This window comes from Ixodes scapularis, unplaced genomic scaffold, assembly GCF_016920785.2.
Source record: "Ixodes scapularis isolate PalLabHiFi unplaced genomic scaffold, ASM1692078v2 PGA_scaffold1__304_contigs__length_218370807, whole genome shotgun sequence".
NCBI lineage: Eukaryota > Metazoa > Arthropoda > Arachnida > Ixodida > Ixodidae > Ixodes > Ixodes scapularis.
Window position 1 is genome coordinate 214571702 of NW_024609846.1, and position 72089 is coordinate 214643790.

At 46.7% G+C, this 72089-nt stretch overlaps 1 protein-coding gene across 2 annotated transcripts; it reads left to right on the plus strand.

The window, feature by feature from the left end:
- Positions 1–22330: 22330 nt before the first annotated feature.
- On the plus strand, positions 22331–36673 carry LOC121836205. Of its 2 annotated transcripts, XM_042291065.1 has the most exons (8): positions 22331–22746; positions 23312–23386; positions 25739–25815; positions 27107–27209; positions 29062–29123; positions 30477–30673; positions 33200–33359; positions 36567–36673. In XM_042291065.1, exons 1-6 carry the CDS (start codon positions 22560–22562, stop codon positions 30495–30497), a joined length of 525 nt encoding a protein of 174 aa, XP_042146999.1. In that variant the 5' UTR covers positions 22331–22559; the 3' UTR covers positions 30498–30673; positions 33200–33359; positions 36567–36673. The 2 variants fall into 2 exon arrangements, with proteins under 2 accessions (XP_042146999.1, XP_042146998.1); XM_042291064.1 differs by lacking the exon at positions 33200–33359.
- Positions 36674–72089: the final 35416 nt, after the last annotated feature.

A 72089-nucleotide genomic window follows, 5' to 3' on the forward strand; every position in this document is an offset into this window, starting at 1 on the left:
GGTGGCGTCGCAAGCGCGAGATGCTTGGGCTTTTGCGTCGCGACGGAGAAACGCTATTCTAAAACTCTCAAGCGTCGCGTGAGCTAATACAAGCGCTAAATTTAGCGCTAGCGTTCGCTAAAATTGCGTACGTTATTCTAAAACTCCCTAATGACGCGCTAACACGGCGCTACTGAAGCGCTAACAAGGCGCCACTGGAGCGCTAACAAGGCGCTACAGGAGCGCTAACAAGGCGCTACTACAGCGCTAACCACGCGCTATATTAGAACGAAGTCACGCGCTGGAAGCGCCACATGAGCGCTCCTTGGAGCGCCCACGTAGCGCTAACTTAGCGCTCCGCTGTATGTGTGAACATGCCTTTACGCTCAAACCACGAAATCTCTAAAATAAAATATATATAGATATAATAATAAAAAGCGCAAAACTATTATTATTATTTTTTTATTTTATTTTTTTAAAGCTTGGTGTGTTGTGCACTCTAATAAAAAGTTTTTGAGTTTACTTTCCCGCAGAACACGGAGACAGCAAATCACGGCGAACAAATACAAGAATCCTAGCGAATGACAAAATTTAAAAAGAAATAATACAAAAAAAAAAAAAAAAAAGATGTACGCAGAGAGAATCGAGTGAATGGTAAGGCTAACTGTCCCTGCGCATATCGCATTTGGTGTGGTCTAATCATCTTCTGAGCCGCACATGCATTCGCTGGGATGCTTCGCAGGGATTGGCTGTCCCCGTGCTCTGCAGAAAAGGCGAACTCGTTTAAAACTGCCATGGCACACTCCAAACCGCTGTCACACTGACAATACACCGTACAAAAGACCGCAGAAAATGGCTGGGTGTGTTTCTTCGTTTCACAAGGGTCACACTGGTCCTCTAAAAGCTGTGTGCGGACATGTTCAAAGAATATATTGCACGAAGCAAACATTCTTCGAAGGCGCCCGAGGAGTCCCCGTAGGTAATTCTGTCGTCGCGTGTGCAGCAAACGCCGTGCCTACTGCGGCTTTACGGTGCGTCAGGCTGATGGCTCCGGTGCCAAGGGAGGACATCGCTACCGACGCCCTGGTTTTTTAACCGTCAAAACATGACCACCGAGCGCGACTCCCGGTTTGGTCCGCGCTCTCTTTGGGATCGTGCACGATCAATGCGTCAACGGGCCCGAGTCTCGGGCTCGTCTCCAACTCGTGAGCGGGTCGAACACCACCGAGCTCTACGCGAACGTCCGAGGCATTGCACGTTCGGTGCATCGCTTCGCAAGGAACATGGCTGAGATGACCAGCACCGACCGCCGCCGCGCAGCAAAGCTCGCGCACTGGACCTCTTCTATACTCCGTTTCACCTTATGTTGTACCGCAGAGAAGGCTACAAGCGCGAGCTCACAGCGTTGGGAGCTGCTCTTAACGCAAGAGAGCTTGTGCCGCCGAGATGTGCCCTATACTTCATCTCACCTTAGCACAGACCAACTGCGAAGGCTGTGCAAGCGCGAGCGGCTAGCTTCGACTGCCTTCACTGGAGCACTCGCTGCACGAGCGCTCGTGCAGTCGCCGAAGCTTCATCCAAAGCAACTAGCTCGAGCTCTTGGCACGCGCGGCTAACGATAGTCCATGCTAAGGTGAGACAAAGTATAGACACGGTGGCCCTAGAGCAGGGAGCTCGCGCTTGTAGCCATTCCTGCGGTACATCATAAGCTGAAACAGAATATAGAACTTGGTCAATACTTCAGCTTGGGCGAGTTGGTTAAACATGCTAATACTTCGCAGCGCACAACAGACAACACACCATCAAAACAGATACACACAAAGAAACAACACTCACGCAGCGCTGACTGTCAACTCTCGGATATATTAATCTTCGTTCTTATCTTTCACCCTTACGCACTAAAAAGAAATAAATGTTAACCAAGGAAGAACAGCGAAAGAAAATTAAAAATAAAAAGAAAGGGGAAAGATTAATATAGGAAAGAAAGATGGAAAGAAATGGAAGAAAATAAGATCTAGTCCTACTACAGTAAAATTACTGAGGAGGTTTTCCTAAATAATATAACTCTTTTCTTGATAAGCTAATCGACGGGGTACTAACGCATACTCCGTCTAGCAGGTCTATGCTCGCGGCTTCGATGATTTCTCGAGTTAGTTTGTTGTTGCTTCGTCCCAGTACTGTGCAATTGCCCAGAAGGGGGGAACATCCACAATCTCTACAATGAATGCCCAGATGGCCTGAGTTAGCGTTAATGGCGTTGCAGTTATGTTCCCGGAGCCTGTCATTGAGACAGCGCCCCGTCTGCCCAACGTAACGCTTCCCGCACGTAAGAGGGAACGAATATATCACTCCCTCTGCACAGGAAACGAACTTGGTCTTGTGATTTTTCGTGCAGCACTCTTAATATATCCGAGAGTTGACAGTCAGCGCTGCGTGAGTGTTGTTTCTTTGTGTGTATCTGTTTTGATGGTGTGTTGTCTGTTGTGCGCTGCGAAGTATTAGAATATAGAACGCGCCGCGGCACGTACGAAAGAACACACAAAAGAATGGCCACCAGCCTCTACAGTCCCGGACGATCTGAAAAGAGCCCAGCGCGTGACGTAAAAGGCCTGCGGCGTTGTCTATCGCGCGACATTTTCAACTATTGTCGAGGCTTCGGCGGCTGTTCAATTTTTGTCTTCGCACCCCGCTTGACCGGTTGCTGCTGAGTTAATACTGACGTCAGCGCTCCTGGTAAAGGCATTCCGCGATAAAAGGCGAAATCAAGCGCGGCTGAAAACACCGGGTCGGCAAGCTGAGCGATCAGTTTACGGGCGTTTGATAAGCTCGCGGGATAAATATACGACAAGCATGTCTTTATTTTATTTCACCGAGCGCGAAAGCGCGGTACAAAAGCAGCGCCGAAACCGTGTAGACTCAGCAATCCATCCCCGATGATGTAGGAGTAACGACAAAAATCGCACAGCCGCTGAAATGCCGCTCGTGCACACAATAGCATCGATGATAGCCCAGCCCTCTTTTGTTAGATAGCACTGAAAGCCTTCGAAGTGACACGGTCGCCTGAGCTGCTGCACATCGTCCGCGAATGTAGAGACCTTTCCGCCAAGAGCCATCTGCGCGCTGCCATATTTCTCAACTTGGCTGTTCTGAACATGAGCAATTGTTCCCTCCTGCAGAATATCATACGCCGCGCAATCCTTACAAAGAGATTTATTCACTTTCTACAGAATTTATATAGATTATAAAGTATAGAGCTTGGAGATATTCTAAAAAAAAAAAGATGTCCGCTTTTTTATCCGCTGTCTATAGCCCTCTGGCCGCTCTTTTCTGTAGACTGTCTACAGAGCTTAAATGTATAAAATGGAAGGACATTGTATAGGAAACAGATAAAAGTTCTAACAACTTTTCTATCGCAAAAAAAAAGGAAAAAAACTGTCCTGCGCACTATTTTTAGGTTTTACATAATAAGTCCATGAAAGCATGCACTCGCCACTTATCGTCTGCACATATGCGGACATTCCAAATGCATGCGCCAAGGAGCATTCATAACACTAGCACATCAGTGACGTTGACTGCCCCACCGCCACATATACCTTAAACTTGAAAGCAAACATTTTAACAAGGACCCCCTCAGAATTAAAAAAAAAAAGTTAAGTGTATGCTGCTTTCTTCTCCCAGATACTTTATAAAAAATGTTGTTTCTCAGGGATGGTGAAATCCATCTCCAAATATAAAGCATTACAAGAGGCGATAATTATTTGACACAGTCGGGAAGGCAGCCTCCGCAAGGAGTCTAGTCTCTACAAATTCCATAGATACATGGCGACAGAAAGTCAATTCGGCGATAGACATTCTATAGCACTTCCATCCTCCGTACTCTAAAGGCTTCAGTTGAAAAAAAAAATCTCAAAAATCTATTTGTGGATGCTTGCCCAGTCGGGTCCCCAGCCAGCCACGAAGCCACGCTCCCAATCGCAGGCAGTCACACGTAGCTTAGAATTACATAACGGCGACACAGCCTTTCAAACTTTTTTTTTTTGCGCAGTTCATCTGCGCCGTGTGGTCAGATCGCAGGAATCGCGTAGGCCGGGGAACGGAAGCGGCGGCCTTGGAGTTCTCCAGCGGACCGTCACGCTGACCCCAGCTCCGCTCGCCCCTGAGCTGACAGTGTGGTGAGAGCTAAGCGCTCCCCGGACCAATCAGCAGCCTCCCTTTCATCACGTGACCCCGTAACACGCGGGTAGAGACGGGAGCGTGTGGTCACGTGGCGACAGATGGACGTACGACAAGTCCGAGGGGGCTTCCAGCACACCGTCAGCTTGGGGAGTGGACGGAATCTGCCGGGGCTCTCCCGCCGCCGACGCGGCAAACAAAGAGGACGCAATATCAGACGGAACGACCCGACAGCACGCGACGGAACTCCTGGGAAACCGAGGTCGCCTGCCAAGAATCTGCGTCAGGGTCCTTGGACCTTATTTTGGCAAAGTTTTCCCCCAAGCACCCGCTACGCCTGTCGCTATTTTCCGCCAAAAGGCGAGGGCGAACCCCAAGGAAAACATGCCCACATGTAAAAACAACTCCGCGCGCTATTTCACGCCCAAGAACAATGGATCTTATGGCTAACAGACGCGCACCCACTCGTTTGTTCGCGCTCAGATCGTCTGGGAATTACGTGATAATAATGGAGGATGAAACAAAAAGAAACCCTATCAGACGGCGTTCTAAAGATCCTTTTCACTATATACTCCTTTATAAAATCGGCCAATCAGCTCGCGACGAGGAGTGCGCACGTGCTCCACGGCGTGTGCTGGTTCGCCGATTTTATAAAGGAGCTTACTGAAAATGATCTTTAGAACGCCGTCCGACAGGATTATAAAATATTTACGGTTTTTACTTCTGTGCGATTTATTTTTAAATCGTGCAAGGAAAAAGAAAGAAAGAACACGGCTTAAGAATATAAGATATATATATATATATATATATATATATATATATATCGGGTGTTCATTTTTTTTTTTAATCCGTAAAAGACGCACTGATACGGTTTGTTTAGGTGAGTTATATGGCCAGGGGGTCATATTAGAGGGGGCTAATCGTAACGATCAGTCGGCTAATTAGGTAAAATTCGTTAATTAACTTTTTAATTAATAAAAATAGACATATGGTTTCAATTAGAAACTTGCTCAGCGTCATCGAAAACCACTAAATCAGTCGTTTTCAGAAAGACTTTAAACGCGTGAGAAGCGTAGTATTAGGGGTGAAGCTCCTTAGGGGCTCGACATGTCTGTATGTCCGTCCGATGTCCGGCGTCGGGAGCTCGTGCTCAGGAGCACGTGAGTACGTGCTCCCGTGCTCGTGTAGGGCAAAAAAAAAAAGAAACGGCATCTCCACGTGGTGAATGATGTTGATTGGGGCGAAGCTCTGGTGGTGCTTGTCTGCGTAGACGGTGAGCCGCAGCATGCCGAGCCTTTCGTTCGTTTTCAACCATGTCACGCTACGGTCAAATGCTCAAGTGCGTATATAACCACGTTCCATACCGCACATTCTCTTTCTGGCATGGATGAAAACGAACGAAAGGCTCGGCATGCTGCGGCTCAGCGTCTACAGAGAGAAGCACCACCAGAGCTTCGCCCCAATCAACACCATTCACCACGTGGAGATGCGTTTTTTTTTTTGTTTTTTTTTTTTCTACTAAAGTTACCATTTGTGGAGGAAGCTACAAGGTTGGGGCTTGATAAGAGACGGAAAAATCGCGCGGGCGCCTTACAGCAACCGCTAGCATTGTACCTGTTCCGCGAGTCGTAATTTTAGTGCACTACTACGCTTCCCAACTTCATTCGTACAATTAAGACCTAGGAGCGAGGCATTAGGTTCGCGTATAGTTGTGCCATAATAAAAAGTGCTAAAACAGCGCTGAAAAAGATGAACGCAAGGAATGCATGTACACGTACGGTTCCTTGTGTGTGTAACATCTCTTCCTTGCGTCGTTCGTCCTTTTAGAGCTGTCTTACCATTTTAGGTTTGAGATACCTTTATGTATTTATTTGTCTGGTTGTATCCGGCTGTGCGTGTGTGCCTGCCTCGCGTCTTTTCCTCGTGTCCGCAAATTGGTACCCGCAAAGCGGGACAGGACAGGCAAAGGCGCGTAAGCGCGCGCGTCAAGCCCGTCACCTCGGAGCGACGTGGCGGCGTCGTTGCCAGAAAAAGCTCGCCCCGCAATTGTGTTTTTTCGCCAAGGCCTAAGCTGCGTCCCGCGTCCCTGTTGGGGCGTTGGCCATCGCGGACGGGCGACGTGTCTGTTGTCTCCCTCGGCGCGACACGCGCCGTTGGACGGACTCACGACCGCCACTTCCTCTCCGCGGGCAGACCGAGCTGCGGCGGTAGCCCGGCCGCTCCGCCCAGAGGCGCACCCGTCGCTCGCCAAAACACCTCCTGGGCTGCAAGGCCATAGGGCAGAATGTTATACGTCACCTCAAAGACGACAGCGCGGTACTCGGTAAAAAAAAAAAAAAAGATAATAATACACCTAAGGTACATTCCTTATGTACTTTTAAAACAAGATCTGAAAAAATAAGCTCAAAGATTTTTTTTTTTTACTTAATTAATATGACGTCAGAGGCATATTATACCATGTGTACCCTAGTTGCCATTTTGGGTGTTTTTGGAAACGCCTGCGAAATTGTTTCTGCGAAAATTACGCATGGCGCAGAAAAAAGCTTGATGCCACAGGCCATAGCTTCCTCTATACTCACAAAGCTTGGCAGTTCGACGACGGAGCCATAGAGTGCCCGCCCACAGATTCGGAGCGCGAGGACCTGGTAGCACAGACGAGCTAAAAGCCATTTCTCGGGAAACCTGGACATCAGCGAACAGCTTTTGCAGCGGCGAGGACCCCAAACGCACTTGTTCGCTCGTTAGGCCCGCTTCAGACAGAGCAATTTCGCCCAGCAACTTGACGTCGCAACACCAGCAACACGGGCCGCCCGCGTACACACGCAGCAACCGAATTACTCCGAATTTCCGTCATCATCATTAAATTTGATTTTTCTTACACTATTTAGACGCCCAGCTACGCGCTAAAACGCGTTCTTATATCTTTGAACGGCGTTGAGAATACTAGTTCATTTTTCTGAAACTGTTTATTTCCAAAAACGATCCATTTCAAACCAGAACTAAGTCCTTAGCTGCCATCATCAACACTACAGGGGGGTCACGTGAGAATATCGCGTCTCTGATTGGCTGCGGCCGCTTCAACAGTCTTCGAATTGCTCCGAGCTGCTCGCTTGTTAGACCCGGACCCGATCTCAGCAATTCACGTCGATCTAGGGAAAGCTAAGGAACAACCCACCAGCAACCTCAAAATTGCTGGAAAAGTTGCCCTGTCTGAAGCGGGCCTTAGAAGTGTGTTTCGGCGTCTCGCCGCAGCGGGGCGCCAGGCACGTGGGCTCTCTACACTCTAAAAAAAAGGGGTGTAGGCGTTACACCCCTTGTCACATATACGACACCCCAAAACTTCAGTTGGACGTACAGCGCGCTGACGTCTACCTGACTGCCCCAAATTTTGCCAGAGGGTTGATGACGGTGCGATATGACATATTAGACAGCTAAAGTACGTATTAAGGTCTAGAGGGAAAAAACACACAGGTTTTGCAGTTGAGCCTAGGAAACCCCGGTAACTTTTTTTGCAGTCAGTCACACTTACATTAACTATTTTAATGAGCTGTACAACTCGGCTATCAAGCCGCTCGTGAAATTTGGTAGCGTCGGTACAACGTCAGTGCGCTGTACATCAAACTAATGTTTTGGGGTGTCGTATATGTGACAAGGGGTGTAACGCCTACACCCCCCTTTTTTTAGAGTGTAAGAGAATTTTGGAATCCACAATAACTTTGATGAAATGGTACTCGCGCAACGCGAGGCGCAAATTACAAGACTATCCAAGACTGCAACAGGCAGGACAGTGCTTAGACTCATTGGTGAAGCAGAAAGAAAAATTGAAGACGGGAAGGCAGACGTACCGAGAGTATGGCTCAACACCACGTACAGCACACCCTTACCCAAGAATATGAATGCGGAAAGAAACCAGGGCAGGAGGAGAGCTCGCGCAAAGGCTCTGAATAAATTCCAAGCGAACCTGGACCCCATCTTTCACGCGGATGCAGGACCGTACCCAGGGCGACCTGGAACCTTTGTCATTGCGGTTCGCAATGCTAAGCAAGATGCAACGGCCACGATCAAGGCCAGCAATATCGACGAAGCTGAAGAAGCGGCCGTTGCGCTCGCCAGAATACAAGCCCACCGGTTGTAACAGAAAATAGCAACCATCACCACGGACTCGAAGACCGCCATATTGAACATGTGCAGAGGAAGAGTCGGAGCGGCCGCAGCCAAACTACCCGGCAAGACGTCTCCAGACCAGGAGGCAAGACACGCACTGACCTGGGTCCCGGGACACTCGGGGCACCTGGGTAATGAGGCGGCCCACTCCCTCATAGCCCGAGCTCTTAATTACCGGGCAACGAGGGGAGAGGGCCTCCGGACAACCCAGGGCGATCACAGCTACGGGTCTTCTCCGTGGTCCCTTAACATACGAGGAAGCTCTCAGGAAATCAAGATATCAACGGAAGTCGTTTGGTATGCCAAACAAGAAGCTCTCCAGAGCTCAAAAGTACACTTGGAGAAGGCTACAATCCAGAAACACGCTTACCCCAAGAATTCTAAGATCCTGGCCGGATCTTTTCTCCGGACAATGCGAAGAATGTAACCTGGAAGAGGGTACCTGGTCTCACGTCTACTGGACGTGTCCCAGGAACCCACTACCATCGGCTCTAACCACCCCCGAGGCGGACGTGGACTTGCCTGCCTGGGAATCATTCCTAGCCTTTGAAGACTACGAGACTCAACTAAAGATCATTGAGCACACCCAAGCCACAGAAAAACGGCTACGGATGCAGCTGACGACGAGAAGAATCCTCCCACCTCCCCTGCCCCCTTAATCACCCGAACCATTACGCGTGAATAATTTGGTTCAATAAAGTTGACTGACTGACCGTGTTCTGCCGCGCCACTTTTTCCATTTCGGTGGCCACTTCTCGTGGCGATCTGCCAGGCTTTGTATGAAGGATATGCGTAGCCCCGTTGCTCTCGTCCAGGTGGCGCGACCGCGTCCTCAAGATGCGGCCACGTAATGCTTGTATCGAGCACAAAGTGATGTTGCAGTTTTTGATTATGCGCGAGTCAGGCTGTTTCCAAGTGTCAGCACCTGTCTACGCGCGGTGACAGGGCCTATGAAAAAATATTTAAACGAATTACATGCAGAAATCTGTAGCTCGCGGTTTCAGTGTCTTATGAAACCGATAAAAATGCGTTTCTTGCGGTTATTCTTTTTCCCCCTTATTTTCTGAAAATCTATATGAACCGATGAAATTGTACCGCCATGGCGCCCGCGAGCTATGTGAGAGATCGTAATGGCGCACAACCGAAACCCTAAGGGAAAATATTCGATTTCTGCTGGCTAGAGGCGTTGCTCACACTTGAGAGCTATAAATGCCTACAGAGGTCTATGCCAAAGCAAAGGGCCCATTAAAGAAAAGTATTAGAGTTGACTATAATTGGGTAGTCAAATAATGTTCAGTAATTAAATACTCATTATAAATTTGAATGATTTTGTTTTAATTAGAAACTTGGTGGGCATCATCAAAAACAGCTCAGTCCTTCCACACTTCAATGATATAGCACACGCGAGCATTGTACAGCGTTCCGAAAAGAATGCTCAATTTGGACACGTTTCTAGGTTTCGGTTTCTTATCGGAGCACATCTCCGTGCCAGCAATACCGCTCCCCGCGGCCAAAACGCGCAACGCACGTGCGCCGCCACACATCGCACGTAGAACAGGCTATACTCTATTGCGAGTTAAAAAAAACACTGACACCCCCCCAATTTGTTTTTTCTTTTTTTTCTGTTCGGCGGTCATTATGGTGCCAGAAGACTACCCAATAAATATTTTGCTACAGCGTAACGTATATATTTTTTATAAAGAAAAACAAAAAACGCAACTGCTCGAAATCGAAACCAAAACTGGACTGGGGAGGAAGTAGAAATATAGAGGAGGAGAGAGTTGGCGGAAATCGCGCAACTGTGCAACTTTTTTTTTTTTTTTCAGTTAACGTATATGCAGTTTTTTAGAAGCGACAAAAAAAAGGGTATCATATTTCTTTTCTATATTAAATATTGAGCGTGTGCCTTCATTGAACCACGACTTTGATTACCTTTGGTGGTTGTCTCTAAACCATAGAAAACGGCACGTGACCACGGAGAAGAGAGTGAGCGCGACTCAAACCGGTCAGATCTCGATCAGCGGTTTTTAGGGCGAAAAAAAAAAAAAAAAAAAATTTCGAGCCACAATACTTTTTTCTGATATAGTTGGGGTCTCGTGTGTCGTGTACAAATAAAAACCTTGGCGAGCGTAAATAGACTGTCAGTGACCTCTGCAGCGTTCGCTCTGTTGCGTGGAAATAATGGAGGGCTTTGTGGGAGGAGCTTATTAGAAAATGTCTTTAATAATAATAACAGATGAAAAAAACACCAGGGCCAGGTCACCTGGGCTTAAGCCGCCGGCGCTGTCCTTGTTCCGCTTTTCTTACCTGGCAACAGAGTGCAGCCTCTTCTACGTCCGATACGTGGCGGCGGCGCATGCACGATGCACGTTTTGGCCACGAGGGGCGGGATTGCTGGCGCGGAGATGCACTCCGATAAGAAACCGAAACCTATAGAAACGCGTCCAAATTGGGCAAATTCAGAAGGCCGCAAAATACTGCGCGTGCCTTATATCGTTTTCATGTGAATGGATTTTGTAGTTTTTGATCATTTACATCTAGTTTTTAATTAAAATCGCACATTTAAAGTTCATAATTAAAACTGTCATTACTGAGAAGTAATTAGTTACAAAATTATACTGAACGGTAAAACTTTTCCTTAATAGGTGAGCCCTTTGGCACAGACCACAACGATATCGAAATTCTTTTGTTTGCGTTTGTGCGATGAATAGGGTCGCAAAAGTGATCTGATCCACGTCACACCCCCCCCCCCCCCCCCAAAAAAAAAAAAAAAAAAAAACGGTATTGGGTGATTCAAGGAGCGGCCAGGCTCTTTAAATCGACCGCAAAATTCGGTTTCTTAACCTATCGCGCTACGACTTTGTGCAGCATTGCCCACAGATGGTGCATTTTTTTCGTACAATTTGCAAAGAGCGAACTTACCTGAGGAAAAAGTAAAGAAAGAGAAAGGTTTAGCTCCTATGGAAACGCAGCGAAGCCACCGGTCTTCAAACAATACGGCGCCGTTTCGCACGGGAGACAAGAGATGGCGCAAGCAGTCGCGACGCCAACTGCCGCCAACGAACAAGCATACGGCGCCGAGGGCCGGCGTCTTTAGCAGACGATCTTTTCGACTTTTACTTATTTTGCACTGCGTTCTACCAAAGGGGTAAGGGGAGAGTGTACAAATTGGGCACGAGGGGGCACGCCGCCGTCAGCGTTTGGGTGGCTTCTCGCTGATTGGACACGAATACCAGCCGAAGGCTGACGCACCACTCGGACTGTGCCCCGCACTGGCGGCCTACCCTGGGTGACGTACAAACCCAGCGCTATGGCCTTGCTAGCTACGAGGTGTCACGCCGAACGACGGCCTCTCCATCTCTCTCGCGCACTCGTGGTTCCACACCATCGCGGTCATCACCGGATTTAGCCGCTTCGGTGGAGCCGAGGGACGAGCTGGCTGGCCGCAACGAAAGCAGCAGCCTGCCACGAGCGGAAAAAAAGTCGCCTCCACGCAGAAGACGGCGGTCGAGGGAAAGCAGAATCCGACGCGCGTTTCATGAGGCTTGGCCGGATCTCAGAAGTCAGCACGGTCCGTTTCTTGTCGCAAGTAGCGACATGTGCGCCAATGACGAGGTATCTGCTCCGCACAATCTTTGAAAGACGACGTTTGATGCCGTGTTTCTTCGTTGTTTTCTTGGTTTATTTCCCTCGTGTTCACGGTTCCCAAATTCAGACTCGATCACTCTCCGAGTAAGACGAAACAAACCTGTATATATGATTCTAATTGCTCTCAAACTGTTTCTAAGCGAGGTTTAATGTTGTACAACCGAAAGCCATGGGATGCCGCGCATATTTTCTTCGTACGTTTGACCACTGTTTTTTGCCGGTAAGCATGCTCCGCCCTTCAGTAGGCTCTTCCGGAATCGTTGTTTTCAGAGCCAACTCATCCCCGCCCCCCACCCTTTTCCTTAAAAAAGAAAAAGAAAAAACAGAAAAGAAACACTTTACGCGTTTGTTCCTGCAAGTATCATATAAAATTATCGATTGCATACTGGCCTTCTCACGCCACTCAGATTCACATTGTTTTCCTCTTCTTCTTCATCTCATAGTTTATTCTAAACACGAATGTCACAAGATGGAGCTCTTTCGTAGCTGGTAGAAGGACGCCTACGACGCCACGTGAAATCAGGGCTATGGCAACGAAGATTGTCGTCGCCAAGAAACTCTTCACCACCCACACGCATCCTATAACTCAAATGACGTTGTTGTTGTTGTTTGTTGGTCGCGCGTTTAATATTATTTTTATTCAGCCCGCCATATAGCTCTCGCTCCCAGGCCCGTGTCTCCATGGTGATGTACCGTTAATGATTGACGCCATAAATGTGCTTATTATTAGCTTATTAAAGCAACGACGTCATCTGCTACGCCCCTTCCCCCCTCCCGAACACAAACACAGATTTATGGCACCAATCATTAACGGTATATGTTTGCGAGAAATGCTAACCCTGTTTTTCGCCCCGCAAAAATAAACTAGACATCGCGGAGAGCTCAGACTCCGTCAGAACGTAGCCCCAGCCGTTGGAGCAAGATGCCAGAGGTTCCAGCACCAACCCTTACCTTATTCAAAAGTTGTAAGTGATGTTTTTCCATATTTAATTGGAAAATGAGGCCCATTTGCGCCCGTTTTCGGTTCCTGGCGCCATAGAGCTCCATGTATTCCAGATTTTTCCATTAAAATGTTCAAAAAATCGCATATAACTTTTGATTAATATAACGGTTGGAGCTGACACTTTGGCACCTTGCTCGAACGGCTGGGGCTAAGTTTTGACGGAGTTTGAGCTCTCCGCGATATCTAGTTTATTTTCGCGACGCAAAAAGCCGGGTTCGGATTTCTCAAGAACACCCGGTATATATATATTACTAGGTTACAAATAACCTAATAATATATATATATATATATATATATAAATGAAAAGCTCACATTCCGATGCAACACCTCCAAGCTCACAATGCCGGCCGCGCAGTGCCGCATTTTCTACGTCACCTCCCCGAGGCCAGCGATGGCGCTGATTGACCAGGAGTGCTGCTTCGGTGTTCGGCTGGGAGACACGGGCTCTCACTGATTGGCCGCGAGCCCCCACGAACGCTGACGAGGCACTCGTGGCCAATCAGCGTCCGGCGATGACCTTCCCTAGGCGGTGCGGAAGTTTCGGCACTACGTCGTTGTTAACCAAGAGGTGTCGGCCAATGCCCTTCGAGCCGCGATCCCACTGTTAATATACACCGTATACAAAAGGTGGTTTGCAGACACTGTTTGTTGCGTGTTTCTTCCTCGTACGACAATCCTTCACATAGAGTGCATGCAAAAACTGTCTGCAGACATGATCCAAGCCTACATTTATATACGCTAATTGGAACATGTCTAAAGACAGGTTTTGTGTGGCCATTGTGACAGGAGCCCGTCATACGAGGAAGAAGCAATGTCTGCCTTTTCTACGATGTGTTATCAACGTGAGCGAGGCCTTACCCATCCGTCGGTATACGCCCTTTGTATGTAACAGGTGGAACGAGCGCGAGGCTAGAGCCAACCAGCGAACATTAAATGTCAAACGCGTTACGAAGGTAAGAAAACACAACGAAGGGCGAAAATCCGACTAGACGGGCCAAACGCACAAAGAAACACCAACGATCAGCGATGTTTTCTCCGTCGCAAACGGAGAAACGAACTGTTTGGTGACCGCTTAACCGAAGACGGGAAAGAAAGCACGCAACCAACGGTGGTGCCTTGCGTGAATGAACGAAGTTTCTTCCACGTTGCTACACCAGGGCGCCTGCCCGTTGATGCACGACGACTCCTGGTAAGGTCCATGTGTTCTCTGAGGCGCGTGTGTTCTCGCGGTGAGGAAACTGCGTTAAGAGAGCGCAACGCGGTCGCTCGTTTACGGTGTGTTTTGTGGGACAGTCAATCGGGTTTAAGAAGAGTGGCCGGATGCGTGGCAGGTCGCGTGCACCTCGTCAGAGGTGTCCAAATCTTCACAGAAAGAGCGGCCATAGAGAGCCGCTTCAAAATCAAATGTCCTCCACTGAAAGCTGCACAAACGTCGAATGGCGGCGATAGAAGCACACTGTGTCGCCGAAATCGTGCAGCTAGCTTCAATTACGCCAATCGAGTAAAAATGTCCTTTCTGCTTCGTGACCTCTGAAACATTCAAGAGCGTTTGTGTGCGGCGACTGTCGTATTTATTCCCCGCCGCAATCCACCATTTTCGAAAGCCCCAGAGTCTTTGACGAGTACATCTTCGACAGAAATCCGTCTTGTCGAAAGCCCCAGAATTTCCTATACCGAACTTCCCTCGTTTAAACGGGGGAAGCTTTGAGACAGCAGATTTAAGATTTACCGTTTCTGAGGGACGAAAAAGCGTTTCCAGCAATTTGAGAAGATGCAGCTTAGGGAAACTGGCACCGCGCAAGTTTTAGGCACCAAAATGCCCAAAGTGTTATACCTCTGAATCTTGTTTAGTAGCTCACACCAAACCCGACGTAGTGTGGACGATTATGTGAAAAACAAAACTACGAAGTTTATGCTTTGCTTCCCCTTAATTCAGACGCGGTCGACACTACGAGCTGAAGAGACCAACCAGAGAGCGTCAAAATCGCGCCATCGTGGTGTTCGTCGTGTTTCAGCGCGTGCTCTATCATCGCTGCACCAATCATGAACAGGAAAGGCCAAGCGACTTGCGCTTTCGGTCCCATAAGCTCGTCGACTGTGTCTGGACTTAAGCTGAAACGAAGTATAGCTTAATCTAAAATGGCGGCGAAGCACCGGAGGCAGTGCTGATGTCCGAGTCCCACTAGAGCGACAAACAGAAACAAACGACAGCGACAAGGCTCAAATTGGAGTCTTTCGCGATTAGACAGTCTTTGCAGAATAAATTACTCAAACACAAGTATGATGCACGCGGGGGTATCTTTGGCAGGCTTGCAACCACTCGCGCTTAATTCACGAGCACCGAACGACGAAAACGCCTGCCAGAGGTACCATCGCGAGCATGCTGCGTGTGTTTGAGCATAGCCTCCTCTATACTGACAAAGCCTGGCAGATTGCCACGATACGCGGCCGCCGAAACTGAAAAGGTAGAGCGGCAGACAACGGATGAGAGGCGCCCCGCTGCGGCGGGACGCCGAAACACACTTGTCCCGAGCGATGGAATGTCCGCTCGTGCTCCTCGCGTTCCTCGCGCATCCTCGCCGCTGCAAAAGCTGTGCGCTCACTATCAGCTTCCCCGAAAAATGCTTTGTGCTACCAGATCCTCGCGCTCGAAATCTGCGACCGGGTACTCTATGGCTCCATCGTGGAACTGCCAGGCTTTGTGAGTATAGAGGAGGCTATGGTTTGAGGATTGTCGCCATCGTTTGTTTCTGTTTGCCGCTTTAGTGGGCCTCGGGCATAAGAACTCGAACAAAAAAACGCTCCTTCAACGATGAAAACAAAAAAACAAAAAAAAACATAAGGAACACAATAACATCACGTGACAACTCTGCTGAATCCTGACGTAGCCGAGCTTGGTAAAAATACCAAATTAGTTGATTTGACGACTGGAAGGCGCTTATATTCAGGGGGTTTGTACCAATATTTATTTTTCCCAGGCCGTACCCTTTCTTGTAGTTATACTCAAACTATTTACTTCAGTCCCGGTCGCCCAACCCAACTTCGTCATATGTCAACATGGCAACCGTCACCCAAAAGCAATCCATTGGCCCTTTCTTTTTTTTTTTTTTTGGCAACAAGCTCAGTGGCGCCATAAATTGGGTAGGTCCGGCACGCTTCCGGTTCACGTATATTTCCACATTTTTTTTACGCATGATTCTTTTATCATAAGAGTGAATAAAGTCTAACAGTGCCATAAGTGGTGATTTTCAGAAGATAGCGTGTGTATTTGATTTCGCAAATACTGCGAAACCTGCCGTCTAGTTCAGAACCAGGAGTGGTTGGGGGCTCTTTGCACACTGGCGCCACAGCTGTTCATCTCACGCGGGAAAAAGCGGTGCACACCTATTCCATTGGCAAAAAACAGTCACAGCGCTCTCCTCCTACGCGCAGCCATTACGTGCTTACGTGACCTCGTCCAGATCACGCCAGTGCAGCGCCTGCTCTCGATGCGCGCAGGTGGTTCGCGCTGGCGTCCCTTGGCCCGTCGAAACGTGTTTCGCCAATCACGGCGCCCCTTCCCTCTCCACCTGTGTCCTCCTCCTCCTCCGGGTTCCAACCAATCAGCGGGCGTGCCATCGAGCAGCTTACGGACGAACTCACGCGATCTCGCGGTTTCAAGACCCTGGAAATGGTATTTCATTCAAAAGGATTCTAAGTACGAACTATAGCCTATCAGGGGGCCTCAAACTTATCTGAGTGCGGGGGCCAGATAGCCCATCCCTCGAAAGGTCGAGGGCCAACCTAAAGGGGGGGGGGGGGGGGGGGGGGGGGGGGGGGGGCGAAGGGGGATTTTAAAGGTCATGCTCTCTCTCTCTCTCTCTTTTTTTTTAACTCCCAGTGTAGGTACTGACATCTTCAGTTTTGCTTTGTGTATAGGACTAATTTGGGCCCTTTCCTGATGTGATAACAAGAATTAAATGGGCACCGGTCTTACGAGAGCAAGCACACTGCTGTGTGTGTTCACCAATTCACTCGGGAATTATTCAAGCTCTAGATTTCTTTAAAAAAGGAGGAAATCTCTTCATGTGACAGTGCTTTGTTTCTAGGGGATTCTTGATAGCAGCAGTCTAAAAAATACTTGTACTCGAATGGCGATTTTTTGAGGGAAAAAATCTCAAGCTCTTTATCTTTGACCATTCCTCTGCTGAGCGAGAGTTTATGCAGCCGAAGTGTGTCCTTGAGCGAAGTGCTCGCGCTTGCAGCCCAAAAGCGAAATTGTGGTACAGTTGACTAACGTGACAAAACTTGGGGAAGCAAAATATAAAAGAAGACACAAGGCAAATGAAAACAGGGTGGTAACTGTGTGGATACGTTATAAGAGCGGAACTATGTTTCAAGCGGAAATAAGGACCTTTTTCCAGTGAGCTTCTGCGCATGCATACACTCCCGCTATCGCCATTTTCGCAGGACACTGGGACGCGGTGCCCTGCGAAAATGGCAACCGCAACATTATCTTCGCGCGTATTTAGTCTATTTTGACGCTTTGTTTTTAGTGTCAGTAGTATAATAATAATAATAATAATAATAATACTTTTATTGAATGAAAAAATAGCATGTACAGATTCCGGCCTACCGAAGCCTCATCGGGCTTGAAAGGTAGTGCCTGGCAGACAGTGACAAAATAAAGCAATGACAGTAAAACACAAAAACCCCACATAGATAAATCAAGTTATGACACAGACAGAAAAGAAATCTTTATACAATTCTATTTCTGAGCGTTTTTTTCAGTTTGTATTTTGTACTAGCACAAAAAATACTCATAGGAAGCTTGTTAAAATACGAGGGAACATAGTAACGCCGCATGCGTTCGCCATATCTTGTGCTGCACCGAGGTATACAGTAACGTTTTTTTTGGCCTTAGGCAACGGGCTGGGGCATAAGGTACTTTAAAAGAACTATTCCAGAAATGACGGAAAACTACAGTTTCTATCAACAGAGTGTCGAAATCCGGAAAGCATCCCAGTGAACACAGAACGTCTTGTAGACGTCTTGAAAGGTCTAAAATGAGCTCAAGACGTCTTGGGCTACGCAAGATGTCTACAAGATAACTTTTCTAGACGTCTATAAGACGTCTTTACCTAGACGTCTACAAGACACCTTGTCAAGCTGTCTGGAAGACATATTTTTATAGACGTCCAGAAGACATCTACAAGACGTCTTTTGTAATCTCGAAAACATTTTGATCTCAACGTCGGGATATCCGAAAAAGTTTCTATATTTTGTATAAATTTGTTTTTCATGGGTATGTTTTGTTTTCCTTATCAACGATTGCTTTTATTACTTCGCGTTAATTATTACAAATTTCTCCACCCCTCATGAGCCTCTGTGCGACGTCACTCACGTTTACAGCATAATCGCGCGCAGAAAACAGTACAGGTAAGTACAAACGTAACGTCCGACGACGTGAAACGGACGGTGTTCGTCGTCCACTTCGCCAGGCCGCGCTACGTTGCGAAAGGAATTGTCTGTCCGCGTCTATTCGCGGCAGTCTGTATCTCAGCGCTGTGGCACGTTCAAAATCGAGCAAAGAGCGATTACTTGCGTAGAAAAACATTTATTTCGTGACGAAAGTAACATCAACGAAAAAGAAGCAGATGGTGCCGCAGGCCGCAGCGACCCGCTGCTAATATGTCCTGTGCACAAAACTAATCACTAGACTTTTGCGTCTGAACTCACGGATAAAACGGGAAGCCGACGTCCGTCCCGTCGAACTAGACCAAGCGCGGCCGTATCGTAAGGCCTACGCACTTTCTCGGATCCGAGACAGGTCCACGTCGACGAGCCGACTCACTCAATCGAGCGAACAGAATAAACAGAACGACATTGGCAAAATGTACACCAACACAACCACATTCAACCAACTGACCAGCGGATACACTACATGACACACGCCCCAACGGCAGGCAGACGAACACACAACACATCCCGAGCGATCCGACTGGGGTAACGACGGGACCACGGGACCACGGCAAATACGGGAGCTGGCGGGACGGCTTCTGTGCAACTATCTCGGCGAAAGCTTCGCCGACGTTTCGCAACGCAGTCGGGCGCGCGCGCCCGTAGACGTTACGTTACCTGAAGCGGTCGACAATCCACGATTATCGCACGCTCACCAAGGACGCTCACTCATCAGCCAAGTACACGGTGCTAAAACAAGCACAATGACAACACACAATCTACCGAAACACTCAACAAAAGTAGCACACGCCACGGTGCACGGACGGAACCGACCGAGCTCGAAGCACCATATATAGTGAGGTCGTGAGGTCGGTGAGGTGAGTGGCGAGGTGAGTGTGTACCGGACCACCGCCACTGCCGCGACGAGCACGTCAATGACTCGGTGGTGCGTAATGAGCCGGAAACCGAGGGACCCAAAAGAAGACACGGGGAACACACCAGTCACATCTCTATGAAATAGACGCTAGGACCGCATCAGTGGACCGGACCGCATTTTATTGTGACGTCACGACACTAATAAATAGGGCCCAAATAAACGAGCAAGATCCGTATGTGTTCAAAAGTGTTCCATATATTTTTATTTTTAATATGAACATTTTAGTTGTTAATAAAAAGACATGCGATTTCGTATTTCTTGGATTCGTTTCCTTTTTCTTGGGTCACTTTGCTTTTGGTTTGGCGCGCTCCTCGAGACGAACTTGGACGAACTCCGTGGCATCAGCTCCTCCAGCCTCTAGCTGCTTCGCTACCCGCGCATTCAGGCAAGCAACCCGCATGCCCACACTGAGTCGAACGCACCATCAGCCGCCACTACAGATCAGGTAATCAAAATATGCCGCATCCAAAGAAAAGGAAACCGTTTGAACATCTGTCGCGGTGGCAGAAGAGGCGCCGCCTTAACGAAGAGCTGTCCCGTGCTACCGCCTTGAGCAGTTTCGAGACTAGCACTGCTAATGCTAATTCAGAGCATGCTTCCGGAAGTGAATACGACTCCTAAGTTAGCGCCCGCGATACCCTCGATGACAACAGTCTAGAGTTCGGAAATGGATCCTCCAGTTCTGATTCCGAGAGTCAACTAGAGTCGTCCACTGGTGAGTCTACAGACATAACCGAAAGTGAGACAGATTCAAGTTGTGAGGAGGTCGAGGCTCTACCCGAACAACTCTCTCTTCCCGAGAGCGTCTCCGATAAGCAGGCGGCAGATACCGATGATCCAGAGCGTCGCCTGAGACGTTTCTTGGCGCAATGGGCCGGAGAGCATAAGATTACTCAGAGGGCCCTTTCCTCGCTGGCGAAAGAGCTGAAGGAGCACCCGTGCTACTCGGGCATACCAGGCGACGCTAGAACTTTGTTGGCCACGCCTCGCAGAGCTAATATCACGAGCGTGCCTCCAGGATCCTACTGCCATTTTGGCATTGCAGATAGCTTGAGGGCTCTACTTTCACACGTGGCTGACATGTCGTCTGTACCAGCTCGGCTCGGCATCATGTTCTATGTTGACGGCCTTCCACTAACTAAGAGCACGCACAGTCAGTTTTGGCCAATACTTGGGAAAACACCGGACATAACTGGTAGTGGAGTGTTCCTGGTTGGTTGCTACCATGGCCACTCGAAGCCAACCTCGGTCGATGAGTACCTTTCGGTATTTATTGATGACCTTGATAATCTTCTTACAAATGGGTTTTCTTTTTCTGGGCAGCTCTTCACGGTGTACATTAGGGGATTTGTATGTGATGCTCCAGCAAAAGCGTTCTTGTTGGGTATCAAGTCGCACTCGGGCTACTTTGGCTGTGGCAAATGCACCCAGGAGGGCGTGTTTGTAGATGGCACAGTAGTTTTTTTAGAAACTGATGCACCTTTACGAACGGATGAAGCTTTCGCACAAAAAGCTCAGGAAGAGCACCACGTCAAGGACACTCCACTGAAGTCACTGCCTCTAGGACTTGTGTCAAAGTTTCCTTTAGACTACATGCATTTAGTGTGCATTGGCGTTGCCAAAAAGTTGCTGCTTCTCTGGATGAAAGGAAGCAAGTCCTACCGCCTGCCCTCAGTGAGAGTGAATGAAGTGTCGCAGCGGCTGCTTGACCTTAAACAGTTCTGTTGCACAGAGTTTGCATGTTTGCCTCGGCCTTTGAAGGACCTAGGCTTCTGGAAAGCAACTCAACTTCGTTGCTTCCTGCTGTACTTGGGTCCAGTAGTGGTAAAAGGTGTCCTAGACCAAGAGAGATATGAGCATTTTCTTGTGATCGATGTTGCAATCAGGATTCTTGCAAACCCGAGCATGTGCAGCACATACAACAATTATGCCAAGGACCTTCTTTGTTTCTTTGTACACTCCTTCAAATCATTGTACGGCCGTGGAAAGGTGTCGTATAATGTTCACGGACTAGTGCATTTGGCTGATGATGTTATGAACTATGGGGCACTCGATAATTTCAGTGCGTTCCCAGCTGAGAGCTTCATGTTCCAGCTTAAACGCCTCGTTCGAAGCTCTACACGGCCCCTTGAACAGTTGCACAACAGAATAAGTGAGCTTAAGACTAGCAGGAAGCTCTATGCTTTCCAGAAAGATGCCCAACCTCAAGTGGCTTACAAGCAAATGCATATGGGAGGGCAGCTGCCAACCTCGTGTGAAGGGCCGCAGTTTCACGACGCTGTCTTCCCCCAATTTGTGCTCAAATCAACCGTTGGGGATAACTGCTGTATTCTTTCTGACTCGAGTATCGTCCTTGTTTCTGACTTTTGTTTCGATAAAGTAGGATCGAAGGTACTTCTCGGGAGACAATTCATGACATCCCGCGACTTTTTCACCTCCCCTTGCAAGTCCAGTGATTTGGGCATTTTTACTGTGTCCACCTTGTCCTCTTGTAAAGTGTGGCCATTGTCTAGTGTGCAGGCCAAGTGTGTGTTGTTAGCAAACGTAGGGTTGTGCAATGAGTACTTGGTATTCCCGTTGCTTCATTCTGTCTAGTTTGTCTAAATTAAATTTTACCCGATGCTTTAAAGGGCAACTTCGCTTACTTTTTGAGCTACCCAAACGAACTACATTTCCTGAATGCCCCAACGTTGCTCTTCCCGACAGACTAGATTCCATCTCTAAATTCAGATTAGTTATTGAGAAAACGGCGACGCCAAAACCAACATTCAGATTTTACCGCCCTTTTCAGGGCACGACGTCATGTGCGTGCACGCTTGCAGATCGTTCAGAAAGTTTAAAAACCAGATATCACACTTTTTTTCCGCTCTGCTGAGTGAGGGCCCATGTTAACTTTCACAGCATTCGGTTCGTACCATCAAACTTTTCGTAACCAGTCAGAAACAAGTTCTACGGCCCACAATAGCCCAAACAGGGAAAAAGTGATGTCACATACATTCGCGGTGAACACCAGATTTGAAAATTCAATAACCTAGTGAAAAAATTTTATTTTGTGAAAATATTTTGGTGTCTGGTTCTTCTCTGTTTATTGGTGTATTTAACCAATTTTGAGGCAAATCAGAGACCATGAAAAGTAAGCGGAGTTGCCCTTTAACATTTGGTTTCCTTTTTCATTTTGCGACTGTATGACCTTGTTGTTCCATCATTTCAGACAATATGTTTGCAGTTGTTCGTTTTTTAAGTGATAGCAGTGTTGACGTGGTCCCGTCGAATTGGCTCAATGGAAATGAGTGCCTCTGGCCGTCGAAGTTTAGGGCATCAAGAGCTATCAAAGCCGTGAAACTCAGAGAGTCCCCAGATTTGACATACACAAGGCACAGCATTGTCATCCTGAGCAAGGAAGGTAGGGAAGCCAACATGTTTTCTGTCTTTTTTATGCTTTTTTTAGCCGAGTGTCTACCGAAGTCAGAAAATGTAGGGGAATTTGGCTAACTACCGTGGTCATAAATCTGATGTTACATTTCTAGTGACTACTATTCTCAGTCCACAACCACAAAGATATCAGTGGGTACTCCTAACATAAACTGAAGCCCATTACATAAAATAAGACCTCTTGGGAGCTCATATAATTTCGATAGTTCTAGGCGTCTGTGCTGCTCTCACTTTTTTTTAGCGGTCTTGCCGTCTCGAAGTAGAGTCGAGCCCACATGTACCTGATTTTTCCTAATATGAGGTAATCAATGTGCTATGGAACACTTTTAACTGCCTACACCTTTCTTGTAGGAGGGAATTAAACAAGCTAATCTTTTTCTTAGGCAAATGCTTCATTCTAGTAAGCAAATCTTTTTCTTAGATGAATGCTTCATTTGATCTTTGAGCAACCCTATATAAATATGCCATCTCTACTTTGGATTTTGACAGTCTTCGGTTGTGAAATATGCTATTTCATTGTCTGCTTATCTTTTTAGATACTTTCCAGAAAGCAAGATCGAAACTAAGGAAAGCGGAGGATACTGATAATGTTGCAACATCAACTGACCAAGGTGCTCAATCTTTATGTGAACTGTTAGAACTTTGGCAACATTATACATTGATATGTTTTGCCTAGGACTCCATGTTTTCTGAGCTTATTTTTTACTGCAAATTTGGCACTTATCACAGTTTGCTGCCAGTAAAGTTTCAGTGATATAACGTTTCAAATTTATTGGAGTTTAATTTATGCAATATTGCCAGTTATCTGAACTTAAAATTAAAATAAATAATACCCACGGACACACCAAAGACACAGAAAGTGTTTTCGGTTATGATAAATATTAATGTGAAATCTGAAGGTTATGGCTTCCACTGCCATATAAAGCACTGACTCCTTTTTGGTAAGATGCAAATGCACTAGCCTAAAGTCAGAATGAGAATAGTTGCCATCCAGTTGCATAGATTGGATTATGTTGTGAGTGGCTTAGGTTGGATTCTGTTGTGTCTGAGTTAGGTTGGATTCTGTCATGGTTTGAGAAATACTGCAACATACTTTGCCTCTTGTTCTCGGCAGTCATAGACCAGTGGTTTGTTAATTTTTGAATGCTACAAAAGAGACAAGGGTGGCCACTTCTCAGGGCCACCTGCCTGGTATTTTAATGAGACATTGGAGTTTTTCGGATAAACTCCAACTGCAAAAAATTTTCAAAATGTTTTTTTTTTTTTTTTTTTTTTTTTTAATATGTGGGCATTAAGTCCCCGCTACCGAAATTTTGCGCCGGCGTATGTCTGTCGTTTGGAGTGATGGTGAGGAGGAGGGTAGGTAGTGGCAAGGAGGCAGTGGTGTAGAGAGGGAGAGTACAGGTGGAGCAGCGTGAAAGTAGGTCACCTGGGAGAGCGGCGGTGCGCATGTGTATGAGACGACTAGATGGTGGCGGCAAGCTCAGACACCGGAGGCATAAAAGGCTCGTTTGGCTGCTGATGCAGCTGCTAAGTGTCTCAAACGAAGTTTGCATGATAACGCATTTTCTCCCCATTAATTACACTAATCGTCTTATGCCCAATTTCCCGGTCAGTACAGCGGGTTTAAGGGTATGATCTTAAGGCCCGTTCACACTCTTGCGACCGAGTACGACTGAGAGAGACGAGATCTCTTAAAACTTCTTAAATGTTTTTAGAATGAGGGAACTCACTGGCATTGTGGCGCCATCTATGCGGTGACCCTGGAACTGCATTTCACAAGAGCGAAGGTTTTGCGGGATTTTTGGCGTCAAATGTGCGTAATACCCATAGAAAGGCTCGTTTATAACATTGTCAAAAGTTTTTCAAGCAAATAAAGAAAGGATAATGTGCGAGAAATAAAAAAATATGCCGGACCGCCGAGTTTACACTGCTTCCCAATAGATGGCGCCAGTGTGTTCTTTGGTTCAAGAAGTTTTAAGGAACCCAGGTTTAAGAGGTCGCAAGAGTGTGAACGGGCCTTTAGGTTAACTGTTTAGATACTTATCATTCCTGAGATTATACTACAGCTGGTTCAGCAACCTGTTGTTAAGAAACTGATTTCAGTGCATTACATATTTTAAGCATGTGTTCGGAAACCTGTAAGGTAACAGAACAAGCTACTTTAGGGCGGGAAGCATCATGGATATGAAACAAGGGTAAAAGCACAGGCGAGCTGGTGAGCTTGCATCGTAACCAAAGACAAGTAACAATAAAAAAAAAATCTCGCGAAATAACAAGTCCCAACTCTAAAGGGCTTTCTGGTTGGGAAAGCAGAGTTGAGTAATTGCAGTGATATTGAACAAATTTTCAGAGAAGGGTCGTGGTAAGCGCAGCATTCTCATCGGATGAGTCAGATGTTGAAAAAGGACTCCAGGGAGCACCACCACCACCACCACCTTTTGGACATGAAAGGTCAGAGAACATTACCTATTTTGTATTCAAGGAGAGACGTTTAGGAATCACCACGAATAATGAGGAACTTTTATTTGTGCAAGCACGTGCAATGTCTGGCCTCTATGCACTATGACAATGAACACATAAACTGCATTTGTGGCACATACATTAACCATAGTGAGGAAAACAACAGCGCCCCTGGCAAGCTTCGCACTGCAAATATAGAAAATGTATAATAGAACATAATCGAAGGTAGAGTTCAGTCCCACAAGTTGAAGCTGTTTATGACGTGCCCATATTTCATGAGAAATAGCTGTTCTTCATTGGGAGAATTTTCCAGGTCCCTGAATCTATAAGGAACCTGTTGTTGGCAGTGTAAGGCTTGGATTTGATTAACTTTTTCAGTTCTGTGCTGACCTTGCCCAAACCAAATACTACCCGTGATCAAGGGAGTAAAGAGGTCCTGAGACATTGGGAGTTTCTAGTAGATTTGGTTAATGTTTAGTGTTCATTGCTTCACATTTCAGTGGCGCTGCGTCAAAGGAGAGTAGTGATCATCCAACTGCAAGCAGCTCTGTGTGCCCGCCCTCATCAAGCCCTCCAGGTATGCTTTTCGGTTTTAGCATATGGTGTGCAATTATTGATTAGTCAATTGGGCACAGGCTGATAACAGGCTCATGTAAGTAATGCTTATTTAATCAATAAACTTCCATATTGTAAACAGAGCATTATTAGTGGACGTGATGAAATTAGACTTAGCGACGTAGGCTGCTTTATTTTTATCAAGAGCAACCACAACAGTGTCGTTGAGCCGTGCAAGTGTAAGGCAAGTAGCCTCCTGTTTTACTACAGTATTTGATATGTAAGGAGTGCAGTGGTAGCTCCACCTCCCTCACATGCTCGTTGTGTTCCACCACGCTTTTGCTGCGCTTGAGAGGCATGTGCTGTCGAGACTAGAAATCTTTTGCTGGAGGCAGCTCTTTTTTCTTCTTGGCAACATTGACATTTTGCATGGAATACTGCAAAGACCTTTATTTTCACGGGGTTGATTTTTTTGGGAAGTGGTGGTTTCAGGAATATTTCGCTCGCAGGCACAAAATTTTGCGATTAGGAGTGATATGCAATGTAATGGTATCCATGGGGTGACTATTTGCATCACCGAATTTTCGTGATTTTGATCGTGGCAACATTTGCAAAAATGGGATCCTCACAAAAATTAAGCCATTTACAGTATTAATCGAGGGTCACTCCACATAGCTTTGCTTTCACCACTTAATTAGTGAGGTGCGGCATGACAACTCGCATTTGCACCAAGAGACGGCAGTAAAGAATGGTACTACATTTAAAGGAAAAATGTAGGATCAAATATCTGCTCTGCTTGAAGACTAAAATATTTATCCAGTTAACTACGTATTATTGTTTTTATGTAATTGCAGCGTCTCAAAGATTTGTAGCATCTGGAAAACAGGACGAGGCTCCTTCAGCAACCTACTCTAGTAGATTATATGTTGGTTCAATGGATGATTTCCACAGAATAATTGAAATATGTAGAAAAGAAAACATAAAACATGTATGTTTGCTTTGTTGTGTTGTGTATACAGCACTTGATATCAGGACACTGATTTTGAAGATGGTATTTATGATGGACGGTTTCGGTTTAGCTTTTTTTGCCCTTGGACTACAAGTTAGATTAACTTTAGTTCTCAGCACAGTTTCTCACTGTCTCTATAATATATTTGACCAAAATGGTCAAATTGATAGCGTATTTGTTACTTATTTTGTAGTGGCTTTTTTATGCATTCCCACACTCTACTGCTCTTGGCTCCTGAGGGCGCAATAATTAACTTGAGGTTAATTAATTGTTGGGGTAATTAAGGGATCCAATATTTTTTTAGAGAAAAGTCGTAACAGTAGCAATTACGCTGTACACTCATTGGATGAGTCTGACCATGAGGAAGGAATCGGAGGAGCCTCATCACCACCTTTCTGGCATCAAAGGTAAGAGAATGTTGTATATTTTGTAATGGAGAAGCGAAGTAACGAGCAATGTCTGTTAATTTTGTACATAGAAAGCATTCTATGAATGGAATCAAATGCACACTTAACTCACACAAGCTAAGGACAGGTATGACATGTCCATATTTTATGAAATTGAGCGTTGGTTCAGCGAGACAATTTTCCAGACCCCTGATTTTAAAAAGAACCTCTTACTGATAGTGCATGCAGGACTTGCGGATTTGATTAACTTGTTCACTTTAGTGTTCACCTCGACCAGACCAAATGCCCGTGAGGAAGGTACTATACTTGGGGACAACTTTTCTTTGCATACCGGAAGTGAAGAGAGCACGTATGTAGCTTCGATCAGTGCCTTGGTTGTGTAAGGTCACGGTCGCTCGTAGCTTTGACTGCATTGCGAAGAAAAGCCGTCAACGAGGATAACAAGGTTCTGAGACTTAGGGAATGTCTAGTAAAGACTTAGTAAACATCTTTTGTAGCGATTTTGTTGTTATGGCCGACTCCACCCGAGCCAGGAGGCAACTGCGCATGCCCACAACGCCTAGCCGGCAACGGGCAATCGGAGCGCAGGCTCCGTTCTGCTGCCATGTTTACTAAGCAGAGGGAGGGTGGCACCGCTTACGTTTGTCATTCAATCCAAGATGTCTGCCGCCAGTCACTTCCAACCACATCTTCTGCAGAGGCGTCGCAGTGTAGGCCTCGGAAACGATTTCAGGTTGACAAGGACCTTTGCTTGCTTCGCGAAATTCTTGCTGGTAACCAGTTCGAGTTGCAGCGATGTGGGGGACCGTTTTCAAATATGTTTCTCTCGCAATCAAGCACGAATTGATGTTTGCATTCTTTGCTTGCCAAGAAAGCAAAACAGATGTCTTCAACATCTCAGTTCATCATTAAAATCAAAATCAGCATTTCTATTTGCAAAATGATACTATTTATTTTTCTTTGTTATTTTTGGTTATCTTCAAAGTAACTAGGTGGCATTGAACACGAAACAAATTTCAATAGGGCCTATGTATTTTTTTATTTCTTCATTAATTTCAAATACATTCATTGCCACTGGCATTACAAAGGGGCGTGGGGCTAAAGGAGAACAACAGTTGGATAAGGCAGTTGTACGCTCTGTGCTTAATCTGAACAGTACAGACTATCGATGACAGCTTGAAACGTATGATCAGTGACATTTTTGGCTGTAGATGCTGGAAGGTGCTTCCAATTGTCAGGGCGTTTTCAACTGCTCAATTGGTGTCATGTACCATCGCATCGCTAACTTTCGCAGAAAGCAGGGTTCTGTGGGTGTTTTTTCTGTGCATGTGCAACTCAGATTATCAACGCCCATGCAGTTGCTTGAATATTTTATGCATGGTATAAGCTAACACTTCTAACTTTTTATTATTTTTATTCCGATAGAATAAGCATTTAATTTTAACACAGAAAAGAGCAAAAATTTTTCATCTTGGACATTGATCCTGCTCTATGTTTGGAATTGATGCACATGGGGGGGGAGGGGGGGGGGGCAGATGCCTCTCTTTTAGGCCATATCGATTGCACTAGTCGCCACATTACAAGGAGGTGTCGAAACACTAAATCCTCTTCCAATCCTTTTTTTATTACATGTACTGTTCCTTTGGTGCTACCATTAGATTGCAAGTGCTCTCTGTGGCTTTATTTGGAAACACTGACAATATATAGGTACAAATTTTGCTCCCATGGTACCTCACGGTGGTGTATTGAACCATTTGTTGTGCTCGGGCTCAGTGCGCCACCGCGAGCGAAGCGAGCAGTCAAAACACCCTGATAACACTCTTTAGTGTTTTCTTTTTGCTTCACATTCCAGTGAAAGAGGTGATTACGAAGCTGCAGGCAACTTCATGGTCCCACCCTCATCAAGCTCTCCAGGTAAGCTTTTTCATTTTAAAGTATACACCTTTTCAACGCTTATCACTCAAACACAGAAACTGAGTCTCTGGAGAATGAAAGTATGCACAGCATACAGTATTTCGCAGAGGAGAGCTTTTCTGCATGCTGAGCATTTCACAGCCCAGTAAGGAACGAGGACAGCATGCCGAAACCTTTTCTCAAAAAACCCATAGTAAAACCCGCACTTAATGGTCCCCTCTCACTCTGCATCGGACTGCAGCCTGTGTGTTACACCATCACCCAATCCGCAAACAATAAGCGTTGCCAATGCCTGTTTTAAGGCATTGTTCACATTTGAACTTGTTCGAATTGGGAGAGCCCTCCAGCACAGCACATAACACGGAAGCACTGCTAAGTTTAGGAGCTGCACAATGTTAACGCATGCATATACAGAGCCGTCTCAGAGTAGGAATGCTCGTCTTCAGACAATTAACACACATACATCTACAGAGTGTCTGTCTCAGAGAAGGAATGCTCGTCTTCAGACAATCAGGCTCACAAAGCTGTAACTCAATGGTACTAACAGTGCTCACAACCACAACTGCATTTGTTGTGTATACTGCGCATGTAGCAGCAGGTCGCATTGCAAATGTTCCGATCTTGTCTACTTCGGTAGCCGCTTAGGTGGCAATTACAAAGAGAAATATACTGTAAACAACTTAATTTTCACAGGTGCCTATTTTTGACGAACCTCGTAATTCGAAAAACAAAAAAATTGAAAAATTACTTGCACGAAGATGTCACCTCATGGATACGAATATATATCATACCGGTCCCAATTGCGAATGTCGGTGCCAGCAACGTAGTGCCAAAACTGGCACTTCGTGAAATTTGCAAGCTGTCGCACCCGCCAAAGTAGTAATTTACAGTAGTGGTTCGTCCAAAATACAGATGTGTTGTTTCTTATCAGTGGCAGTTATTAATGATCATATTTAACCTAATGTTGAATGTACTGTTTATATGCGTGGACTGTACGTGGCGTCATGTCCTTCCTCGCTGGTGGCAGAAGCGTGTCGTTAATGCGGTGCAAGCTGCACTGACTCCTTTCTGCTCACTCACGACCTGCTTGTAGATTAGGTACAGTATAGGCTATGCTCGAGGAAGTTCGGCCACCCCAAAAAAAAGGACCAAATTACGTCAGTGCAACCGATGTATTGCTATTTAAGTAGCAGCGCTAGTGGATGCTATAGCGCATGAAGTAGCTTCTATATCTTTATGTGAGCGAGCTGGTGCTTCTCCCTGTGCCCTCCTTTGGATAACAGAAACGAAACTACATTCCATTCTATCTGTTGTCTAACATGTTTGCCCTTTTTGTTTTTGTTGTGCTTTCAGATTTCTCACGTCTTATACTAAGAGAGCTTCGCTTTGTAAAGAAGCAACTGAAAACAATAACCAAAAAGCTGTTGGAAAGAGAAGAACCTTGCGAGCCAGCTGAAGAAGCCTGTATTTCACTACCATTGAAAACAGATGCAGATGTTGATGAAATTGAGGAAAAGCTGAAAGCAAGCCAGGAGTTCTGCCTGCAACTGGTAAGATTAAATCAAGTTTCTAGAAAACGCATGTGTTACTTTGTTGCACCTTAAAGGGGCCCTGAAGTCATATCTGAAGGTCATTTTTTTATATCTTATTCTTCAAAAGATATTATTTATTACATATTTCAAGTTCTGAAATACAAAACCGCCTACTCATCTCAGGGCAATACAAAAGCACACATCTCTCTGGTGTACTGCATTCTCTAGACCAAGGAAGTTCCTAAAACCCACGCAGGTTTTAAACAAAGTTATAATAACTCGTTTTGAAAAGAGCATGATAAGCACACATTCTGAGGATACTCCGTTATATGGCTTCAGGGGAAGCCATCGCCTGCAATTAGACGACAAGCACTCTTCGTCGACCACAAGAGAGATCTCCTGGGAAATAGGCTGTGCAGGATTGTAACTTTGGGTTTGTTAGAAAGCTTGGAACGCACAGATTGAGTTGTCATCGTAAAAAGACGGTGTCAAAGATGACAGATTGAGTTATCATTGTAAAAAGACTGTCAAAGATGACTTCAATGCCCCCTTAAAGGACAACTCCGGTTGGTTTTGAAAATATCGGGATAATAAATGATTATACTTTAGGAAACACTAAAACACGGTTCTACGTCATTTGTTTCCCAGAAAGTTCACTATTTTTATCTCAATCCTTATTAAGCGTAAACCCGAAAGTGAAACCGAAACTTCAATTGCGGCTGCCTATACTGGTTCCGTGTCGTCATCTACTGTTCGTACGTGGCCATGTGGTCCGAACATCTGCGCCAGCCCGCACGACGGGTTACAAGTGTAGTCTGTTCCACGCAAATCCGACCTGCACCATCGCTGAGCTCAGATGAAGCAACGAGGAGAGTGCGGGCGCACAAAGGCGCATGCGCAGTCCGGATCCTGTTTTGCTACTGGCGCCACCTAGTACAAAACAAACGAAACAATTATTCTGCTCGATGACGTTTGACTCAGCGTTTGGATGCGCTTTTTCGCCAATCTCATAAACTTTTAAGCGGTATTACGTCGTGATACTTGACGTGTGCTTGTTCTAGATGATACTGAAGAGAACTGCATCGTTTTCTCAACATCAAAAAGTAACCGGAGTTGCCCTTTAAGAGGACTGCAGCAAATGTTATGAGCTATCTGATTCAACCATGCATCAGAAGCACCATCTAACCTTGCTTTCTATGTATTTCTGCCTCTGAAGGTGATAACTTGGTTAGGTGGTAGTGTGCTTTGCTTTGCCAGCTTGGACATGGCTTATGGCTTCATATAAAAGACACGCAAGGTTTCTGGTTTTCAATATTAACATAAAACCACTGCAAAATCTACCCCGAATATGATTAATGCAGAGCATTGGAGTCCCTACTACCAAAAATTTTGCACTGGCGTCCGTCTGTTGCTTGGTGCGTTGAGGAGGAGAGAAGATAGTGTTGAGAAGTGGTGGCGCAAAGCGGTAGAGTACTGGCACAGTGGCATGAAAGTTGGTGAGCTGAGAGAGGCTGGCGCATGCGCGGTGCCATGCTGTGCATGCGTACGACACAGCTAAACGGCGGCGGCTTGCTCAAACACCATGGCTGCTGATGCAACTGCTAAGCGTCACTAACAATTTTCACAGTATGAAGAAAGTGTAATCGATTGAACATAAAATGTTCAGATCAGTTTCACAGCACTTGAGTAGGAACGTTTACATAGTACAAGACTCTGCACAGGGATTTCAGCTATTTTGATGAAGCAGAACTGAGTTGTTTGTTAAAGACTGTGCTGTCCTGTTTTTTTTTTATGTAATTGTTCTCCTATTTTGTGTTTTAGTTTTGTCTACTCAGAATAGATAGATACCAATAACTTCAGCTTTAGTATCATAGTGATAGTATAAGTATGAATTCAATATGCCGAACATTGTAAGGAATAAATTTCGGAATCAATGGTATCTAGATGGAATATGTTATATAACTAAGGTTCTGCATTTTCGGGGCTTACTTTTGCACGAAATCGGAGGGTGCTTTTCGATGTCTCGTTTTTAACCACAAATTATAGAGTTTTTCGGAGCTTTTCTTTTTTTATGCGACTCAAATTCCAAGTTTTTCAGGGTTTTTGGTGAAGGAAACGAAGGTAGAAAACAACATTTGCCAATTTAAGTAAATCAGCCTTTTCGTAGGTGAGATGTGTTCGACCATTGCGGTAGGAAGGCTATCTTGATTTGCTGATAAGGGGCCTTGTGTAATCTCATATATTAAGCATAACTGGGGCTGTTCTTATTGTGTGTTTTATGACCTTCACGCTATTATCACCAGTTAGGCCTTGTGTGATGCTTAGGAGCAAAAGTTGAAACTGAAAAAGAAGAGATACATAAAAAACGTTTCCGGAGAGCGAACGTTTCAAGACAGGATGGTTTTGTACAACTTGCTGTTCCGTAATTTGTTTTTTAGGTGAATCCGAATCGGCAAATTTTGTGCCGGCGGATGTTTATCACACTTTATCGGATTTATCTGAAAACACAAAAGCCTACACTTAACCCACATTGTTCTTTTGCAGGCCCGGCAGCTTGCTGGTATTGGGGGCAACACCCCTCGTACTGCCACTGCTCGCATCCTTGCAAAGTTGTTTGAAGACTCACAGGGGCAGAAATATAGCCTCTATGGACAGAAGGGGAAGCGTGTGTTTGCTACAATGGAGTTGTTCAGTGTGCTTCAGAGTGAGTTTAAAGTTTCTTTTCTATATTACGCTAATGGTATTATTATGGATATTGGTTTTCTGCAGCAAAGATAAAGCTCCAATTGTCCTCCTCTCCTAAACTGACCCTCTGAGTGTCCTTTCCTGAACTGTGTGGCAAGCCCTTTTTATTCCGGGCTGTCCTGGTTGATAGACACCTTGCAACATACAGTTTGTGCTTTCCACTCTTTTGCACTTTCTCCTTGCACCTTGCCATTGTGGCGAGGTGAAAAGAGGAGGTGCAAAACAGTGGAAAACACAACTGTGTCTACCAACCAGGAAAACAGGGAATTTTAAGTACCTGGAAAGGTCAGGGAAGATGTCAGAGAGTCAGTCTGATGAAGCGACCAGTGGAAGTGGCATGGATGTATGCAACAAAGCCTGACGGTGCATATGCTCAGCTGTGCTGAGTGCCCAGTACATCATCAGGCTGTGCAAGCCACCACTCACAACAGGAAGTGTTGCTGTAACTCGGCCATCGAGCATGCCTAATTGTTGGTTTATTGTACCGTGAATTTCTGTCGAGAAAGTACTTTTCTTCATTGGGACTGGATTAACCCTATCCCGTGTTTTATAGTCAAAGATTGCGGAGACATTCTGGCTCCTATCTTACAGCATATTTTTAACTTATCTTTTAAGGCTGGTATTTTTCCGCGGCAATGGAAAGAAGTAATTATAGTGCCAATATTTAAAGCAGGTGACGCTTGCCTTGTCAATAACTACCGACCCGGTTCCCTTTTGTGCTCTTTCTCGAAGGTTTTTGAAATCATTGTTCATGGGCGGCTTTTTATTTCTGCCAGAAGATAAATCATGACCAGCATGGATTTCTTCAGGGGAGATCAGTCAAAACTAACCTCTGAAATTCTTTAATTACTCGTCCCTTGTGCTTTTAACCAGGGGCAAGTGGATACTATCTACTTCGATATGTCCAAGGTTTTCGACACTGTAAATCATGTTCTATTATTGTCAAAAAGCTTTGCTTGTATGGCCTATGCCCACAATATCTTGCCTGGTTTAAGTCAAAGCTTTCTTCACGCAAGAATTCTGTTCGGATTTCGAATACATTATCCCATCAATTTTCCTCAACTTCAAAAGGGCCACAGGGCTCAAACCTGGGGCCGCTCCTTTTTTTAGTTCTCATAAATGATATTGTTTTCTCCGTTAAATATGCTAAGATTTTATTGTTTTCTGATGACATCAAGCTATATTCATCAGTTCGTGACATTGGGGGACTGTTCATTATTGCAGCAAGATATAAATAGCGTGTCAAGGTAGTGCTCATCTAATAATTTGTTTTTCAATCCACAAAAGACGAAAATTATTTCATTGTCCACAAAGCGCAATCAGGTTGGTTTTCAATACACACTACCGTGTGTAACGGTCATACAGAGTGTTTCTACTGTGCGTTACCTTGGCGTTGTTGTTGATAGCCGGCTTACTTTTAAAGAACAAGTTACTTCGATAGTGGGTACTTCCCTACGTACACTGGGGCTAATTTCACGAATGACGCATAATTTTTTAGCTTTACATGTTTGATCCATTTATTTTGTTCCTTGGTTCGTTCATGACTTGAATGTCTTCTAGTCAGAGCAACGAAATTAAGCGAGTTCTGAAGCGCCTGGTGCGAACAGTTTATGAGAGATACTTTCAACATTGTTAATATAATTATGAATCACTTATGAACTATTTCAGCTTAAAACGTACCATTTGTGATGTGCGTTTTTACATAAAGTAACTTCTGGCCGGACTGATAGCAATCACTCTTATCATCTGTGAACTTTCACGTACCGACGCGAAGTAGTAGAGTGATTTTACCATTTTACCTTAATACCCATATGATTCCTCACCCATGTCTAGAATTACGCACTTATATAATAAACTTCATGATGCGGATCTGAACATATATGCACATACATAATTTCTTATCAATGCTAAAAAGATTGTAACCTCTATATATACTTTGTTTGTTTTTTAGTGCTGGGCTTTGTTTTGTAGCCTTTATATATATTTTGTTTGTCTTTTAGTGCTGGGCTTTGTTTCGCTTTTAGCATGCCATATACTCATTCTACAGACCTCTGATGTTTCTGTATTTTGTTTGCTCACTTAGCTGCGTTTTAAAGTTGACGATTACTTTTGTTCATGTTGCTGTGTTTTCTGTTCGTTTGTTTCTTAGTGTGAAGCTAATTTTTTGTTTATAGTGTACCAATAACAAGGCCTTTGCAGCTGTTTTTGGACGCTAGCACAAAATAAAGTATTATTATTATTTCTGGAAATGTGCCGCTCCAAATAATTAAAACAACCCTCACCGTAAAACATGCCAACAGCAACATGACAAGAAATTTCAATAAATTGTATTAAATTGTAAATCGTCTTCATGTATTATACAGGGTGTCAACTAATCTGGAAAACCTGGGATTGTAGGGAATTTTGAACCATATGGAAAAGTGAAAAAAATTTTAGTAAAGAGCTAAATCAGGGAAAATGACACATGGAAGTGGTATGGCGGTGTGCAACGAAACCCAACTGTCGTGCAGCAGCGTGTCTGCACTGAGTAATGTTGCCAGAAATGTCACTAGGCAGATTAAGCAACCATCCATTAAAAGGGAAGAGCCACTCGGGCTCCATAATTTAGCAACTATGGCGAGCATGGGACCAATAGCAGGTCAGAGTTCTTCGGTCGTAGAAGCACTCCTTCGAGAGAAACACCGGTCAGGGAATTTGAAACAAGTAATTCGGTAGGCACATTCAAGCAAATTCTGATGTTGTGCACTGCACGTCACAGTTAGCACGGACAAGCAATGGGCTGTCTTTTTCTTTGTTTCAATTATGAAACTGATACCTGCCATCAGAATTGCTAGTGTGGGGGAAAGTGCTAATTTTGAGCTCCAGCTTAAAGTACTATTTGGGGCGCATCGATATTCTGTATGAGCAAAATGCAATGAAAAAGTGCTAATTTCGTGTTCGCACTAGCAGTGTCATGCAGTGTGCATGGGGCAGGCCGGGCAAAATTAATCTGCACAGCCTATGTCGGTAGTCATTAACAAAAGGGTGACATATCATTTAATCTGGTCAGAACACTCATATATTCACCCATGTCTATTTGTAGTGGTGGTAGGCATTCATATCTCCCGTGATCATTGCACCAGGATAACGCACTTGGTTATGATTTTCATATTTTCCCCATTTACAGAAGCAGTCAGACTGATAAAAGGCCTGAGTGGTGCAACGCTTGAAGAAATTGAAGCAGGAGCCAAGGGTTGGCTGAAGAACTGCCGAGCACGCGTAAATAGCGCCACAAAAAGGTATGGTACTTAAAGGGGCCCTGCAAGGGCTTTTTACTGGTTTTTAATTTGCACGGAACTTGAGCGCACTGAACGTAGTAACTTAGTGAACCTTTTCTTTTCGCTAATTCGCTTTATTTTAAAAGTTATAGGCAATTTAGAATTACAAAAACAAGCAAAAAATAACCTCCTTCATGACGTCGTAGGTCCTGGCTTGAGTGGCCGTGAACTAGAGGAGGGATAGTGAGCTCATCGAGCGCTCACGGCCGCCGCACTCCGTGTCGACGGCGCGAGAGGGCGCCACTAAAGCATGTTCTGGATAGGCTGTATGCAGCGGGCAGCCAAAGCGGCTTTCATTGCATTTGCTGCGCGATTAAACACTAAATCGGCATGACACTTCATTGGCCACAAACGACAGCGAACACGGGATAAAGATCAGTTCAGAATGGGACCCACTTCGCGCTGCCATACCGCGAAACGGCCAAACCGCAAGACAAACCCACTCGCCGAAGGCCTTCGGAACGCTCGGAGCCGGTCGGGTCCTCTTGTCCATACGACTGCAGCGCCACCGCGTACATCCGGGATTTTTCCGTGTCGGCGCCTTATCCCACTACTCCTTTCTAGTATGCGCCGTCTTTTCCACCGCTTGGCGGCGGGTATGTCGACGGGTCATTTCTTGTTTCCGTACTTTATAAACTGCATTTCTTTCTTTTTTTCATCTATTATAGTGAACAAAAACTACTTTTATAAATAATTGAAACGGTTCGCGCCACTTATATTTTGTATTTCGATCAAAAAGAAGTTTTTAGCGGCTCTGACCAGTAGTAAGCCCAGGACCAGAAACGTCACATTTTGCGCGCTTTCGGTACCGCAGGTCGCTCTCGTCGGTGGAGGAGGTTTCCGTGTCGTCCGGTTAAAATATGACGCACTGATATTTAGTTACTCTCTCCGTGCCCGCTGACTTGCCCGAACCCTAAGAGACGTGGAAACCGCATAAAAGGTAGACACTTAAATATGATTGCAGGGCCCCTTTAAGCATTATTTCATCTAAACATTTTTCCTTTTCCTGCTGACTGAGAAGTGGCAAATTGAAAAGATACTTAAAAGTAACTTAATAGTAACTTAATAATACAAGCCTTGTATAATTATGACTATGAAACTGAATGTATAGCACTGACTGAAATTTCGGATACTGTACACCTCGTTGCTCAAATTTTCGGAAGTTTTTTTTTCCATTTATACTTACAAACAGTCGCCGTATGCTTCATTGCAAGCATTTTGGTTGTTTGGTCTCGTAGCCTCGAATCTCCGTCTTGTGCATGAAAAAGCTGGATTAGGTCACGGTCAGATATTCCAGTTCCACTATATCCAACATAGCCGCCATATGGGGGCCATACTTCTGTATCTTCTCGTGTTTGCATTTCCCTACTGCGACCAAGAGAAGAACGACTGTCCGCCATTCTTCCCGTGTTCTTCGAGCGAGTATATTTGGCAGATAGGCGCAACAGTAAAGCGAGCTTGGTCAGCTGAATGTAGCCTCCAAATCATACCAGCTTTATCTTTACTGTATGCGGCAGCAATGGCCTCAGCAACCCTTGGCACTGCGATCATCCAAACATGTGGAAAGCGACCAGTATGAAGTGGAAGTTGCATGAGAACTTAATATTGGCATCGAACAAGTGGAAAGTGGGCAATACCATGCAGAGGTTGCATGGAATTTTTTCATTTAAGTTAAAGACCGACGACCAGTTCGCGCTTTCCACTTTTCGCCCGCTTCCTCCTCTCCCTCCTACCATTTCCACCCACGCCCGCCCCTCTTGGTCCCTTCTTTCCATCCTTCGCTTCCCTCGCCTGAAGGCGTGGAGAGGAGGGTCTTCTGCCTTGCAGAATCTCGAGTCTGGTCGTCGGCCTTTAAAATAGCTTTTTAGACTGCTTTTTCGGGTTGCCTTCGAGTCCGGAAAATTGGTCGGCATTTGCATTTAGACATCATAGAGTCACTTTGTTGGAATACTATTGCAAATAATTGCTTTGTAGATTGCTCCTGGTTTTTTTACCTTGTTTTGCAAAAAACAAAGTAGTTCATGTTGGTCTTGTGGTGTACTTTGGCGTGGTGTACTTTGGCTAGCAGAATCATTCTCAAATCTTAAAAAGTGGTTTTCTGGAGTTCTCTTCTATAGCAAACTTCAGTCATTTTTGGGCTGCTTTGAAATTTCGCAGGAAACTTCTAGCAGTGTCATACAAAATTTGTTTCTGAAAGTAGCTTTATATCCGAAAAATCTTGAAAATTCCTGATAGGCTGCAAAACATGGGGTATTTACAATGGGCACATTATGGGTACACTATATAATGCATGCTTAGACACTTGATACCTTTATAAAACTGGGAACAATAGGGAATATTAAACTCATAAAAATTTACTTTTCGTTTCATTGCGGGAAGCTTCCACGAGTCTGAGAGTTAAGAAACTTCCATGAGTCAGCCGGAAACTTCCTCAAGTCATCTGGATTGCAAGCCATTATTTCATTTCTTATTGTTTTAAAACTAATAAGCAGTGCATTGAAAGCTTCAATTATATTTACGTACCTATTTTACTAATAAACATCTTTTTACAGTTCTTGAACAGGAGAAAAATCATTTGCTTACTGGTGCGCAGCTATGGCTGTGTCACTTGAGAGCTTGCGATTGACAGGCGTTCAATATGTGGTGTACTTACAGACATGCAATAGCTATGCTTTGCTATGTTAACCATGTCATTTTATTCACACCAGCTTGGTTCAAAGGCCTATTTTTGCAACAGCGCTTGACTATATTGCAAAGACTTGACTCAAGAGACTGAAAGCCGCTAAGGCAACTAATTAGTGTTGCAATTCTTGATTGCCATGGTAAGTCATGGTTGTATCTTGACGTTAGCCCCCTCACATAGTTAGTCGCTGCAGTACGAATCGGCTTCAGTACTCGTCCTTACCACTATATAAGGAGTTTAGCTATTCAAAGCCTTATGGCTTTTGGGATTAAAATATCCAGGCCGTAACTGGGTGTCCTGTAATAGTTTTCAAGTCGTCTATGGGAGATCTTGCAAGACATCTTGCAGCCCAAGGACTGGGCGTTATGCCGGCTAGAAGACGGCTACAGGACGTTTCAAGACGTCCGGGCTATTAATATCTTGCAAGGATGTCCACAAAACGTCTTGTAGGCCTTGCCAAGACAAATTTTAAGACATTTTTTTGTGTAGGCCAGAATGATGGTGCATGAGCTGGGAAAAGGATGGCTAAAAGACATCTTATATGCCTTTTTAAGATGTTAAATAAACCTATCTAGAGGTGCTGTAGTCGTCTTCAAGAGTTCTTCAAGACATCTTGCAAGACGTCTTGTAGCCCAAGAAAGACTGGGCATTATCCCGACTAGAAGACGGCTAGAAGACTTTTCAAGACGTCTTGGGCTATATAACGTCTTGCCAGGATGTCTACAAAACGTCTCGTAGACCTTGCCAAGACAAATTTTAAGACATTTTGTTTTGTAAGCCAAAATAATGGTGCATGAGCTAAGAAAAAGATGGCTAAAAGACATCTTATATCCATTTTTAAGATGTTAAATAGACCTATCTAGAGGTCCTGTAGTCGTCTTCAAGAGTTCTTCAAGACATCTTGCAAGACGTCTTGTAGCCCAAGAAAGACGGGGCGTTAGCCCGACTAGAAGACGGCTACAAGATGTTTCAAGACGTCTTGGGCTATATAACGTCTTGCCAGGATGTCTACAAGACGTATTGTACATCTTGCCAAGACGTCTTTTAGCCGTCTTGTAGCCATCTTTGCGTTCAGTGGGCATAATGCTCTAAATACGTCAGTATCTTTATCAAGTCTTACATCATAAGAAATAACTTTTAACAAAGAACGCAAAATTGAATTGATTCTTATTTTCCATCGAAGGGCACAGTGGCCGTACACAGTTATTCCATAACGAAGCACACTATAGCCCAGGGCAGGGTATGGGATATAAAAAGCACTGAAAACCGATACAACGGCACGATGCCAACGTGTTTTGACGGACGGAAGCATGTTTGGCTGCTCTTCTATTATAGTTCGCAAACAACTTCCCAGGCGGCGCTCCTTACTCGAAAAAGGTCCATTGCGCATGCCTTTTCTTGTGCTCAATACACGGGAACGAGGGCTCGCAGCCCGTTGCCCGCGGGCCACGTCCCAGCGACTCGCGGGCCGCGTGTTTGAGACCCCTGCAGTATACCATCGCGCGCCACTCCACAAATTCGTAGTATTTAATACGGTAAACTACGAGAAAAAAAAAAACGCGAAATATAGAGGCGTGAGAGCAGGATGGTCAGAAGACGGCCAAAGAGGAGGGCGTCCATGCGGGGTCTCCAAACGAAGAGGAAGATAAAGTGCGGCGTTCCCGGTGGTCGTCCCAGGGATCCCCGCAATAAGCGTGTCGGGACTTACGACGTCGTTTGCACCGGCAGCCCGTCTACGCCCGGAGGCGAGCGAGGGAGACGGGGAAAGAAGAAAACACGACGAAGCAACCGAAACACGGAGAAGAAAGACGGCGGGGAGGAAGGGAGAGCATCTCGAACATCGGGCAACGTCATCTCCGTGGCTTTATTCCGGGAGCACCCCGCGGACACCGTGGAAGATTTAGCGGGGAGGGCTCTCGGCTGTCTACACTCCTCGTACGCAAACGCACATGCGCACGTCTGTATATATATATATATATATATATATATATATATATATATATATATATACGCGCACACACGCGCACACACACTGTTGTCTCTGGTGCGATACGTGTAAGAAACGGGATACCGAAATCGGAGGCGCTGACGCGACCAAGGCTCGGAAAAATGTTTTTGACTGAAGACCCGAAATGGGCCTTCAACAGGACGTCCGCAGCACCGAAAGGAACGCCCGGCGACTGGCTGTACAAATGGAACGGGCTCTAGTATTGAAGATGGAAGATGCGAGCGGGCGAAGGGCACGAGGGCGGCTGCGCTACTTTGCATCTCTCTCGTTCTTTTCGGTGTCACGGGGTAGACGTTGCGGCAACAAAGAGGGGCATACAGGACGCTCCCATGATTCATTGCGTTCTCTAAACGCGGCCTACTGGATTTTTTTTTTTTAAAGGGGTTATAGAAAACAGGCAGCAACGATTAGATAGAGAGCACAAATGTTTAGCCACCCCCCTTACGTTTGTTTCTGGGATTCGTTCGCACGACTGGTCACGACACAATGGTATAGTACTCTTACTGGAGAATGGTGCTTCGTATTACCGCCTGCCGCGTGATCAAGATGGTATCGGCTCTGACTGACGCTACATTACCATAAAATCAGAATAAAAAAAAAAGTACAGCGGCAATGAGGAGCGTGACAATTTTATCACTTCAAGATATACTCAGTGTCACTAATTGTGTGCAGTGCAGGCGAAGGGAACGCAAGGGGAAGAGAGAAAGGGCGAGCACTACGAAGGCGGGACGGGAGAGGACAATGGAGGGCGAGAGTAGAAAGGGAGAGCACTAGGAACGTTAGAGAGGAGAGGAGGTTTCTCGCCCCCACCAAGGTGTTGCTCCACCCCAGCCTTTTTGGTGCTTGCCCTTTCTCCCCTCGCCCGGCGCTGCCTTCGCCTGTACCGCACGCAACTAGTGACACGGAGTATAGGAGTATTTATTCTTTAAAGTGTCGCGTACAAACAGCAAAAAAAGAAGAAAACTCAACGACATGGCGCTCAAGCGTTTAAGTGATGTCGCTACAAGTCGCTATCTACACACCTTGGACGTGACCGACCACTAACGAGCCGCGGTCAATTTGCAACTCTAGAGAGCCTGTACTACAGAGTATTTCCCATTACTCGTGGTGTATAGGCGGCGTTTGGAATACGAGCTGCAACGAGGTAACGAACGCGTTGTTCGTCTGCGAGCGTTTCAGAATTCACGCCTACGTTGTTTCTCAGCAAGCGAAAATGCTGCGCATGCGCACTTGCGACCAATCTTTGCGACGGTGGCGTCTGCCATTAGATTACAAACGCTTACCGTGCTTTAATTGCGAAATGTGAAACGGAGGAACAGTGGGGATTAAATGTGCGATGCTAAATGGACAGTTCGTAACCCCCCCCCCCCCCCCCCCCCCAAAAAAAAAAAGAAAAAAAAAAGTTTTTTTTATAGACACCAGCATCGCAATCGGAACAGGGTTTATTCTCTTCATCCTTGTCATAATCGTCGTCTGCCCGATCCAGGCTCGGCCCGGACAATTTGAAGTTGGTCTGCGTGCCGAGCTTGTCACAGAAGTAAATACCTCCGAGACCAACCCCCTCTCCGTGTTACAACTGCATGGTGGAGGTGCAGGGTATATATGTGGCCTGCCCGCCATTCAGTGTTTCAAGTCATACACGGATTGCCGTAAAAGGAGCTCGTGAAAAAACAACTTTTTTTTTGTTTGTTACGACAGCAAATTTTAAGAAGCGGAGTTTTGGCGACTCCAACGAAATCGACGGCACCTAGCGGCTCGAACAGAAAGCTGTGGCGGCAGGTTCGCTCGCCAGGTTCCTCGAGTGAATCAGGTATTCGCAGCGCCTGGCCGTCTAAAGATGAAGCAGTGACACGGTGAAAGTAGGTTCGGAAATTGGAGGTCGTGGTCAAGATCGACAATACCCACGATATTATTCTTGTTTTCGATAAAACGGGCCAGTAATTAAAGGAAAGTCCGCTAAAAACTATGCACGCCTACCAAAAAAAACTCGGTAGAACCTTTCTCTATCTGGATTATGGAACTGCAAATCCTCTTCTGGAAATCCGAAACCCAGATTGCAGACAAAGGAACGATTTCTGAAAACCTGAAATCCAGATAGAATCCAGATAGAATTCCTGGTTCCATAATCCAGACAACGAAAAATTGTACTGAGTTTTACGGTAGGGTGGGCACGTAAAAGAATGTTCTGCTGATCGGAAACAAAGGAGCAATTAGGCATAGTAAATACGATTTCTTTCTGATGTCTGCCCTAGGGAGGTGGCCATGTCGGAAGGGATAATTTGTGTATGTTATCGACGAAATAGAGACGAGCCGTTATGGGGAGTTGTTTTCCATGCATTTGCTTCATAAACTTCAAACCGGATGGTCAAAAAAAAAAAAAAATAGCTACGAGCTTGCTTACCAATTCGGGAGCTATCTGAAAAAAATTGACGGGTAAGCAAACGGGATTATTACTAATTTCGTGAAAGATATATAATTGTCTTCCAACTTAAAACACCTGAAGGAGGAAAGACTCGTGCCAAAGTCTGAGAGGTGTATCCAGCTTAGCGCTGCAGTCAGAGAGTGGCACTTTTGACGTCGAGTACTTATAGGTAACACGGGAACCCCGTGAAATGTATCTGTTAAAACCAATAATACACTAAATATGAATCTGTCCCTGGGTCAATATTACCGCAGCCTTCGGGGACAATAATGGGGCAAAATATGTCAGTCATGGAAACGTAATTCCTCGAGGAAAAAAAAAATATATAAAAAAAAAACTGCAGCTCGCGCATGTTTTTATTACCAAGGTAATTCCTCGAGGAAAAAAAAAATATAAAAAAAACTGCAGCTCGCGCATGTTTTTATTACCAAGGTGTACCTGACGTTATGCACAACACCGTATACGAATAGCTGCATTTCAACAGCTTTATTTCTAAGCGTTACACAAAACGTTAATCGCGATAAATTTTTTTTTCTTCAACACTTCCGTGTGTCTCGTCAGCTGTAATATTTCCACTCATTTATAGTTGAAATAGTGATGGTATCAAAAATAAATAAAACAAATATGTTAGGAAATAAACATTCTATATGGCTTCAACACTATCCGTTTTCTGAAGTTGCTGGTCTCAAATTATGGACCACTTTCTCCCCGAACGAACGCCGAATAGAATTGATATATTGAGTATTTAAAGCGTGCTGGTAAAGTTATGGGGAAAAAATGAAAGCAAAATGAACGGCGAAAATGACGAGGAGAGGACAAAACCTAATTTCGCGTTCTGTCCTCGCCCTTTCCGCCGTTCATTTTGCTTTTCTTTATCACCGTGATTCTATCTGGATTTCTGGTTTTCAGAAATGATTCTTTTGTCTGCAATCTGTGTTCCAGGTCTCCGGAAACGATTTCAGTTAGATTTACACTTCCATAATCCGGATAGTGAAAGGTTACACTGGGTTTTTCGATAGGGTTAGCATTAAAAGCTGTGAAGTTCGTGTTTCTTCCTATTTTTATTTCCTATTATAATAATAATAATAGTTTTATTTCCCATCAATGATGAAGGGGAGGCCGGAGAAAAAAGCTGCAAAGGAACAGCTTGACGAGTCTCCGGCGCCCTACAGTGGCAAAACAGACGGCAGCAAGAACAACGAACAAGTTATAAAACAGGGAAGGGAAATAAAGAATGGAATACAGTGGCTTGACACTCATTCATGACTACATTTTTAGTATGGACAGTACAAATTTCACATTTAGTCAGCTAAGGTCCAAATCATTACTTGTGAGGCTGTTGAGTAAAAACGGTAGGGTGTGTTCGAGCATTTGTTTACCATAACAGAACCAAAACCGCAGGTCGCGTCAAATAACAGCTGACGCCAAGGTCTTAGCCCCGGCTTGTTTAAACTTTCGAGAAAAAAAGTAAGAAACGGTTACATTAAACCACTTGAGCGGAGAAAACGGAACCATAAGCCGCAGCGAGCTTGAGTGAAGGAAAAAGAAAGGATTACGGAAGTAAATTAAGTTTGGTGATAATGTTGCAACGCTGCCCCTAACCGAAAATAAGAATAAAAAGGTACCCACAAAGAGAAGATAATTTAGCAGGATTACGCTCATATCGTTTCAGAGGCACTTTGTGCTCGGCATCCGGGATCAAAATGACCTCGAGTGGGACTCTCCCCATGAAAGTGAGGACCTTCCGATAATAATAAAACCCAAACACGTGTTAAAAAAATATATATATATAGTTTTTTTTTTGTATTTTTTTAATGTTTTATTGCTTGGAACTTCAATTTCAGACACTACGGACCGTTTTCGTGTGACGGTTGCCACGTTGAAATATGACGTAGTTAGGTTGGGCGACAAAAGCACATAGTTTAAGCGTTACTAAAATTTAAAAAAAAGTACAGCCAAGAAAAAAAAAGTAGGACTATTGGCACGAACCTCTTGAATTCTAGCGCATTTCTATCAGCAAATAAAGTGAAGTGCTCTCTTTCCCCCGAGTTAGCTACGTCAAACTTCAACGTGGCGGCCGTCACGAAAAACGGTCTACAGATCAACAGGCAGCTCTGGCGTTAGACCGTCGCAACGGCGCTGCTGTGGGCAATGCGCACGCGCTCTGACCATACCTGGCGTGGGCAAAAGCGAGCTTCCTCGCAAAGGTGGACTCCTGAAACCGGAAACGGAAGATACCAGTCTTCGCACATGCAACAGCGCTAAGCAAAAAAAATAAATAAAGCGGATTTATTAATGTTAAAGTACACGCTATCCTTGTGCCCAAGTATTAAACTAGGCCGTAAAAGCCTTACAAGGCTGGACGGACGCCGCGCGCAAAGCGACTGCCGCCGGGGAAAATTCACCGCCTGGTCGCCTCACATTATAATAATAATAATAATAATAGTTTATTTATCATATACATCCATATATGGTTGAAGCTGGGGAAAAAAGCTTACAAGGAGCTTGACTGGTCCTCAGCCCCCTCACAGGAACACAGCGGTGTCAAAAAGTGTACAAAGCAAAGAAGTCCACTAATACAAAACAGGAATAAAAAAAAAAGGAAGAAAAGCAAACGCTGGGCCGAAAATGCCATCTAGACATCAGCCACACACAACAATGAAGAAAATGGACTTGCAAAATACAAAAAGTGAACACGACATTATTTCAAAGAAAATATTCGCTCCGTGCAGGGAATATGTTGGGTGATAATTTAAGCTTACCATTTTTTCTCCGTAGCGATATAATTCTTTAGCTGATTTTAGCGAGCAAAAACTATAGTTCCTTTGAAACAGGTACAGAGTGGAAAGCACGAAAAAGATATACAAAGAGATGCATCCACAGAACGCTGCGGAGCGCAAATTCGTCTGCTTTTTTTGCAGGGGCTTCGCTGCGTTTCCATAGGAGTTCAGCCTTTTTCTTTCGTTTTTTTTTTTTTACTTTTTCCTCAGGTAAGTTCGATATTTTCAAATTTTATCGATAACACGCACCACCTGCTGGCCACGCTGCACAAAATCGTAACGCGATGGGGTAAAAACCCGATTTTCGCTGTGGATTTAAAGAACCCGGCCGCTATTTGAGACACCCTCTAGGAGACAATTTGCTAATCGTCTTTCGACTAGACTAAAGCCACTAAATTATTTACGCTTCAGAGTAACTACATTTGAGACACTGGATTGGATTGGATCGGTTCGGCTTCCCCTTTGTCACGGGTGATGGCATAACTTTGGGTTTTGGATTCAGCCAGTTGGCTCGACTGCCACTTCCACTTCCGCTATCTCTTCCGTGTGAGACTCGGGTCTGATCATCTCGGTGCTCAAAATCATCTTTGCCAATAATCATAATCCTTATCTGACATCGCAGTGAACGCTTTTCCGTCCTCCAGAAGCGTTCAAACATTTCGCGACATAGCGAGACGATATCGGCAGAGCTTTTCAACGGCGATTCTAAAACTGAGCAACTGCAATTTTCGAATCGTAGGGATCGCCAATGGCGCCCGCTTTGCACTCGGCATCAAGGAGGCGACGCCCACAAGAAACTTTCGGTATCCGATTGCTTGAAGCGTACGTTACTGGGTGGCTCTAGTCTGGACGAGCTCTGTTCGCGACGCAGTCAAGGGCGACGCATGCAGAACGCTTGCGTGCACGCACAAGCGTGCCCCGACGCGACGGCGTCGAGACAGAAGGAACGAAACAATGCATCCGTCCATCATCGAGCGTTTCAGGAGACCTCGATGGACGTTAACGGCGGCACAGCCGCCATCGGTCCGTCCCTGACAGCCTGCAGGTCTAGAGTTGGGGGGCTAACCTTACGAATGTGGCTGTGAGTGTGCCGTCTTCAGGACGAGCTCGCTGTCTTCCGCAGTGCTTCGATTGCGCGTGCCTCCGCGTTAACACTTACCTTTGTGAGAGCAGAAAGCTCGCGCTCAAGGCGGAGCTTTCTGCTCTCGGAGTATTGGCGACGTGAGCGATCGAAAGCGTCGCTGTAGTCGGGCTGCCACGATTGGCCGAGCAAAGGATTTCTCGGTGCTGCTCTCAGAGCGCAATGATTTCAAGCTTCCACCATGCTCATTACAAACACCATCAAACTTGTTGTTCGCAAGGTAATGACGTCAGGAGAGGAAACCATATATGGAGATGCCAACGCAGCGCGGCACGTTCCCGTGAATAGCGCGCAGAGGGCGTGCGCGGCACGTGTCCCTCAAGATGGCCGTTCTTATATTATGCGGCAGACGTGTCAAGCATGTACGCCTCAAAGTAGCAGTTCTTGTAGTACATCTGGCAAGCTGTGGGTGGCGCTATCGAAGAAATTGACGCACAAGCGCACGCAGCTCTACGCGATGCTTTGCCTGCTGGAGAAATTTCACGAAACAAAAATAAAGTGCCATGTGATTGTATGCGCTCGTTCCCGGAACGACAAAGATTTCTCGGTTGATTGATTAATGGTGGATTCATTAAGTCCTCGTCCTTCCCATTTGCGCCGCGGTACGAAAGGGAAGGAGGGGGGGGGGGGGGGTGACAACATATTATTTTGCAGAGAACGCACTGCGCGGAGATCCGAAAACAACATCGTTGACGGAGTATAACACACAGACGATGATGATTTGCAGGCTGGAAATTAAGACCCAATGAATTTATTATCGTGATGCTCGTAGCCGGCCTGACTGAGTAAGCGCTCATACAACGCCCTACATAGCACTCGAGGTCGAGCCATCTTCCTCAGCGTTGCCTCGCTCCGCGAAACATAGCACAGGGTAAAGACCGTCGGAGAACAAGAAAGAGGAGAAACAAAATAACTAATAAAAGAAGAAAAAACGGCAACATCTGCGTAGGTTCTCCTCCGACCCATCCGATCTGCCGAGGATCAGCGGATGCCACCGAACGCTCCCTACCACGCGGGTGGACGGACCCGGCAAAATAAGCAGCGAGAACTGTTTGCTTTCGCTGCTTCGACCAGGCGCCCCCGAGAATATCGGACTTCGCGTATTGCGACGAGAGCGTCCACTTAAAGTGCACCGCGCTCGCACTCTACCGAGGCGGACCTAAGCCAAATAAAACGCCAAAAGCTTCCGAATTTGAAAAGCCGGGCTTAGCCTCGTCACAAAAAACGCTAAGCCCATTCCCTCCGGAAGATTTAAGAAGCCGCCGACGGCCGCTCGGCTTATGCTCCGCTCATCTCTAAGCTTACAGTGCGGTGGAAGCTACGGCTCGTTGGTTCAATCATACTCGCATCTTTCTTCACGTGGTCACGTTCCTGCCGCTCATATTCCGAGCAGAAGGCGGCACCAGGCGATGAAAAGGAGCCCGGCGGTTGGTCCGGTGAACATGTAGCTTTCACTACACTCTGACCTTAGGGTTGAATGGAGGATGGACGGCACCGCAGAAGCGGACGGGCAAAATTGATGCAAGTCGGAAGCCGCAGGAACAGGCCTTCGCGCCACAGGAAGAAACCCCGAGCATATTGACTCTTTGTTCGAAGGCAGCCTTCCATGCTACTCCTTCGTTTGCTAAAGCCGATTAAACTTCGTTGGTCGCTTAAGACCTATAAACCAGCCACCGCAAAGCTCTAAAAACAAGACTGGCGTGCACCAAAAAAGACGTATTTTTCGCCCACAATAGAGAGTTTTAGTAGACCGTGTTTTCCCCTCCGCTAAGCCCTTCCGCTACCCGGAACTCTGGCCAAGGCCATCGGTACGCAGGCGCAGTGGCGGTTTCTTCGTAGCGGAGGGTTAGCGGAGGGGGAAATACGGTCTACTAAAACTCCCTAATGTGCGAAGAAACAAAAGCGATAACCGTAGCACGGTCGCGCACTGCTGGTGGAATCGTGCCGTCACGTACCTGAGGAAGGAGGTGAGACGTGGTTAATTCTCATTGCCTTGGGGGTTGGCGTCCTCGACGCCACCACAACCGCCACCAGTGTTCGGTGATCGGTCAAGTGGGTAAGCGCGGTGGAGGTTTCTAAAACCATCCAACATTATGCGTAGCGACTGGATACTGCAAAAGTGGGATTTCGCATAACGCGAACAATATTTGAAAACAAGTTTCTCAAGCAGACGACACGAAAATTCTCCCTTCGTCGCGCCATTCTTGGCGGGACGCCAGGGCTGCCCTCTTCGCGCGGCACGGCCGACGGGAAGTCCTGATGTCCCTCTCCTCTCGTTAAGAGGAGAGAGAAAAGGTTTACCATTCTTCGCGCGCGCGGTGACGACAACCTACGAGGTTAAAATATCTGCAAAGTGCTGCCCGTAAAACAATCGCTCTAAAAAAAAAAATCGTTACTTTTTTCTTGTTTGTTGGAAGCTCGTTTTTGAATGAGTACAGCGTCTTCTCGGGCTTTTTGCGGGGATTTGGAAAAGGTTAGAAGCTAACTTAGCCTAGTGTGCCTCTCAGCCTCATCTCTATTTAGTTCAGAGAAATATCGGCAATAGAACAACGGCAAGCCACGTTTTAAAGGCACCCCCCCAACCCCTTCAAAACCTAACGAAGACAAGTGGCGGCGGTTATGGAAACCCGTATGTGCATGTATACGTGTGATTAGCCACAAAATGGCACAGTCTCGCGTGACGTGGCGAAGAGCGTCAACTATATTTTCGATCCACCTTGAAGTTTTTGGAATATAGCGAAGGCTTCTGCTGGCACGATAACAAAACTTTAAGAGGTGCAAAAGCTACGCGTTATAGCTTGCGCAGTGGAAGCAAGTTTTGATTAACCGAGCGAAAGCATTCTTAGAGCCACCTTTGTGCAGACTGTCAACGCTATAAGCTGCCCGGTTAATCTCACCCGCTCTATGAGAACTATACCCCTATCACAGTTATACTTCGTTCGAAACGGCTCTGTCGCTTTTTGCGCATCGCACGCAGCTTCTTCACGCACACGTCGAGTGAACTGATCGATCTTGCACCATGGGTGAAGAGGGGTTTCGGAAATGTTCACCCCGCGGAAAAGTGCTGAGAGGCTGCATTCACCCCGCATTTCTTCGAGAATCAGCGCCACGCTGATTCTCGGAGAAATGCGAACAAGATTTAAAAAATAATAATGGACCGAAATCGTTACCGCCGCCACGGCAGCAACGATTTCGGCCCATTAATTTTTTTTTTCAATCGTTTTTTTTTTTTAGGTTTCTCTAGGTAACACTTTATAGTTACAAGCCACAATTCCAGAAAACCTCGACCATTATCCCATAAGGGACACGCGACTTCCAACGGGCATCGCGGATAATCGTCGATCCCGCGTATACGGCGCTCGTTTCTGGACTTGCTGCTCGCGTTCCGGGACACTGCGTGTTTTCTGAGCGACTAGAGCACGTCCACGGCGCGCCCTTGACACACGATCGCGTACATATACTGCGCGAGCGTGCAACTAATTGCGTGCGCGGGGTCCAGGCAGACAGCATATTCACGGTCGCGTATACCTCTATCGCTCCATCATGTGCTCTCCACAATGACGGGAAGCGAAGCAGTAATGCCAACGCCTCGCTCGGATTGTGCCGTGTGCCCTCTTTGCGTCGTATACCGATGTGCGGTCCTGTATCTCTACTGCCTGCTGCACGTTAAAGACTCCAGGCTATAATTATTTCTTTTTTAAGTGGCTTAACGTAAGCTAAGTTTCTAACTTACAGCGGAGGTATACGCCCAGTTGGGAATAACGAGCCTTCATCTGTCCCAAGCATACACGCGACCATTCGACGGTGATTGCCCCGGAACGGTCGGAATGCTGAGAGTCCGCGTGCGCACCTTAAAACTCAACATCAACTTTCCTGTACTTCGTTGTCAGTGCATAACGTACGCAGCGCTGTTCAAAGGAGCGAGCGGACGCGAATGAGAGGGAAGCCAAAGCCGCGTCCTTCTCAGGCAGCAACGCGGGGCTGGCATGCGGCACGGCGGATGCGAAGCTAACCTTGGCAACGTAACACGAGAAAGTTGACGCTTTTCCTGAGTTTTATAACGCAACTGAGGAAATCTGTTCCGCGAAGTCAGGGTCAGTTTCAGTGGCTCAACCACTCAGTGCAACACGGCAAAACCCTTTGATCTTTTTTTTTTCTTTGCGAGTCACGAGTGGTTGTGCAGGGAAGAGCTTTCGTGCAGCTGCAAATCTTTAGCCAGTGGCTTTGATGGCGGTTTACGCAACCTACGAAAGGCTTCATAAAAGTTCCCTACAGTTGAACACTTAGGCCACATCTACACTGACCGAAGGTAGCTTTCCGGTACCTCAGCTAAAAGGCCCGAACGAACACCTGTCATCTCCACAATAGCGTCGTTTCGGTTGCATAATCCGTATGCCAAAGTGATCGCATCAAAAACAACGGAAAGAAAAGAAATTGCATATTCAATAAACTCTCGATAGCAGAGTGGAAAACACAAGAGGGAAACCCCCAAAAGCAAAGGTTCGAGACGCGTTTTCCCCAGGCGCACTTCTGAGAGTGTTCGTAAGAACAGAGACCGCTTCTGGTACGCTTCTGGTAAGCCGTAAAACGCCGGGAGGAGGAGCGATGGCGGCCATAATTTGAGGAAGCGATAAAACCAAGAGAGAGAGAGAGAGAGTGGGGGGGGGGGGGGGGGGTCCTTGCATCCCCTTCGTCGTTCGAACGACGCACGTTTTCTCGGAGTGGGATTAGTAAAGTGCAACAAAGTCGCCCATAATACGGAAACACGAACGAAGCATTACCGTGCTTGCATAGCGCCTTCCCTGCTGACCGTAAAATATATTCTACGTAATGAAATGACTCAAATGCTAGCGACCGCAAAAACGCTTGTCGACTTGACTCTTTTATTTAAGCCAGGCGTCTCCGAACCCGGGCCAGCGGGCCAAATCCGGCTCAGAGGTCTTCCGACCAGCCCGTCAAAGATATTTCTATATGTACAAACAAAAAAAAGAAAACGTTTCTTGTGGTAAAAAAAAATTATTCTTGAGGATGTTGTTTTGGTAGAGTTCCACCAGTTGGCCAGCACATGAACTGTACTTACGCGTCGTACTCCCTCTGTCCCCGGGGGGCCTGCATTCTGCATTCTGGCGTGTGCCGTTTCAACGTTGTCGCTCAACTTTTCCGGGGTTTTCATCCGTTTTTTCAGGAGCCCCAAGCGGCATATGATCGCACCTAGGGTGCCTTCATGTGCGCTTTGCTTAGGGTGGAGACATCTCGCCATTTTGTCCCACACATTAATTTTTCTTTTTTGTTCAGAAGCGCGCGAAAGAGCGTGTCCCTGCACGCGTTTGTGGCGCTGACTGTGCTATGGCGACATTTTGTTTTCGTCAATTTCTTTGTATTTTAGCCGTGAACGCGTGCTGTCGGCATCGGGTACTACAAAGGGTGGCATCACCCTTAACAGAAGAACATTGAGGCACCCTAATCGCACCCATACGCTGTGTCCCAATTGTCACGTGCTTCCTCGTATATGTCGGAACCCAATTCCTCGTTGAGCCACGACCACAGATGAATTCCGTTCTGAACGAGAACATGTCGACAAAACTAGATCGCTTCTATCGAATTCCAGGACTTTTTTCCAGGTTTTCGAAAATATATCCATTACATTCCCCGAATGTTACAAAAGAAGAAAATGCAGAGGTTGGAGATCGCAGCGGCTGTTCGGGCTGTTTAAACGGGTGTCGGCTTACGCCACCTGGTGACGCCAATGTCACTCAGAGCGAAGACCATCCAGGCAACCTCATGCGACACCCTCCCACTTGGTTGCGCGTCGCCATCTCCCATCGGCCATTTTCCCCGACTTAACCAATTTCCCCATGATTTCCATGACAATTGTGTCTGACTTTTCCGGATGCTTTGCAATTCCCCGACAATTCCAGGTTTCCCGGGTTGACGCCCTAGAAAACAAGCGCGCAACCAACGAAACATGGCGTCCCACGACAAGGAAAAAGTAAACCTCATGGCGCAAAAAAAAAAAAAAAAAAAATACGCCCCAACTATTGTTTGCTTAAAGGGGGCCGAGCACGAAACGGAAACCTGTGCATGGGGCCCGAACCTGATTCTGACGATGCCACAAAAAGGGGTGGTGCCACAAGATAAACTTTTCACGGAATACCGAATGGGCTAAGGCGTTCTTGTGTGAAGAAATTTTAAACAGACAAACCGTCTTGCAACTGTTATACGAAATGAAACTCCTTCTTTCTTTCTTTTTTTTTTGAGGGGAGAGAGTGGGGAGGGGGGAGAGGGTTAAGAATTTTTATGTGAAGGAACTTTCCTTTTCTTTCAGCCCTGGGATGAAGTTGATGGCCATGACGGCCATTACAAAGAGGCGAATGGGTTAATTATTTAGTTACTTAACCCACGGCAAACTACCTGGCTAGATCGTACTGAGGTAGAGCGTCGATACCCCTAATCCCCCCCAAAAAACGAAGGTTTCAAAATAGTTCATTAACTATTTCTAGTTGGATAGCTAACTAATAACTCATTAGACATCTTCAGACCCGAGACAAGGAGCAAAAAGAGGACAACACACTTTTTGTTCCTAGCCTCGGTTGTACGAGATGATGAAATTTCACCAGCTCGCCTGCATCTTCTTCATTATATCTCTAACTAATTCGGCTCTTTTCTAGTCGCCAGAATGTCCACTAAGAACCTAAATTCTTTTTTTTTTTTTTTCAATTCTGAACTGATTAAAAAAGAACTGCAGTAGATAAACGCATTACAGAACCTGAAGAAAAGTAAAAGAACAAGCGGCATATGCATATTAAGAATTATGCTCCTACAATGCCTTTGATCTCCACTTCACGGTAAACCATTCTACACAAGTTCAAGACTGGTCATGTAAAATCGAGTACTATTGCCCACTCTTCTTTCCGTCGACGACACCTCTGGCGGGCACGCTGCCGATCGGACTACAACGGGCACCGACTAAGCAGGAAAAGAGTGCTTAAAAACCGACGGTACCTTTTTGTGCTTTCCACTTATCCCTCGCCCCCCCCCCCCCCCTTTCTACCCTGTCCGCCGTTGTCTGTTTCCTCCTCCCCCATGGTGAGGAGGATCTTCTGCCTTGCAGAATCTCGAGTCCGGTCGTCGGCCTTTAAGCGACCGGGAAAACATCGGGCGATGGTTCACAGACTCAGTCTGCGCCAGAACGACGCACCCTCATGCCCCTCAGTTATCGTTAGGGACATCGAGGACCAGCCCTACGCGCCTTGGTGAACTCGTGTACTTCCGGAAGCCACGCGACACTTACAGGGCTTTTGATTGACTCCGTTGGCTCATTTATACCCGTTTGCAAGGAAGGCTCCTGTGCGCTGCCATTTTGAGCGATGTGGGCGCCGCCAGAGCCGTATATGGGGAAAGTTTGGTCAGTCTATGATCTCGCCGCCCGTCACGCTCTCCTCCCAAGTGAGCCAATCAGCACGCGGCGTAGAGCGACAGGCATGAGCGCCTGCACGTGAACTCCCGGCTGCTCCCACCTGAGTGGGGAGGGCCGCCATCTTCGATCATTCTCCTGGCGGAATGCGTGGGATCGGCATCTAAATCTCGGTTATTGCCTTTTATATCGCTGGCTCTGGCAAGAAAATGACATTCTGTTATTCCTCGGTGGGTTAAAAAGCTAATAAATGAAGATTTTTCGGCGTATGTCCACAAACTTTTATTCAGGCGAAAAAGAAGTCGGCCTGTAGCAGACGACGCGTAGCCTCAGCAGTGCTCTTCTCCGACCAGTCTCCGACAGCGCTGCGCAAAAATGGCGGTCGTCTCCTCTCTGCTCCCTTCTTTCTCTCTCGCTTCTTCGGCGCTCTCCTCCCTTTCATTTACTTTTCTCCTCTCCGGCGCCTTCGTCGCCACACCCACTGGCCAAACCCTCCCAATATACGGCTCTGGGCGCCGCGTAACGTTTCCGCCATCTGGGGTGCACCAGGGGCACATCCTTGGGGTGCGCGATGACAAGATGGTGACGTCGGCTGTATCGCCGATGGCCAGCGTTAGCGACATACTTACTGCTTCGGAATGCAGGAGGCGGTAACCATGCGGAATCGTAGCATTAAATATTGTAGGACACGCAGCCTCTGTTCCAGTTCCACCACGTCGTGGAAGTCGGAGCTGCCGAGAGCGCAGTCATCGTCCACGCGGCTTCTTGCGCGTTTTCATGAGCGCTTCGAGACTTCAGATTTTTGTCTAATCTTGCGATTTGTTACCGGTTCATGTATTTTATTTAATTGTGTACGCTCTTTCGCGGTGGAAGATAGCACCTGTAGGTTTTATAATTATTTTTCTAATTTCTTTCCACACTCAGTGGTGAATGCTTCAGCAAGAGACGCTTGGCAACATTGTAGGACAAGCGGCGAACTTCCTGGCTGGAGAGTAGGTCCGCCTCACCTCGGCGCGCCGTTCAAAGTTAGCCGGGATCCCACTTGCAGATGTTTATGAAACACTCTGGTGTTGATCTCACAAGCTAAAAGTGGCGAGTCACCGAGTTCATGCGCAGTAGCGCTGTGGGCTGTGGAGAGCATTCCGAATCGGAAAGCGTCCTCCCAGTGGACAGAAATGGGAGCGCGAAGGAGGCGGTTATTGAAACGGTCTAGCCTGCGCTGCATTTCATCCTATAAGCTGACAGGGAGTCTAGCGATAACTCGCGTTGTTTCCGCATCTTCTTAGCGTCGTTTATCTGAGAGAAAAAAAAAGAAATGCTTTGTCGCTCGCTAACTGTTGTAATAGCGTACGCGCGCAGCCGGATTGCTTCTCCCCACGCGCGCGGGACCATTAGGCCTCTTGTAAAGACGAACGCGCGCTCAGACATCATTCTCGCTGCGGAGGGGGCGTCCGACTCGCCCACTCGCGACGGTGGCAACACCCCGGGCGTTGTAAACACGATTTATGGCCACTCGGCTAACGTGTCCTTCCTTCCGTTCCTTCACAAAAGACATTGTTCTTTTTTTCTTCGGCTCCGTCTTTATTCCTCCGAGTCGGCGCTCCCGTAGCCTGTATACACCTTTTCCACAAGGGCGCAGGCGCCCTTGTGGAAATCTTGGATGTCGTCACTTTTCGTATGCGGTAAAACATCGTTTGGATCTCTCCACGCCACTGGAAGGTGTTTACGAAAAAAAAGAAGCTTGACTGTAACACATTCTCTTTTTGCCTCACCTATAATTTCTCCCAGGTTGGAACGTTTCATCCATGTACCAGTAACGCAAATGTTTAAAAAAAATGTCACGAACAGCTATAATTGCCGTGAAGCATGAAGAGCGGCGGAAATTCGGAACGAAATGATAATAACAGATTTTGACGGACCCCGTTGTAAACCTCCGCAGGGTATAGTGAAATATTTCACCCCAACCTTCGTCGCGCAAAATACGCCAGGAAAAGTGAATGCAGAGATTTCGGGAGTTTAGGACTGTATACCTGATAAGCTTTTTTTTTTTTTAACATTTTTACTGCAGCGCGCACGACAGAAGTTCCCTGATATTCAATTTCAAAGCGCGGGCGCGATATGAGACTATCGGCAGTTTCCGGTGTCTAAACAGTTTTCGCGCGACTGTTATCCCGACAAAAAAAAAAAAAAAAGAAACGACAAACTTACTCTTGGTGCAGCCTTTCTCCCTCTCCGGTAGACTCCGACGAGCTGAACCCCTATCGTTCAGCGCAGATGCGTTGCAACCTACGTAGGGGAGAAAAAAAAAAAAAAAACCATGAGGCGCGAGTAAATCATTTCAAGGCCACCCAACATTTCCACGCACGAGAGATTCCCCTCGCTGAATGGCGTGACGCGCTTTCGCTCGCATAGCGTTGTCAGCAAAAAGGCAACGCTGGGGTTCGATACGCGACGAGAGCAACGATATGCGACTGGGAATTGCGCACGACACGGGGAATCGATCGAACTGCTTCAGGGCCCACTAACGCGTCAGTCGATTTCTATGCGAGCAGTGTCTACGGCAGTGTGCTGCGGTGCTTTATGGCTTTTGCGCTCGAGATATCAGGACAGGCAGGGCTCGCGTACATGACTATAGCTTCCAACAGTCGGGCTTCTATTGTGAGGCCGCATACTTCGTGCGCGCGAAGCAGATTTGCCCAACGATCGCGTGGTTTATTGTCGTTTCACGGGCTTTGTTGCGGATCATATTTACGAAAATAAAAGATGCCAAGTTGAAAAAAAACAAAAACGAGCAGTCCTAAAAATATTTGCGGAGTGAAACAGCAACGAGAGAGCTCAAAGCCCAATGTTTTATTTGTCGTCAATGCTTTTAGCGGATGCGAAGCGTGTCGTTGGAATATCACGTTTAAAAAATCGCGAATTTTTTTCGCGGATGTGTGTTCGTCGAAGGGCGTGCTGCCTACGTACTTTCACGCGACACGAGTGTGGTTTAAGGCGCGCAAAGTTTAATGTTTGTTTTGACACTGAGCCCCCGCGCAAGAATGCGCGCTCTCACATTAGAGGGATCTTCATAGAAACGGTGAATGAGTTGAGCTGTGTAACTCTATTGCTCAGGGGCGTAGCCAAGGCGCGGCATGTGACTTGCTGGGACGCTGCCCAAAATCATTCCACGGGGCCAAGCCCCCGGTCCCATGTCTCATTGCCTCATGTCGTGGATTCATTTGCACTTTTTTCCTTGTTTTCCTTTTCATTTCAGATACAACTGTTCCCCAGGGTTGTAAAGTACCTAGGTACACGTAACTTGATATCGGTATCTAGGTACTTTTGTTATACCTGAGGTACAAACCTAGGTACGTTCATTTCTCGGTATCTGTATCTGTGTCTTGGGAACATTTTCCAGTAACTTGTAACTAAGTAAAGTTACTTTTTACAGGTATTTTTCTATTCGCTCCGACAAAAATGGTAGAAAGTGATAAATTTTGAAGTATTAACACGTGTACCGTGATTAACGTTGAGTTGGGCACGACCTGGAAGGCACACTCTTAGAAAAAAGGGTATCGATAGTCCTAAGGGGAGGAACGGTCTTGTAACCTATGTTCCTTTAGAAAGGGAGAAACTTTCGTCCCTGCATCTCCGTCGCCTGCATCTCATTATGGCGGCCCTGAATCGAGCATATCGAGCTCAGTGAGGCTTAACAAGGACGCTACGTCTCTTGTACGGGAGGAGAGGAGCAGCAAATCAAAGCGTAACACGAGCTTTCCGCGAACTGTGTTTATTTCCGAAGCCAGATTCCCCCCACAGGTACAGAAACTTGCGTTTCGAAAGCAGTTACTCAGTCTTCTCGTCGTCAGCACTGCTATGTTAAACGGAGACAACCGATACCCAGTTACTTCGCGCACTTTACGTCTTACCTTTGCTGTTTCTCGAGTCACAATTCCTTTGCCGACCGCACATCGCGGAGGAATGGCAAACCAATCCGCGAAGCCAAAAGCCGCTCTCAAAAGAACAAACTCGAAGCCGCTGTTTATCGCGTAGCGTGAAAGAAGGTTAAATCGCTTGCCACCAGATGGCAGGGTCAAGCAGAGAGTAATTGCAAGTAGCTTGGCTAGGTGGCGCTAGGTACCACCCAACTCATGTTCTACAAAAATATTTTTTTTATTTCCTCGGGCCATCATTGCCCTTCGGGATCTTCGGGAAACTCTTCTATACACGATGTACGCACATTACGCATACTGCAAGCATCACATGAACATACCTTGAGCGCATACAGATACATGGCACATACAAACATCAGTATAACGACACTACACCCGAGCTCTGCGTTTCCGTCTTTTATACTGGTCGTTTTGAACGTACGAAATTTCTCGGTGACTGCCTAAGCAATACAAAATATTCCCAGGATGCTGATTTTTTCCCAGCAATGTCATACCTCTAGGAGTATTTTGAATGACTCAGGGGATGAATCTCTTATTAAAAAGTAAACGCTCGATCATGCCGTAATTATTTCGAAGTCAATAAATCCAGCCGCTCCAATGCGGTTCAGAGGCATGAGTTTGTTTCCCCGCACGGCACGTCGCAGTCAGTTTTTCTATTGTAGTGTTTGTTTTTCTACTTGTGCTTTTCGCGCACGGCTGCACTTGCCGTCTTGAATTAATCTCTGTAGAGCGGATATTCACTCAGCTGGAAGTGATGATTCAAGGGCAGGGATATCGCTTTTCGATGAACTTGAATGCAGTCAAAGCCGCGACTTGCGGCAGGTGTTAAGTGTACGGAGCTACGCCGTAACGAGCTCGAAAACTTCCGGCCCTCATCCCAGCGCGCCACTTGGAGGGCAGTTTTTCCAGGAACCATAGTATATCTAAACAACAAAATAAACGGTAGCTTTTTTTTCGATTACTAGTACTTTTCTCTTTTAATGCTGAAATTTCACACTGTAAATATACGTACTTTCCGCCATAATTTCGTACTGTTCAGTCCTTTCCCCAGAGCGCAATCGCTATCGGGGAGGAGACAACCAACAGTCACGTTGGCCACAGTACGATAGGAGCTTACTGTTCAGACCAGCGTTCCGATATGACTATCCGCACGTCGATCGATTGCACCTAATCCCTCAAGTGGTCTTAAACTCTTTAATGTAAAGCGGAATGTCAAGCTGCGACACCCCGCAGCCTCCGATCACAGCCCGACCAGCGGCATCAATGCCCGACAGTTCACGATCTCATCTTGTTGTTACACCACTGATACGCGAACACACGGTCACATCGGCGATAATTCGTCTTCTGTTCACAACGCGCAACACTGCCATCACGATGTTGCTGCTATGTTGCTGACACGCAGAAATACAGAACCACGTTGATTGCCTGTTGGCACTTGGCATAGGAAAATAGAACCGAAATCAGTGCGGAAGGCACCCAGGCAGCCGGCAGCGAAACCGGCCTGTCTTGGACGCAGTTCCTGCGACTTCCATATCGAAAACGTCGAAACAGTTCCGCGCGGTTCCGCTACTGTAGCTTCGCGTGGGTCCCGCAATCCGGAGACGGCCATCTTACCGAGTGTACATAGCGCTGCCGGCACTGCTCCGGAACTTCGCTGTTTCTAGCGGCTTCGTTTGCTCGTTTGATAAAATTAGTGATAAAAATTAAAAAACGTCAATGCAACCGAAATGTTCTGCACGTTTGGGCTAGAAGACGGAATGACAGGCGGCCTTCGCTGCCGCTAAAGCTCAATCAACTCAACAGCTATTTATTAAACAACGTGCGCGACTTGCTCGAAAAACGAAACCGAAAGGAGATGAGTCGGGAGGGCGAAAGCTTTCTCCCGTCTGCCTGGAGAAGAAGAAAAACGTTTCGTTCCTCCCTTTTTTCTCGTGTCCACTTGGGGGCGCGTCAGTAGAAGGGAGGAAGACGCGCCGTTGCTACCTTTTTCCTCCCCTTTTTTTCTTAGAGTGCACTGACTTGATCGAAAGACGTTTTAGCGAACGAAGCCCCGCCCAGGATGTTTCATCGTACGACACTTGCGAATGGCGGTGTTCATTTGAGCGAAAGGTGAATTAGCGATGCCGTTCTAGCGACACCAATTTATCGAATCGCTTCGGAACTCCGTTTAGGGAAAATAGCGACCTGCTACTCAAACCGAAATAGACTTCATGGGGTGTTTGAACCTCCTTTGACAGCTATACAAGGGAGGATATAACTTGAAAGATGTGCGCAGTTTCCGTTGCCCGTATCTTGTTCTGGTGGTGGCTCTCTTCGGCCATAAATACAATACAAAGTATAATTGAAAATAAATCATAATTACAACGGTAAGGCAATGTAACATCGCGTATACATTACAGTTTCCACTAAATACATCGGACTCAGATTTTGATGTCATCAAACCTGAAAAAGTTCAGAAAGAAAAAAAGAAATGCTTATTTTTCTTCCGACTAACGAAAGAAATAAAAAAAAACGAGGAAGCTTGAAGTGTTTCACTCGTCGTCGCGAAGGTTAGTTGCATGTGCACTCGACTCATGCGTTTCTTCATGCGGCCGACGTCTTCTTGGCCCCTCGACGTCCGCACCAGCTCTGAGGGCAAGAACGTCAACAAGCGAGTTTCGGCGGTTTTGGCGTGTCATGGTAAACAGTGGAAGCTGTGGCCTCGGTGAGCCCATTGGAGCGTGGAGGTAAGGCGCGTGTGTACTCAACTCCGATGTGCACATCGTATTGACACCAATAAAGCACATTTATCGAACTCGTTTTTGAGTGTATCCTTAGCTTTAGTTCCAATATATTCTGACAAATTGGGGAAAAAAAGTATCTTTGAAGTAACTGTACCCGTACCTAGGTACATTTTTCAGCGAGTACCTAGGTACCTTTTCCTATGAGTAACTGTAACAGTACCTTAGGTACATTTTAAGTAACTTTTACAACCGTGCTTCAGTTCAATGCGAGAAGGGCAACGCCGCGCTCACGTATGGAAAAAATATTGAAAATATAAGGTATTGATAATCACAAAGTCAAGAAACGAGAGACAAGGTGAGTTAAAGTTTGTTGTTGTTGTTCCTCCCCGGTGGTGTGGGAGGCAGGTTCCGCTACAATGATCTGGAGTGTGGTGGTACGAACGTCGCTGAATGACGGGTCGACTCACTGCTTGAATAGAACTCCGTGCATTTATTTACACTCTAGTTACAAGTCCCAACTTGGGAACCATGCTGCCTCGTCTAAAGTTTCGACCCCCGTCCCCAATTGCTCTCAATCAAATCCAAAGTCCGAATCTCTCAAAATCCTCTACGCACTCTTTTTGTCGGCCCGTAGGGGCATCCTTTCCCCTCAGGAACCGACCAATCTCTTCAAATTCCACCACTCACACGTGGTACACTGTTCTCCAATAGTCGGCGAGCTGTCATCCTGGCGCTCCAACCGCCAAACCTAAATTCCTTGTAGAGTTGTTCTCTGCAATTTTCCCAGTCTGACTGGCGCCAACCGCTAAGTTATTGCATCGGGCAAAAAGCGACAATTTTACACTAAGCGGCAAAACCCTCTATATGCAGGCACATTCGGCTAAAAGCCACAAGCAGCTGCAAGAACGGGCTGTCCCAGGGATCTGTCCGAGCAGACTCCCGAAACCCGAGACGTTTCTTAACGACCGCGGGGGAACCGCTCCGACCTCTCGGCCGCTCTGCCCACGCAAATGCTCCCTCCAAAACGCCGACACCCACAAAGAAAGCTAAAAAAACAATGCCGACACAACTCTGGAAAGTTCTAACAAAAGAAAACACCTTAATAAATAAGCATGATTTCTGTATACCTAACTAGGTGTGTATTACACAGAGCCGGATAGAGCAAGATAAGGAGAGGAAGACGGCGCTGACCTAGGCCCAAAAATAGACGACGAGAAGAAAGGTGTCGCGCGGCCTTCGAGAACGTGTAACGAGAACAAACGCCGCGCTCGCATTCCTGAGCGACGCGAGACCGTCTCCCTTCTTTCGCTTCTCTAACGAACAATCTCGGGGGGGTTCTCCTTTCTCGCCGTCCCACAAGTTGCACAAAGGCGAAGGCACGACACGAGTCTCGGGCGGCGGCGTACGCCAAGCACGCGCTAGGGACGACGTGTCGTAGAGAAACGCGACCATCGGCGCTGTAAGATTCCAAACCAACTCGCACCAGCTCAAGCAAAGCCCAGCGACAGGAACGGGGTTTGTTTGGATGGTGCCGCTCTACCGTGCGTGGGCTTCATTAAGTCTCTGGCAGAATGAGAACGGCAGGACGCGTCTCTCTCTTGGGTGCCCGAGCACCAGCACGCGTCTTCGTTGCCTTCCGGAGTGCTTTCGCCGCGCGCGCGTGCACGGTCGAAGCTCCCGAGACGCGCTCCCCCTGTGCTTCTCGTTCTGTCAATGACCGTGTATACCGTTCCAGAGGCGCGGACGCTGCCATTATCAGTGTTCGTGCGTATGGAGCGTGCTTTCCTCGCTTTGCGTGGCGATGAAGGTGCGCGTGCTAGGCTGTGAAGATCGCACGCTGGTCCGTGATTTTGTAAACATTGGAACGGTGTATGGTCACGTCTATATATTTTGTTTTTCTCCTTTAATCACTCACTCAATCACTCACACACACGCATGCAACCACACACATACAAACGCACACACACAGATGTACACTTTTAGATAAACCATACGTGAGGAATTTACCATCCAAGTAAGCGGAGCATCAAAAGTGGCAAATGGCCGTCTTCCCATCCCGACAGTCTCTCTGCCAGCTTTGAAGTTTGAAGTTTATTTCTTTCGGATGTGGGGATGCCAATGGTCTCCCTTCCCCGATGGCTGTGATAACGGCCGCGGGTCGGAACGCTCTGTCGCCTCCGCCGTGAGCTCCGACCTGTCCGTGAGGCGGAGGGCCGCCTGGCTTGGTGGGCTCTCCTCTCACTCTCTCCCGGGGGACCTCTTTCCGTCCCCCCGCTCGGATGCGAATCACTGCCGAAAGGAGAGGATGTTTCGCCTCTTGTTTTCCCGCTTTCGGGAAAGGGGACTCGTTCGGTGACCGCGAAAGAGATAGGACGTGTGTCGGCGACTTCTCCGACGCTTCCCCCATCTTGGCTCTACGCAACCCCGCGTCTAGCCAGGTAAGGACCTTTTCTTACCTTGCCGGCGCGGGGGGCATTGTGGATGGGTACATAGTATAGTTCATTTTAAGAGTGTTCTAATAAATGCTCTTGGACTCTGTCCTTACTCTGGTGCGTGTGTCTTCTCTTCCGCTATATTCGAGAGAGTGAGACAAGGTAGGCGATCATTGGCACCGACGGACGTAATCAGTCGAACCGACCCGCGGTAATGTAGCCCTAAACGTCGTCTACATTGCCGCGGAGATGTGGGGACCGCGCGCTACTAGGTTTGACGTTTTCTTTGAGATCGCCGCCGCTGTTGAGACAACCCTTTGGTTACTCTATCGGTACATGTGTTGGTAGCAAGATCCCACACGGATCAGCCGAAAGGGGAACATACACTAAAGGCAGAAAAATGCCTGACGAAAGTCTCTGTCCTCCGTGCAGTTCGTATATACGGTACACAGTGTAATACACTTCCTACAGATCTATACGTCTGCGATTCAAAACAATGTTATGGCTTTGTATGGTATCATCAAGAGAGGATCGCCGGTAGTAATATAAATTATGAAAGATACTATTTCCTACGTTTACAGAAAAAAACATCAATATATACGTGTATAAAAATGGCTATAAAACTGTGTCACTTTCCACCAACACTCTCCTGAGCTCTTTCTTTCATAACTTTGAAAAAAAAAAAAGAGTTTTTAAAATTCACGACGGTTCTAATTGATTTTAATAATTTCGTCACCTGATAATCTTTACATTGTTTTCCATAATTTGAGCGAATCTGCAGAGGTCGCCTTAAAAAGTGCCGAAAGGTGTATCTATGCGCTACGTCACTTATAGGTGTATCATAAAATTTCTCAGTTGGGATTAGTTGCAATAGCTCGAAATCATAAATTTGGTTAGCCTTGAGTATACCCTGTTTGCTAAAAAATGGTTAAGTGGTAAGGTCTTCTTTATTTCCCGTGCAACTTTCAAATATCCACAAAATTTTCTTCAGTATTTTAAGAATCTTATCGTATACAGTAGCATCGGTCCCTGCTCGAAACGTCGTAATAAACTTCGTATTAGTAACTCCGAGAGTACGCATCTTTGACTTATTAACTTTTCCCGGTCCGTTGTTTTATATTTACCTTACATTTGTTTAAAAAAAACGTGAAAGCTACACTAATGCGGTTTGTGCAGGTGGGTTATACGGCCAGGCGGACATTATGCGGGTGGCTAATCTTTGGGACAAGTCGGCTAATTCATTCAAATTCGTTAATTAACTTCCTAATTAGTGGAAATGGACATATTGTTCCAATTAGAAACTTGCTGAGCGTCATCCAAAACCCCTAGATCAGTAATTTATAGAAAGACTTTGAGCGCGTGAGAAGCGTAGTAGTGCGCTGAAGGTACCACTCGTGGAGCAGGTACAGGGCTAGCTGTGGCTAGATAAGAGACGGAAAAATTGCGCGGGCACCATACCGCAACCGCTAGCCTTGTACCTGCTTCACGAGTGCTAACTTTAGTGCACTACCACGCTTCTCACGCACTGAAAGTTTTTCTGAAAATGACTGATTTGGGGGTTTTGGATGACGCTCAGCAAGTTTCTAATTGAAACCATATGTCTATTTCCACTAATGAAGAAGTTAATTAACGAATTTGAATTAATTAGCCGGCTTGTTCCAAAGATTAGCCACCCGCATGATGTTCTGTGTGCGCGACTGCTGAGCGCATGCTGACGGCGACCTTCTACAGTTCCTCTGCACCGCGCATTCCACACCATCAAGATTGCCGGTTTTCGCAGCCTATTAACCTGAGCTCATTCTGAGCATGCACTTGAAACACCGCACTCAATATGGCTCCCAGTCAATACCCATTATTCTCGGGGTCAACTTTCTGTGGGAATCTGGAAGTGAAGAGTGCAGGTGCCGCACGTGCACAGGTTCGATCGACGCTCGGGGAGTGCGAGCGCACGAATGCCTGCTCGTGGAGGCTTCCGCAATGTTTGAGTAGGGTGAAAACAGTGCGAAGCTGATTCACGCACAAGGACGACGTGAAGTATATCAACGTGCGGGCCAGCACACGTTTAAATAAGTTCTAACGGCATAGAAGTTGCTTCAGTGAACATTTGTGTGATCAAACGAACTGTTTGTAACAGATGGATAACTTACCTGATCTGTTTATCAAACAAAAAAGTCAGCACGATTTTTTGTCAGTGTGATGGTTACAATCAGGTACGAAAAGCAGACCTATCACCGAGACTGAAAAACGAAGTTTGTGATCTCGGACAAAATCATATTAGAGTCACCATAATTGATCTTCCATTACAATGCACGTCGACTGTAAAATCAAAAAGAGGGCCTGACGCTGGTGTGATATCCTGTCCTAAACAGATATATGCTTCTCTCACCGTGTTTTTAGCTCCATAAGTGGGATATGATTTTTGTCAGACAGTATCCCGTATCGCACGCAAGTGCAATTCGCAAGTGCAATCCTGGCGGTATTAAGTACGTTTAAAATCCCCGCATGCAAAAGTAGTAAAAAAAAAAAAGCGTTTCTGCACGTGCGACGCATTCACCTCCATTCACCGAATCACAGACAAAAAGACTCACCGCGTTTTACTCTATTTTAAAGCACAGAGCTAATCATGCGAGTTTTTCGTTCAAAACTTGCAGCTCAACTCAAAGCGGTAATTATAGCAGGCGACGTCAGTGGCGTAGACTTTCCATTGTCCCGGGGGGGGGTGCTTTTCCGCAAAATGTTTTTTACACCGGCAATTATCAGTAGTTTATTTTAGGGGGTACATTTTACAGCGTATGTATATCCCCATGTGTCCGTCTCTGTGTGTCAATGTCAATCACCCTGCAAGCGTAGCCGTGTGTTCCTCGCCGGTACCACGGCGCATGCGCCGGCGAGCGCAAAACTGAAAAACAAAATGCTTGTGCCAGCTGCGAAGTTGTGGAGGTAGAACCCAGGCCCTTGTGCTTCTGAAGCACTAATCCACGTAAACAGCGTCTTGGTAAAAATCATGGCCCGGGGACGCCGACGATCTGTGGCGGGGGGGAGGGGGGGGGGGGGGGGGGGGGGGGCTCTGCATTTCCTGGATCTCACGGGGGGGGGGGGGGGGCACGAGCCCCGATGCCCCCCCCCCCCCCCCCCCCCCCCCCCGTAGTCTACGCCTATGGGCGACGTGTGCCTAATGCGCCAGCAACGCCCTAACTGAGCGCACCGCCACAACACATCGGACACGGTATCAAAGCATTTCGGGCGCTCTCCTTCGTGTAAGGTCCACGGGAAGTTCCACGGCTAAAGTGATCTCGTAACGCTGGGCGGCGAGACATCATCCGCCATTTTCTAAACGGCTTCCGGTTGAAGAGGCCGTGCGACAGAATTGATTATGAATGTTTTCCACTTTACACAAGCCTGCTGGTACTAGTAAAACCCAAGTACACTTGGGTTCCACTAATTAAAAAGATGCTTTGTTGCCGCGTAATTTTAAGGATAAAAGAGGACGTTTCATTTCAATCTCTCGTCTTTCTCGAAACTTGACAACGAAGTTAGGGGATCGCACTGTCGTCGATGTCAACAATGCGATCCACAGGATTGTGCCAATAATCTTGGCGATGCCCGCGTTGACGGTATTTAAATGGGGCTCGTACGGTGTACATAAACACGTGACCATTCGATTTGGGCGGGTGACAATCAACGCCTCGAGAAGCATACGGGTGGCGGCTCGTGCTATAATCGCTGCGATTACGGGAATTAGCGAACCTTTAAGGCCTATTCACAAAAACAGCGGAGCGCTCAGTTAGCGCTACGTGAGCGCTCCAAGGAGCGCTCATGTGGCGCTTCCTAGGGCGTGACCTCGTTCTAAGAAAGCGCGTGATTAGCGCTCCAGTAGCGCCTTGTTAGCGCTCCAGTAGCGCCTTGTTAGCGCTTCCGTAGCGCCGTGTTAGCGCTTCAGTAGCGCTTCTTGTACCGCGGTGCTGCGGATCAGCGCGTGCACTGCGGTTCCGATTCCTGCGGTTGGGTGTGCATCAGCGGCACCATGGCGGACATGTGGGATGCTGAAATAGAAATGCGACAAATTCTTTTACATACACGATTAGTGCATATGTGTGTGGTGTGTGGACGGCTTAACGCCCAGAAGAGCCTTCTGGGTGCGCGAAATCTTTCGCCACCGAGATACCGACGGGTACCTAGCGAACCTCGTTCCTCGGCTGAGGGACCGAGACACACAGCTCTTTCGAAGGCGATTATTTTTAACTGCGTGCCTTTGAAACCGGGATCACTCATATCGAATAGGAAGCGATGAGGTCGTACCCAATCAATTAGTCGCTCAGAGTCCATGACTCTGGATCGCCTGCCCGACCCTTTGCTTAGAGAGAGGTTCTTTTACTTCCTCTTCTTTCGATGCCAAAGGAAAAACAATAACCAAGGAATCGCCGTGCACGCGCTATTCTGCAGCAGCAAGCACGACACAAGGAGCGTGAGAGCGCTGACAAAGCGCTTCTGTAGCGCTAACAGAGCGCTAACAAAGCGCTCCTGAAGCACTAACAGAGCGCTTCTGAAGCGCTAACCGAGCGCTACATGCATCACGCGCTGGGAAGCGCCAGATGAGCGCTCCTTTGAGCGCTCGCGTAGCGCTAACTTAGCGCTCCGCTGTATGTGTGAACCGGCCTTTACAGTCCTTGGAATTCAGCGCGTGCCGCGTTCTTTGCCAAACCCGTCACGCGACTACGTAAACAATGGCGGCATCTAATCGGGCTCCAGATCACGTGACCGCTCTTTCTGGCTGCGAGTTGAGGGAGTGAATGCTGATCGTTTTTCGGAAATTTTCCCTCCAACTGTCATTCCGTAAAGATGAAAAAAGTCAGAGCGTATTTTATGGGCGTCAAGAAATAACTCTAGGCGGTATTTACCGGTAGTAGAAAAATCGCTGCATCGCCCCCTTTAAAGCATCTAGAAAGGGCTGCAATTCCACCAGCAGCGACGCTTCCACGCTAACGGACGCAACTCGGCGCCGAGCGGGAAGGCCCTGCGCAGTTGGTTGAGTTGTAAACCGTCTTTCTGTTTACGCGTACGCATTCCCGACGGCGCAAGAGAGGGTCTGGAGAAAGTACAGACGCCTGCGGCCACCGCCGGCACGCCCGATAAACAGACGGGGCGACTGTTAACGACTGTCTGCGCCCCTCTCACCCTCCCCCCCCCCCCCCCCCCAAAAAAAAAAACATAAAAAAAAAAAAAAATACGAAGCGTCTAAAATCAATACGCGCGGTGGCCGGGGAAAATGCTGCGCTTGCAACCCCGGGGCTCCAACGGCCATGCCAGAACCAAATAAAGCGACGTCGTCTGCGTTGAACTCTCGGCGCCTTCATATCGATACAACGTCGCCAGTTGCTATACCAACACTGACTGACGCGGGTACAAAAGAGGTGCTGAAATTGCTTATGAGTTATTAAACGCAACTGGACATCCCGCGGTCAATTGACCTTTTTTTCACGTAAAGACGACAACAAGCTGCGAAAGCTCGAAGTGTGATTGGCGCCCGAAAGGGGAATTGCGTTACCTCTCCTTCCTCACTCGACTACGGAGGAGGAAAGAGAAAGTAGCACAATCCCTCTTCGGGACGCCAACAACTCATGTTTACAAACAAACCGGAGCGCCCCTAGCGGACGCCACCGGCGCCGCGCATGCGCGGTGGATGGTGGGCAAGAAGCCCGCCGTCGCCCATAAACAAACCATTGAATTGCGTTGTTGTCGGCGTCGGTGGGAGTCCCCGTGCTCTTTTTCGCGTTGGAATTGTTGATTCTACGTCCTCCTAACAATGTCTGACTACTTGAGCGGCTTTAGCAAAACTATCGAGGCAAAACTTTGCGTGAATAATGTGACGTGCGGCGATTCATTTCACGTGGACGCCGCAGAATGGGCGCTAAAGCCTGACTCCCACGATGAGATTCATCTCGCTATTTTCAGTCGCGACGTCGCTCGGACTGCAAAAGCGTAAACCGTAGCTGAGATAGTGGACATCGATACTGAAAACCGCAAGTAGAATCGGGCATTACAAGTCGGTGCTGGCCACTGGTAACAATGATCAACAACTTCTTGTGTCTGTTTACACTTAGCCGACTTACCCCAACCAACCTTCAACAGTGTTTTGATGCCTGCACTTAGTTCTTATCGCAATTACCGGGTCAACGTTTGGTTTACGGGCCGCTGTCGTTTGAACGAGCTGACGACAAAAAGCAGCCAAGTTTGAAAGAGCAGACGACAGTTCGAACGCACGCGCAATGAAGTACGGGCAAGAAGCACCGCGTCCCGCGTCAACAAACCATTCGAATGTCACGTTGTCGGCGTCTGTGTGAGTATGCATACTCTTTTTCGCGTTGGAGTGGTAAATTCTACGTCGTCATCGCAATGTCTTACCACTTGAATCGCCTGAGCGAAATTATCAAGGCTCGTTACGCCGCTAAACTTTCCGTAAATAATTTGACGTGCGGCGATTCATTCGCATGAACGCTGCAGAATGGACGCCAAAACCATAATGAGATTCTTGTAGCTATTTTCGGTCGCGACGTCGCTCGTGCTGCAAAAGTGTAAAAGGTAGCGGCGATGATCGACGTCGATACTGAAGATCGGAAGCGGGAACAGACCAAGCGTAACAAGTAGGTGATGGCCACCGGTACCAATAATTAACATCTTGTATCTACTGTTTACACCAAGCCTACTTAAGCCTTTTGAGGCCTGCAATTACTTCTTATCGCAATCACCGGGTCAAAGTTTGGTCTACGGGCCGCTTTTGTTTGACCGAACAGACGACAAAAAGCAGACAACTTTGAAAGAGCAGACGAAAGTTCGAACGATCAGGCGGCCGTGTGAATTTGAAGACGCACTGAACCCGTGAGTGGTCCGGACAATTTGGGGGTTTTCTCTCGTTCATGTTGGAACAAAGCAAATACATCTGGCGACCACAAATTGTGGCCCGCACACGCAATCGTAGTTCGACACCGTCTTCTTTGCCCTTTTCACGGCTACTATCCACGTCCTCGGACGAACGGAGGGGGCAAAAACACATGAAAACTGATGTTCAGAAACTTTCTAGACTCTCTTGGTACAGCCCCCGTCGCAGCATTTTGACGAGAAGGCACGTCTTTTGTCCCGTTTCTTCCAAAGGAACACAGGAATGCATGTCTGGCACGGCGACTTCTGCCCACCGCCCCAGACCGGAAGTGCGTCCGGCGCGCCACCACCGCGGCGTGACGTAGGAGAGTTGAGTTGGTGTATAGCTCGAGCTTTCCCCGCTGCGTGATCAGTGTGAGATCAGTGTGGGCGAGAAATAATTGAGGCGTTTAAGATCAAACACGTCGCGAACATTGTTTCTGAGCCTTCTCTGGGCCCGTTTGCTCGAAGCGCTAACCGCGGCTAAAGTTAGCCGCAGTACCTAGGAGAGGGATTTTGAGATCACGTGACTGGCTCGGTAGGGATGCGGGGAAACATGGCGGTGAGTGAGCGCCGCTCGCTTTGGAACTAATATGTCGTTGTAGCTGCAATATCGGGCGTGTTAGTCAGACGAATGGTGCAGGAGGCTTTCGCTTCCTGCACTTCCTGCTGAGAGGGCTTGTAATAAGGATAATGTTTTGGTTCATTAGTATTTGTGTAAATTATTTGAAAATAATTATTATTTTGGCAACACAAGAAAGCTCTGCCATTTTTCTTCGTAATAAATTAAAGCTAAACATGCGCTTTTTCTTTTAAAAAGAACGCATTTTTTAAAGTTGGATATTTGAAGGAAAATGTTTCTTCTATAAAGAGAAGCAAAATTCAGAATTACATTTTTGGCAGAGACTGTCCCTCAGAA

Excerpts from the sequence above, each read along its gene's own strand:
- LOC121836205 (XM_042291065.1), top strand. The coding sequence starts at position 22,560 with ATGTTTGCAGTTGTTCGTTTTTTAAGTGATAGCAGTGTTGACGTGGTC. Across the intron at positions 22,747-23,311 it reads TGTCATCCTGAGCAAGGAAG|ATACTTTCCAGAAAGCAAGA; the intron begins GTAGGGAAGCCA and ends TTATCTTTTTAG. Across the intron at positions 29,124-30,476 it reads ACCCTCATCAAGCTCTCCAG|ATTTCTCACGTCTTATACTA; the intron begins GTAAGCTTTTTC and ends TTGTGCTTTCAG.